At 47.5% G+C, this 70,265-nt stretch overlaps 3 protein-coding genes and 1 pseudogene across 9 annotated transcripts in view; 2 read left to right on the top strand and 2 right to left on the bottom strand.

Annotated features, from left to right (window-relative positions):
* Positions 1-7,428: 7,428 nt before the first annotated feature.
* LOC116481901 (cytochrome P450 1A2) lies at positions 7,429-12,775 on the bottom strand. Its single transcript, XM_032174931.1, has 6 exons — positions 11,945-12,775; positions 11,204-11,324; positions 10,660-10,749; positions 10,268-10,391; positions 9,256-9,342; positions 7,429-7,723 (listed from the first exon to the last, which is right to left on the bottom strand). The coding sequence occupies exons 1-6, from the start codon at positions 12,773-12,775 to the stop codon at positions 7,429-7,431; spliced, it is 1,548 nt and encodes a 515-aa protein (XP_032030822.1).
* On the top strand, positions 7,807-43,035 carry LOC116481900 (cytochrome P450 1A1). Of its 4 annotated transcripts, none has more exons than XM_058427987.1 (8): positions 7,807-7,843; positions 16,181-16,352; positions 39,488-40,341; positions 40,897-41,023; positions 41,109-41,198; positions 41,289-41,412; positions 41,558-41,644; positions 41,837-43,035. In XM_058427987.1, exons 3-8 carry the CDS (start codon positions 39,517-39,519, stop codon positions 42,120-42,122), a joined length of 1,539 nt encoding a protein of 512 aa, XP_058283970.1. In that variant the 5' UTR covers positions 7,807-7,843; positions 16,181-16,352; positions 39,488-39,516; the 3' UTR covers positions 42,123-43,035. The 4 variants fall into 4 exon arrangements, with proteins under 4 accessions (XP_058283970.1, XP_058283971.1, XP_032030820.1 ...); XM_058427988.1 differs by having other exon boundaries at positions 39,491-40,341; XM_032174929.2 differs by lacking the exons at positions 7,807-7,843; positions 16,181-16,352 and adding an exon at positions 36,076-37,184.
* On the bottom strand, positions 26,261-26,858 carry LOC116481920 (midkine-like; annotated as a pseudogene).
* Positions 43,036-62,482: 19,447 nt separating the features above from the next.
* EDC3 (enhancer of mRNA decapping 3) overlaps positions 62,483-70,265 on the top strand; it is a 66,732-nt gene continuing 58,949 nt past the window's right edge. For 2 of the 4 annotated variants that reach the window (XM_032174934.2, XM_058427989.1), the window contains exon 1: positions 65,512-65,625. The gene's annotated coding sequence lies outside the window, so the exon portion shown is untranslated. Of the gene's footprint in view, positions 62,634-65,511; positions 65,626-70,265 lie in introns of those variants that run through there. The other 2 variants (XM_032174932.2, XM_058427990.1) reach the window with 2 other exon arrangements.

Raw genomic sequence — 70,265 nt, forward strand, 5'->3', positions numbered from 1 at the left:
TCCTGCTTCAGCCTCCAGAATAGCTGGGAATACAGGCACCCGCCACCATGCCTGGCTAATTTTTGTGGTTTTAGTAGAGATGGGGTTTTGCCATGTTGGCCAGGCTAGTCTTGAACTCCTGACCTCAGGTGATCCGCCCACCTCAGGCTCCCAAAGTGCTGGGATTACAGGTGTGAGCCACTGCGCTCGGCCTGCTAGGAGTCTTTATATGTGACACCAGGGTACATCAGTGAGCTTCCCAGCAGTCTGGGGGCTCTGGAGGATAGGCCATGTCCCCCTCAGACTGGAGGTACCAGGGCTGGGCCATGTTTTCTCTCTCAGACCGGGCCAACTTGTCCTTTCCTGAGATTCTCAGGGCTGGGCTGCCCGTGATGGAGCCATGTTCCTTTCAGTTTAGGGATCTCAGAGAAGGGCTCTGCCTCCCTGCTCAGATTGGACCCTCAGGGCAGGGCCATGCCTGTGGGCTCTCCCAGGACAAGGCTGTGTTTCCTCTCTCAGATGAGGGGTCTCAGAACAGGGTTTTTTGCTGAGACTCCAAGGGCTGAGCTGCGTCTCCCTCCTCAGATGGGACTCTCAGAACAGAGTAATTTTCTCAGACTGCCACCCTCAGGCAGGGCTTTGTCTACTGTCCCAATCTGTGATGTCTAGGGCAGGGTCATGCCCTGCTCAGCCTTGGGATCCCTGGACAGGACTCTGTCTTCCCCTTCAGACCAGGGCTCCCTAGCTCTCCTGAGGATGCTGTGCCTTCCTGAGTCTGAGAGATGAACTGGGCCTTCTCTCAGATGGAGGTTTCTTGAGGAGTTTGCATTGGGTTTTAGGACAGGTATGGACACAGACCAAGCTCAAGTGAGGTACTTTCTCCTTCCGGGATTTTAGCATAGACTCCACTTGATTTTACTTCCTTTTTTTTTTCCCAGAGATTGGGTCTTGCTATGTTGCCCAGGCTGATCCTAAACTCCTGGACTCAAGTGCTCCTCCCACCTTGGCCTCCCAAAGTACTGGGATTATAGATGTGGTCACTGCACCTAATGATTTTACTTCTCAGATATATTATTTTCTTCAAACACACAGACAGTCATTATTATTTGCAGAATGTTGAGGCAAAAATACCACTGGACGAACTCTTTATTTATTTTATTTGTTTTTTGAGGTGGAGTCTCACTATTGTCACCCAGGCTGGAGTGCAATGGTGTGATCTCTGCTCACTGCAACCTCTGCCTCCCAGGTTCAAGAGACTCTTGTGCCTCAGCCTCCCACGTAGCTGGGATTACAGTCACCTGTCACCACACCTGGCTAATTTTTGTATTTTTAGTAGAGGCGGGGTTTCGCCACATTGGCCAGGCTGGTCTCAAACTCCTGACCTCAGGTGATCCTCCCACCTTGGCCTCCCAAAGTTCTGGGGTTACAGGTGTGAGCCACCATGCCCAGTCTCAGATCTTCATTTCCAAAGAGTTCATCCAGGCTGGGCACGGGATGAACCCAGGGGGGTGGAGTTTGCCGTGAGCCGCGATTGCGCCACTGTACTCCAGCCTGGGTGACAGAGCGAGACTCCATCTCAAAAAAAAAAAAAAAAGAGAGAGAAAGAAATGAAGATCTGGCTCATTATTATTCCAACTTAGAGAATAATAATTTATAGGACAGATACAGCTGAGCTATGATTAATAATAAAGAGAGCAAAAATGAACTAAAGGAACTTTTTGGAATATATTAGATAGCAGCTCCTGTTGGTCAAGGATGGCATTGCAGCCAAGCTCTATTAGTCTTTGTGGTAACTACTTAGGCAGAAAAAGTGGTAGCAATTGAGGTCCAGCAGGCATGTGCATGGTGACATAAAGAGGGCTCCTTGGAAAAGTGTGCTAGGAGGGTCAAAGCCCTGTGAACTCACTCTTAGGACTACAACACCTTGGGGTTGGTCACCATTTGAACTACCTTCTTATTAAATTTTCAACTTGAATTACTAGTGGATATTTCTTCTGCAGGGCACATCTCTAATACAGTTATAAAAAAGACAATATGAAAAGAGGGTGTGCTTTGTGGAGATTCATTCCACTGCCCATGTGGCTGGGTGAGTCCATTCCAGACAACAGGGTGTCTAAGTCAATTTTCTGTTGCTATAACTGAATACTACAGAATGGATAATTTATAAAGTACAGAGGTTTATTTAGCTTATGGCTCTGAAGGCTGGGAAATCCAAGGTTGGGGGGCCACATCTGGTGAGGGACTTCTTGCTGCTGGTGACTCTCTTCAGAGTCCCAAGGTGGCTCAAGGCATCACATGGTGAAGGGCTCACAAGAGGCCCACTCTCATGATAACTAACCCACTCCCTTGATAACCTGTTAATCCCTTAACCCATGAATGGATTAACTCATTCATGAGGGCAGAGCCCTATGACCCAATCACCTCCTGAAGGTCCCATCTCTCAACACTGCTACATTGGGGACCAAGTTTCCAACATGCAAGCTTTGGGGGACACATTCAAACCATAGCACAGGGGGTCATGATAGATGGGTGGGCACAGCCATTCTTTTCTGTGTCATTTCCCTTCCACCTCATTCTTGGACTCTGAGTACTCCACCATCATTTTTTTTCCTTTATCCCCCACACCTGGGAGGTACCCTGGAATTGCTCTATAGCCAGGTGTCCCCTCCAAGCATACAGCTGTGTCTTCAGAAACTAAGGGGACTGACTGGGCGCAGTGGCTCATGCCTGTAATCCCAGCACTTTGGGAGGCCGAGGTGGGTGGATCACCTGAGGTCAGGAATTTGAGACCAGCCTGGCCAACATGGTGAAACCGCATCTCTACTAAAAATACAAAAATTAGCTGGGCGTGGTGGTGGGTGCCTGTAATCCCAGGTATTCGGGAGGCTGAGGCCGGAGAATTTCTTTTTTTTTTTTTTTTTTTTTTTGAGACGGAGTCTTTCTCTGTCCCCCAGGCTGGAGTGCGGTGGCGCCATCTCGGCTCACTGCAACCTCCACCTCCTGGGTTCACACCATTCTCCTGCCTCAGCCTCCCGAGTAGCTGGGAATACAGGCGCCCGCCAACACGCCCGGCTAATTTTTTGTGTTTTTAGTAGAGACGGGGTTTCACCGTGTTAGCCAGGATGGTCTCGATCTCCTGACCTCGTGATCCGCCCGCCTCAGCCTCTCAAAGTGCTGGGATTACAGGCTTGAGCCACCGCGCCCGGCTCAGAGAATTTCTTGAACTCGGTAGGCTGAGGTTGCAGTGAGCCAAGATTGCGCCATTGCACTCCAGACTGGGAGAAAAGAGCGAAACCCTGTCTAAAAAAAAAGAAAAAGAAAAAGAAAAGGAAAATAAGGAGACTAAGGAGGAGAAGGCAGGGAGACAGTCAGTTCAGATGTGTGTGGGTGGTGAGGGGAGAGGCCCAAATCTCAGCATCTTCAAGCTCTGTCTTCCTGTCTCTATCTTTCAGTGAAGAGGGGCCAGGCTTCACACATAGGAGATAAAACATAATGAACAGACCTCTCATTTTGTAAAGAACACTGCAGATTCATGGTGCACTTATAACCCAGGACTCTTATGAGAGCAACTAATCCAAGTCTGCCTCATTTTGCAGGAGCAAGCACTGGGGGTGAAATTAGGGAGCAGCAGAGTAGAAATAGGGGCTCTGTCTATGGGTGAGCACAATGCACCCAGCCCTGGCTGTGTGGAGTAAGGGGAAGGCCTGCACTTAAAAAATAAATTAATAGGAGCTTTTTTTTTTTCTTTTTGAGACGGAGTCTTACTCTGTTGCCCAGGCTGGAGTGCAATGGTGTGGTCTTGGCTCACTGCAACCTCTGCCTACTGAATTCAAGCAATTCTCCTGCCTCAGCTTCCCAAGTAGCTGGGACTACCAGGCACCTGCCACCACACCTGGCTAATTTTTGTATTTGTAGTAGAGATGGGGTTTCACTATGTTAGCCAGGCTGGTCTCAAACTCCTGACCTCATGATCTGCCTGCCTCGGCCTCCCAAAGGAGCTTTTTAAAAAGGAGTTTTAGCAGCCAGGTGTGGTGGCTCACACCTGTAAGCCCAGCACTTTGGGAGGCCGAGGCGGGTGGATCACCTGAGGCCAGGAGTTCAAGACCAGCCTGGCCAACATGGCAAAATCCTGTCTCTACTAAAAATACAAAAATTAGCTAGGCATGGTGGTGCATGCCTATAATCCCAGCTACTAGGGGGGCTGAGGCAGGAGGATGGCTTACCTGGGAGGCGGAGGTTGCAGTGAGCTGAGATTGTACCACTGTACTCCAACCTGGGCAACAGAGCAAGACTCTGTCTCAAAAGAAAAAAAAAGTTTTAGGTTACAGAAAAATTAGTGGAAAGTACAGAGAGTTCCCATATACCCAGTTCCTCCTATTATGAACATCTTGCATTAGAGGGTATATATGTTACAACTGACAAACCAATATTGATAGATTTTTATTCACTAAGACCCATAGTTTACATTAGGATTCACTTTTTTTTTTTCTAAGATGGAGTCTCACTCTGTCACCAGGCTAGAGTGCAGTGGTGCGATCTCAGCTCACTGCAACTCCGCCTCCCAGGTTCAAACAATTCTCTGCCTCAGCTTCCCGAGTAGCTGAGTAGGCGCCTGTCACTACGCCTGGCTAATTTTTTGTGTTTTTAGTAGAGATGGGGTTTCACCATATTGGCCAAGCTGGTCTTGAACTCCTGACCTTGTGATCCACCCACCTTGGTCTCCCAAAGTGCTGGGATTACAGGCGTGAGCCACCGTCCTCGACCTTTTTTTTTTTTTTTTGAGACAGAGTCTCCCTCTGTTGCCCAGGCTGGAGTGGAGTGGCACAATCTCAGCTCACTGCAACCTCCGTCTCCTGGGTTCATTCAATTCTCCTGCCTTAGCCTCCCGAGTAGCTGGGATTACAGGTGTGTGCCACCACTCCCGAATAATTCTTGTATTTTTAGTAGAGATGAGGTTTCACCATGTTGGCCAGGCTGGTCTAGAACTCCTGACCTCAAGTGATCCACCCACCTTGTCCTCCCAAAGGGCCAGGATTACAGGTGTGAGCCACTGTGCCTGGCCAGGAGTTACCCTTAAAAATTTTTTTGGCTTGGCGCAGTGGCTCATGTCTGTAATTCCAGCACTTTGGGAGGCTGAAGCAGGTGGATCACTTGAGATTAGGAGTTCGAGACCAGTCTGGGCAACATGGCAAAACTCCATCTCTACAAAAATTAGAAAAATCAGCCAGGCATGGTGGCCTGCATATGTTGTCCCGAGGTGGGAGGATCAACTGAGCCTGGGAGGTTGAGGCTGCAGTGAGCCAAGATGGTGCCACTGCACTCCAGCATGGGTGACAGAGCGAGATTGCAAACTCTGCCCCTGGGTTCAAGTGATTTTCCTGCCTCAGCCTCCTGAGTAGCTGGGATTACAGGCGCCTGCCACCATGCCTGGCTAATTTTTGTATTTTTAGTAGAGACGGGATTTCACCATGTTGGCCAGGCTGGTCTCAAACTCCTGACCTCAGATGATCCGCCTGCCTTGGCCTCCCAAAGTGCTGGAATTACAGGGGTGAGGCATCATGCCCAGCCAGGAGTTCTTTATATATTCTATATATAAATGCTTCAACAGCTATATATTTTGCAAATATTTTCTCTCATTCTGTGGGTTGTCTTTTCAATTTTTTTTTTTTTTTTTTTTTTTTTGAGACACAGTCTCACTCTGTGGCCCAGGCTGGAGTGCAACGGCAGGATCTCGGCTCACTGCAACCCCTGCCTCCTGAGTTCAAGTGATCCTCATGCCTCAGCCTCCTGAGTAGCTGTGATTACAGCTTCCTGATCAGCTGGGATTAGAGTCTCCTGAGCCGCTGAGGCTAACCCACTACATTCAGCTAGTTTTTGTACATGGAGTAGAGATGAGGTTTCACTATGTTGTCCAGGCTGGTCTCAAACTCCTGACCTCAAGTGATCCGCCTGCATTGGCGTCCCAAAGTGCTGGGATTACAGGCGTGAACCACTGTGCTTGGCCTCCTTTCAATTTCTTGATAGTGTCCTTTAATGAGACCTGGGCCTTTTTTAAATAACCCAAGCACTTCTGAGAAGCTTATCCCCTCCCGGGCTGTGAACGAAGAAATCAAGGCCTTGTGAGAAGTCATGTGTTCTGACTTTCGAGAATGGGACAGGAGGGATCCCCATCCACCCAACTGGGTTTGGCCCCTGAGACTGGATCCCTTTCTCCTTGTTGCCTTCAATTGTTCAAAAACTTGGGTGAAACAACATGAAAGGAGAGAAGAGAGAGGAGTGAAGGAGGTGCCTATCAACGACTTAAGAGAGCACAGACCTAGACCTGGTCTCAGGACTCAAGCACCAAGGGCTTACTGACGCACGCCACAACACACATGAGCCTTGAAAACATTGTGCTAAATGAAAGAAACCAGTCACAAAAGACCACTCATTGTGTAATTCCATTTATATGAAATGTTTAGAGAAGGCAAATCCATAGACACAGAAAGTAGATTAGTAGTTGCCAGGGCTGGTGAGGCAGGGGAGGCAGGCTAGGGGGAAATGTGGAGGGACTGCTAATGGGTGCAGGGTTTCTTTTAGGGGTGATGAAAATGTTCTAAAATTAATTGTGGGCCGGGCGCGGTGGCTCACACCTGTAATTCCAGCACTTTGAGAGAGGTTGAGGCGGGCAGATCACTTGAGGTCAGGAGTTTGAGACTAGTCTAGCCAACATGGTGAAACCCGTCTCTACTAAAAATACAAAAATTAGCCAGGCATGCTGGTGTGTGCCTGCAGTCCCAGCTACTTGGGAGGCTGAGGCTGAGGCTGGAGAATCACTTGAACCAGGGAGGCAGAGGTTGCAGTGAGCTGAGATGATGCCACTGCACTCCAGCCTGGCAACAGAGCAAGACTCTATCTCAAAAATAATAACAATAATAAAATTAATTCTGGTGATGATTGCACAATTCTACACTAGAAGTCATTCGACACTAAGAATGTGAGTTAGGCTGGATGTAGTGGCTCACACTTGTAATTCCAGGACTTTGGGAAGCCAAGGCAGGTGGATAACTTGGGGTCAGGAATTCGAGACAAGCCTGGCCAACATGGTGAAATCCCATCTCTACTAAAACTACAAAAATCAGCCAGGCGTAGTGGCTCATGCTTGTAATCCCAGGTGCTTGGGAGGATGAAGTGGGAGGATTGCTTGAACCTGTGAGGTAGAGGTTGCAGTGAGCTGAGATCACGCCACTGCACTCCAGCCTGGGTGACAGAGTGAGATTCTGTCTCAGACAAAAAAAAAAAGAAGGTCAATTATATGGAATAAGAATTATATCTCCATAAAGCTGCTATACATATATATATATATATATATATATTTTTTTTTTTTTTAAGGAAAGGAAGAGAAACAAGGGCTGAGTCCCTGTGGCTGGCCCCCACTCGCTCCCTGGCCTCAGCATGGTGGTGTCTTCATTAGATGGAGAAGCGCAGCCGCGCCTGGACGTGTTCACAGCGGGCGTGCTTCATGGTCAGCCCGTAGATGGGGGTCAGGTCGACTTTCACGCCCGGCGGCACGCTGAACTCTAGTTGCTGTAGCAGGATGGCCAGGAAGAGGAAGACCTCCCACTTGGCCAGGACCTCCCCGATACACCGGCGCTTGCCCATGCCAAACAGCATAATCTTCTCACTCAAGGGCTTGTAAATGGCGGTGCCATCTGCGGTGAGGAACCGCTCGGGCCGGAACTCAGACGGGTCCCCCCACAGCTCCCTGCAAGAGGAACAGAGGAGATGGGACCTCAGGGCTAGAGAGGCCTTGGGAGGAGGTGCCTGGGGGAGGGAGACTTCCGTTGAGAACACAAGTGTGAGGACACGTTGAAAGCAATGAAGGGTAAGTGGGAAGGAACCAAACTGAACTTTGATGCTTATTTCTTTTTCTTTTCTTTTCTTTTCTCTTCATTTCTTTCTTTTTTTTTTTTTTTAAACACCCTCTGGCTCCTATCACCCAGGCTGGAGTACAGTGGTGCTATCTCAGCTCACTGCACTCTCTGCCTCCCCAGCTCAAGCCAACCGCCCATCTGAGCCTCCCGTGTAGCTGGGACTACAGGCATCATATCCGGCTAATTTTTGTATTTTTTTTTTTTTTTTGCAGAGACGGGGTTTCACTGGTCTCAGACTCGTGAGCTCAAGTGATCCACCTTCCTCGGTCTCCCAAAGTGCTGGGGTTACAGGCATGAGTCACCACACCTGGCCTGATGCTTATTTCTTTCACAAAGCTCTCTCTAAAATGACCAGCCTTAAAGATAGTGCCTTTTAATATTAATTTACTTTAAATAATGCTTTATCTAAAAGAAATTAAAAGAAGAAAAACGGGCTGGGTTTGGTGGCTCACACCTGTAACCCTAACACTTTGGGAGGCTGAGGCAGGAAGATACCTTGAGCCCAGGAGTTCAAAACCAGCCTGGACCACATAGGAAGACCTTGTCTCTATTTAAAAATTAAAGTGAAAGAAAGAAAGAAAGAAAGACATACGTTTCTTCATCCTACTCAAAATATGCCTCCTAAGGGGCCTCAACAGTATGTCTTGGCTTATGTTTATTGTTTTGGAGTAATGATGACTAGCATAAACATTGATAGCATTTTCACACTCAAATGTCCCAGTGTGGATGGTAAATTATATGGTTCCCCTACCTATACACTAAAGTGGAGCTTTCCAAAGAGAGGTCTCTGAGCCATTCACATCAGAATCGCCTGAGGTACCCCACCTTAGATACCACAGTAGAATCCTGGGGGAACCATCAGCTGAAACAAACGTCTTGGTTGATTTTTTTTTTTTTTTTGAGGCAGAGTCTCACTCTGTCACCCAGGCTGGAGTGCAGTGGCGTGATCTCGGCTCACTGCAGCCTCTGCCTCCAGAGTTCAAGCAATTCTCCTGCCTCGGTCCCTGGAGTAGCTGTGATTATAGGCGCACCACCATGTCTGGCTAATTTTTGTTTTGTATTTTTAGTAGAGATAGGGTTTCACCATATTGCCCAGGCTGGTTTCGAACTCCTGACCTCAAGTGATCTGCCTGCCTCGGCCTCCCAAAGTGCTGGGATTATAGGCGTGAGCCACCGCACCTGGCCATCCTGGTTGATTCCTGTGCACTAAAGTTTGTGAAACCTTTGTAAATATCATCACTTAGAGCAGACTATAGCAATTGAGGTCCCCTCCTTTCATTATATAAACAGTTCCTAGCAGGGACAAACAGCCTTCCTGACAGCTGAACCTGCACACATTTTTCCGTGAGGGGTATGTACTCACGGGTCATGGTTGACCTGCCACTGGTTTACGAAGACACAGCATTCCTTGGGGATGTAGAAGCCATTCAGCGTTGTGTCCCTTGTTGTGCTGAGGAGGGAAGAGGGCGCTGTGAGGCTCAGGGCTGGAAAGCTGGGGCATGTGTTGCTCCTACCTCCACCCCATCCAGATAGCCTGCCCACCACCATCTCCACCCCTACACTGAGAGGGGAGGGGAGGAACAGGGAAGAGGTAGAATCATCCTCCCTCTTCCTTGCCTCCTGTTCTTTAACTTCAACAAGTATTTACTAAACTTCTCTTTGTGCCTGGCTGCGCACTTGGCTGTTCTCTGGAGCCAAGCAGCAGGCAATTTCAGATAAATGTTTTTCTATTTTCTATTAAAAAATAAAAAGCAGCAGGCAGCCTGGGCCAGCCCCAGGGAGTTTCTAGCCTGGCTGGGAATTCAGGCCTCTTACTGCAGGAATAACTAGAACAACGTTTGGGCAAAAGTAAATGCTCACTAACTCTCTTGACATTGTTAAAATTCCAGGGCATGATCAAGGGCTGATGGCTGTTAAGTCCTATAAGACATCAGGAATGAAGCTGTGCCAGCTGGATGAGTCAAAAGGCTTCTGGGGAGAGGAAGCTCGCGTTGGCATTGACTTTGAGCAAGGGTAGGATTCTGGTGGTCAGAGAAGAGGCTAGAAGGCATTCCAGGCAGAAGGTTCAGCGTTAGCAAAATTGGAGGCCAGTAGGGTCATGCTTGTGAGGGTGAGGCTGACCTGGCTGGCACAGAGGGCACTGGGAGGGAGGGAATATGAACAGAGGGGAATGAGCGCTGAGATCACAAGTGGAACTTTCTCCTGAGAGCTGGGGGTTAGATTATGTTTGGACTGGATGGGGGCAGACTGAGGTCGGGATATGTGGGGAACGAGGTCGGGAAGGGGATGCTGAGCCAGGGCCAGGGCTGAGAAGCCAGGAAGAGAAAACATGGCAAGGACTTCAGAGGTGGGAGGGCAGAACCAGCAGGCCTCACCTGTGGGGGATGGTGAAGGGCAAGAAGGAGGAGTGTCGGAAGGTCTCCAGGATGAAGGCCTCCAAGTAGGGCAGGTGGGGTCTGTCAGAGAGCCGGGGCCGCCGCCCCCTGCCAATCACAGTGTCTGTAGAACACAGAGGAGAAGCAGAGCTCAGGGGCTGCCCTAACTGCCCCATGAATTATTCCCTCTTATACCCCATGTCACTCTATCTAAGACTGTCTATTCACAAGTCTGAGACCCCACTAACCTCCCACATCTTCTAGGCAAGGGCAGGCACTACTGTATGCCCAGGGCTTGCACACAGTAGGCACATAACAGGTGTTTGTAGACTGAACGAACAACCTGGGTCTCCAGGCTTCTCCTGGCCATAGGGTTGGGGGCCCCAATGTACCCAGCTCCTTCTGGATCTTCCTCTGTATCTCAGGCTTGGTCACAAGGTACATGAGGCTCCAGGAGATGGCTGTTGTGACTGTGTCAAATCCTGGACCGTGTAGGGTAAGGTGAGGAAAGAAGGAAGACAGAAACAAGGAAACCATCATTTCCCATGTATCTGCTATGTGTGTATCCCGCATTAGCTTTCTCTGCCCTAGCCTGTGAGTTTCCTGAGGACAGAGGCTGGGTCTCTTCAACATAAACTTGAGATACAGGTTTCAGAATTAGCTGCCGGAATTACAGGGGCCTAGACTTACAGGCCAGAGAACACCGTATGGTTCAGATGGGGAAACCGAAGCCTAGGGGAGGAGAAGGACTTTGCTGTGTCTCCACTGGGAATTGGTGGCATAGCCCAGGCTCAAACCCTGATCCCAAGCCAGATCTCAGTATGTTGTACCATCTGGTGTAGGGTTGGCGGGTTATTTGATGGACCGAGGGGCTGGGCAAGGCTGTGGGTGAACAGCAGGCATTGTTGGATGGAGGGGCAGGGTTCTGGCTCCTACCTGCTCCAAAGATGTCATTGACAAGGTTGACAATCTTCTCCTGGGGGATGAGGTCGCCGCTGGCTCTAGGCCCCTTCTTGCTGTACTTGAACAGGGCACCCGTGATGTCCTGGACACTGTTCTGAGGGGGCACAAGCTTAGGGGCACCTCTGGCACTTCCAAGGTCAAAGGCTGAACGTTGCTCCACTCCCCTGGCCTGTCCCTGGGGGCTGGATACCCCCCCTATCCCCCCAAGTTGGTCTCTAGGCAGGGGGCTGCAGCTCACAGCAGGAGCTGGTAGCAGCCCTGGGTATGGCTTAAAGTGTCATTTTATGCCCCACTGACCCTTCTTCCCAATAACACCAGGGGTCCAATTTCAAAGGAGGAAAAGGTTAGTGTGAACACAGGGAAGCAATGCGACACCAGAGCTGGGGATTAGCCTCTATTGGGGTTCAGGTTTCTGCAGAATGAAAGCTTTCTCACTCATAGGCCCCCCACATTGCAGGACTCTGCTAGGGCCCCATTTCCAGGGCTTTTTTCTTGGGGGCTTTGAGGAGCCCTGAGAAGGGGGCTTCAAAGGTGAGGAAACTGAGGCCCAGAGAAGGGGAAGAGTCGGCTCCAGGTCACACAGCTGGTCTGAGGTGTCCAGAGCCTTCCTAGGCCTTGGCAACACAGCAGCTGTGTGGTCATGCTGGAGCTGGGAGGGAGGGGCTGCACCCAGGTCCTGCAAGGTGCCCCTTGCCACCTGCACCCTGGGCTCACCTTGTCAAAGTCCTGATAGTGCTCCTGGACTGTTTTCTGCAGGAACTGCAGGAACCTCTGGTTGAAGGCCTTGAACTTCTGCAGGGCAGGGTTAGGCAGGTAGCGAAGGATGGGGAAGAAGTCCACGGGGTTCCCGGAGGAGGCAACCTCCACGAACTCATGAGTGTTCTTCACGAGGCTGAGCATCTCGTCGCTGCTCTCTGGGAAGTGCTGTCCGAAGCACATGGCACCGATGACGTTGGCCACTGACACCACCACCTGATTATAAGGGTCGAAGTGCCCAGGCCCTGCCATCAGCTCCTGCAACCTGCTGATCAGGGCCTCAGCCTCCTTGCTCACATGCTCTTCCAGGTAGCAGGAGGATGAGGAGGCTGGGTCAGAGGCAATGGAGAAGGCATTGAGGGCGTTCTGGGCCAGGCGCCGGCGGGCAGCCCACACCGGTCCAGAGTCTGGGCTGAAGGACATGCTGTGGCCATCAGTGATGAAGGTGGAGCTGTAGAGGTCAGGCCGGCCCTTAAAATCGTCGCCCTGCCGCACCAGGGCCTGCCGGATGGTGTCCAGGCCGCTCAGCACCAGCACAGGCGTGGAGCCAATGCGGATCTGCAGCACGTCCCCGTAGCGCTGGCTCATCTTTGACAGTGCCAGGTGTGGGTTCTTCCTCAGGGTCAGCACATGCCCGAGCAAGGGCCAGCCCCATGGCTCTGGTGGACTTTTCAGGCCTTTGGGGACCCGAGGCCTCGAACCCTTGAGCACCCAGAATACCAGGCAGAAGATGGCAGAGGCCAGGAGAAGCTCTGTGGCCGAGAAGGGAACAGACTGGGACAATGCCATCTGTACCAACTACAGGGAAAAAAGGAGGGATCAGGCTGAGGGTTGAGATGGAGACATTCATTCATTCATTTCCTCAGTCATTTGATAAACACTGATGCGTGTTCTGTGCTTGGCTCCCAGCTGGATACCAGAAAGACTAAGATCCATCTACCATGTGTCCTGTGCCCCCAGAGCTCACCCTTTGAGCATCACAGAATCTGAGAGCTGGAAAGGAGCCTCAAGATTCCCAACATGAACCTTGGCTCTCTCCTCCACACATCTTCTCAGTTTCCACTTCTGGGGCTGGAGTAGAGGCAAGTGACCACTCCAAAACGGGGAAGCCAAGGACAGCACCCTTGTCAGCCCCTGGCACAGCATGCGTGCTGGGCATTGTACCAAAGAGTCCCTGCCAGTGCTGGCTTTCTGCTGATACCTTCTATATACCCAGGGGACCAGGAGCTCCCCCTACCCAGTGACACTGAGGTGGCCAAGGTCCCAGGGCTGGTTCAAATAGCCTGTGATGCCCCTTCCCCAGGGCACTCTTTATCAATACAGGAAGGGCACCTCCTCCAGGGATGAGTCCCCATGCCCTCACAGTCTTGGAGGTTGAGGTTGGGCTGTAGCCAGGGCCAGGGCTGCCCTTGTGCTAAGGGGGAAGCCCTCCCCATCTCTCTCCTTAAAAATGGCTTAGTCCAAACTGCTCATTTAAAATGGGGAAACAGAAGTCAAGAGCTGGGTAGCAAAGCCCGGAACTCAGGCGCCCTACACCTAGCCCAGGCTCCTCATCTTTCTGTCCCCACTAGCTTCCAGGTTCTATAGTTGGGGATCCGAGAGATTGTAAATTGGTTCCAAGAAAGGTACCTGTAGAGGCAGGTGCTCGAGATTAGCAGGGTTGTAGTGGCTGGTCTGGAGCTTCTGGCTGTCGGTGAGTGGCCTTTTTATAAACACCACCCCCTATCAGATTGGCCTGGTTGTCCTGATCACCTGATATGAAAGCTGGATCACTGAACAAAGTTGGAAGGATCAACTCTTGGCCTTGGGCCATGAACCCTCAGCTCCACCTACTACCTAAGGCCCAGGGTGACTCTTTGGGGATAGGCCAGAAGGGGTGCTGGGTCCCTGGGGATGAAGGTACAGCTTTCTTCAGGGTTCAGTGTAGGCAGCCTATTTCTCTGAAGAGTAGGGTAGGGTCTGGGAGTGGGGGTTAGGCCTTTGGACTGATCTGGGCTTCTTTCTCACTGCACACATGAGGAAGAGCTCTGCCAGGGCACTCAGTGTAGGCCAACCAGGCTCACGGCCCCTCTCCAGAAGGATGTTCTTCTGTAGTACCCTCCAACAACCTGCAAAACCAAACAGTAAATGGGCATGTTCCAGCCACTCCTGATTTTCAGCTCAAGTCCCCAAGTGGAAAAGAAGAGATGGTAAAGATTTTGCATTCTAAAGAGAGGCCCCCCTTATGCAAAAAGACTAAGAGACATAACCAAATGCAATATGGATTTGCATTTGATTGCCATATCGATTAGATATGGCATTTAAATAAAATTTTTTAAAAACATCTACAGGCCAGGTGCAGTGGCTCACGCTTGTAATCCCAGCACTTTGGGAGGCCGAGGCAGGCGGATCACGAGGTCAGGAGATCGAGACCACAGTGAAACCCCGTCTCTACTAAAAATACAAAAAAATTAGCCGGGCGTGGTGGCGGGCGCCTGTAGTCCCAGCTACTCGGAGAGGCTGAGGCAGGAGAATGGCGTGAACCCGAGAGGCGGAGCTTGCAGTGAGCCGAGATCGCACCACTGCACTCCAGCCTGGGTGACAGAGCAAGACTCCGTCTCAAAAAACAAAACAAAACAAAAAAAACCCAAAAAAACAAAAACTACAAAAGGCATTTTGGGGACAATTGGGGACATGTGAGGAGCCTGGATTGGAGATTAGATAATATTCTGGAATAAATGTAAATTTTTTCAGGTGTGAACAGAGCGTCATGGTATGTGGGAGTGTATCCTTATTCTTAGGAGATTAATGCTGTAGCATGGAAGTATCATGATCCCTGAAACCTCCTTTTGAATGATTCTGTTAAAAAATATACACCTGTAGGCCAGGCGTGATGGCTCACACCTGTAATCCCAGCACTTTGAGAGGCCGAGGTGGGCGGATCACCTGAGATCAGGTGTTCAAGACCAGCCTGGCCAACCTGGTGAAACTCCGTCTCTACTAAAAATACAAAAATTAGCCAGACATGTTGGCACATGCCTGTGATCCCAGCTACTCGGGAGGCTGAGGCAGAAGAATCGCTTGAACTCGGGAGGTGGAGGCTACAGTGAGCCGAGATTGTGCCCCTCCACTCCAGCCTGGGTGACAGACTGAGACTCCGTCTCAAAAAAAAAAAAAAAATGTATACCTTTAAAGAGTATAATTGGATTGTTTGTAACTCAAAGGTTTATCTTTGCTGGAGGGGATGGATACCCCATTCTCCATGAATGCTTATTTCACATTGTATGCCTGTATCAAAACATTTCATATATCCTATAAATATATACACTTACTATGTACCCATAAAATTAAAACAATGTATACCTATCTATCAATAAATCGAGAGAAAGTAGATACGAGAAATGTCAGATATTCATGGACTTATATGAGGATATATGGTGTTTGTTGTACTAAAGGAGTCTTTAATATGGATCCAGATCTCAGTCAGATCTAAGAGAAGGATGAGGACAAGCCTTAAATTGGATGTGAAAAGGAAGTTTGCTATCTTTTTTTTTTTTTTTTAGATACAGAGTCTTGCTCTGTCACCCAGGTTGGGGTTCTGTGCCACAATCATGGCTCACTGCAGCCTTGACCTCCTGAGCTCAAACAATCCTTTTGCCTCAGCCTCCCGAGTAGCTGGGACCACAACTACAGGTGTGTGCACCATGCCTAGCTAATTTTTTTATTTTAAAACTTTTTTTTTTTTTTTTGTAGAGAGGAGGTCTTGCCATGTTGCCCAGGTTGGTCTTGAACTTCTGGGCCCAAGCAATCCTTCTGCCTTGGCCTCCCAAAGTGCTGGGATTACAGGTGTGAGCCACTGTGCCCGGCATGGATTTGAGAGGGAAGTTTTGATTTAGACTGGAGTGGGCTTTTATTCCTGAAAATGAGAAAACTGGGGGATCAACCTGTGAAGATGCCAAGGCACATGGATGGGGAATCCAATAGAGGAACAGAGCATGTTTGAAGGCCATGAATGGGAGAAGAGGAAAGTTGTTTCCTGTCTCTATCTCCATTGGGTTCAGATGACTCAATGAAAAAGGTTGAGGTTTGAGGTTAGGCTCAAGTTTTATAGAAAATAGACTCTTTCTTTCTCTCTGTCTGTCTCTCTAATTAACTAAAGTTCATGGTTTCCTTAGATTTCCGTGCGTTTTACCTAATGTCCTTTTCCTGTTCCAGGACCCATTGGATATCACATGACATTTAGTCATCATGTCTCTTTGGACTCCTCTTGGCTGTGACAGTTTCTCAGGATATCCTTGTTTTTGATGACCTTGACAATTTTCAGGAGTACTGGTCGGATATTTTGTAGGATGCCCACTATTGGAATGTGCCTGATGTTTTTCTCATGGTAAGCCTGGGGTTATGGTTTGTTGAAGGGAAGACCTTGGAGGTTAGGTGCCATTCTTGTCACATCATATCAAGGTTACATCCTATCAGTGTGACTTACAGGTGTGGATGTTGACCTCGATCACCTGGCTAAGGTAGTGCGTGTCAGGTCTCTTCACTGTAAAGTTACTCCTTTCTCCCCTTTCCATACTGTAACCTTTGGAAGGAAGTCACTATGCACAGCCCACACCGAAGGAGTGGGGGGTTACGCTCCTTCTCCTTGAGGAGGGATTATCTCCATAAACTATTTGAAATTCTCCTGTATGAGAGACTATTTATCTTTTTATTTTTAATGTTTTCTTAAAACTTAAAACAATTAAATTACAGGATACAATATAGAAAAGTGCATATGTCAGCTGGGCCTGGTGACTCACACCTATAATTCTAGCACTTTGGGAGGCAAAGGTGGGAGGATCACTTGAGTGAGGCCAGGAGTTCAAGACCAGCCTGGCCAACATAGTGAAACCTCATCTCTACTAAAAATACAAAAAAAATTAGCTGGGCGTGATGGCGCACACCTGTAATTCCAGCTACTCGGGAAGCTGGGGCATGACAATTGCTTGAATCCGGGAGGTGGAGGTTGCAGTGAGCCAAGATCGCGCCACTGCACTCCAGTCTGGGTGACAGAGCAAGATTCTGTCTCAAAAATAAATAAATAAATAGAAAAGTGCATATGTCTTATATAGCTGGATCATGTGTAGCTTGATGAATTTTTGCAAACTTAACAAACACACATATAACCAGCTCTAATCAAGAGACAACGGGCTGGGCGTGGTGGCTCATGCCTGTAATCCCAGCACTTTGGGAGGCCGAGGCAGGTGGATCACAAGGTCAGGAGTTCAAGACCAGCCTGGCCAAGATGGTGAAACCCTGTCTCTACTAAAAATACAAAAAAATTAGCTGGGCGTGGTGGTGGGCGCCTGTAATCCCAGCCACTCAGAAGGCTGAGGCAGAGAATTGCTTGAACCCGGGAGGCGGAGGTTGCAGTGAGCCGAGATCGCGCCACTACACTCCAGCCTGGGCAACAGAGCGAGACTCGTTTCAAAAAAAAAAGAGACATCATAAGCACCCAAGAAGTCCCGTTGTGTTCCTTTCTCAAGGGTACCCATGACCCCAACATCTATTGCATGGATTTGTTTTGCTTGTTGTATTTTACATAAATGAGATCATATGTACACTTTTTGGAGGGGGGCCAAGGAATTTTAAAAAGCTAATAGATTTTTTTTAGAGCAGTCTTTGGTTTACAGAAAAATTGAGTGGAAAATATGATGAGGGAGGTAAAAGTGGCCATTTACCACCCCCACTTGGCAGTTTCCCCTATTATTATCATCTTGCAGTGGTGTAATATATTTGTTACAATTGATGGATGAATATTGATACATTCTGGTTGTTGTTGTTGTTTTGAGACAGAGTCTCAGGCCTGGTGTGGTGGCTCACATCTGTAATCTCAGCACTTTGGGAGGCTGAGGTGGGCGGACCACTTGAGGTCAGGAGTTCTAGACCAGCCTGGCCAACATGATAAAATCCCATCTCTATTAAAAATACAAAAAAATTAGCCAACCGTGGTGGTGCATGCCCGTAGTCCCAGCTACTCAGGAGGCTGAGGCAGGAGAATCCTTTGAACCCCAGAGGCGGAGGTTGCAGTGAGCCAAGATCGCGCCACTGCACTCCAGCCTGCGCCACAGAGCAAGACTCGTCTCAAAAAATAATAATAAAATAAAATAAAGAGAAACAAAGTCTTGTTCTGTCACCCAGGCTGAAGTGTGGTGGCACAATCTCAGCTCACTGCAACCTCTTCCTCCCAGATTCAAGCGATTCTGGTGCCTCAGCCTCCTGAGTAGCTGGGATTACAGGCACACACCACCATGCTTGGCTAATTTTTGTATTTTTAGTATAGACGAGGTTTCACCATGTTGGCCAGGTTGGTCTCAAACTGCGGACATCAGGTGATCTGCCCACCTCGGCCTCCCAAAGTGTTGAGGTTACAGGTGTGAGCCACTGCGCCCAGCCTCTGATACATTATTATTAACTGAAGACCATAGTTTAAATTAAGATGCATTTTGTGTTGTACAGTTCTGTGGTCCCCCGCCTACACTTTTTTGGTTGTGGTGAAATAATATACATAACATAACATTTAACACTGTAGGGCCAGGCATGGTGGCTCACACCTGTAACTCTAGCACTTGGGAGGCTGAGGTGGGAGGATCGCTTGAGCCCAGGAGTTCAAGACCAGCCTGGGCAACATAGTGAGACCCCATCTCTATTTTAAAAAATGTTTTAATTTACTGTTTTAACCATTTTAAGTATACATTTCAGTGGGCAGTGTGTACTCTTGTGTCTGGTTTCTGGTTTCTGTTACTTAACATTCTTTTTTTATGAGACTCATTCATGATGTTGGGAGTAGTTATAGCTCATTCTCATTGCTGCATGGTATTCCATTATAACATGAATACTCAACACCTTATTCATTCATTCGACTGTTGATTGATACTTCGTTGCTTTCTCTGTTGGGCTAAGATGAGCCCTGCTGTCAGGAGCATCTTTTTTTTTTTTTTTTGAGATAGAGTTTAGCTCTCGTTGCCCAGGCTGGAGTGTGATGGTGTGATCTCGGATCACCACGACATCTGCCATCTGGGTTCAAGTGATTCTCTTGACTAAGCCTCCTGAGTAGCTGAGATTACAGGCTACCATGCCAAGCTAATTTTGTATTTTTAGTAGAGACGGGGTTTCTCCATGTTGGTCAGGCTGGTCTCAAACTCCCAACTCAGGTGATCTGTCCTCCTTGGCCTCCCAAAGTGCTGGGATTACCAGTGTGAGCCACCGTGCCTGTCCAGGAGCATTCTTGAACATGCTTTTGAATGCATGTTTGCTGCTCAGGCTGGAATTGCTAGTTCATAAGACAGGTGAATGTCCAGCAGTAATAGATTCTACCAAACAACTTTCCTGGCTGGGCGCAATGGTTCACACCTGTAATCCCAGCACTTTGGGAGGCCAAGGCAGACAGATTGCTTGAGCTCAGGAGTTTGAGACCAGCCAGGCAAACATGGCAAAACTCTGTCTCTACTGAAAATACAAAAATTAGCTGGGTGTGATGGTGTGCACCTGTAGTCCCAGCTACTCAAGAGGCTGACACACGAGAATCGTTTGAATCCGGGAGGCGGAGGAGGTTGCAGTGAGCCGAGATAGTGCCACTGCACTCCAGCCTGGGTGACAGAGTGAGACCCTGTCTCACAAACAAACAAACAAACCAAAAAAAACTCCAACTTTCCTAAGCAGTTGAACCAGTTTATACCCCCACCCGCAGTGTATGAGGCTCCAGCTGCTTCTCATCCTCACCACCACTGCATATTTTTTTTTCTTTCTTTCTTTCTTTCTCTTTCTTTCTTTCTTTCTTTCTTTCTTTCTTTTCTTTATCTCTTTTCTTTTTTTTTTTTTTTTTTTTGAGACGGATCTCACTTGACCCAGGTTGGATCATGGCCTCTCGGCACCGGCTAATTTTTTGTATTTTTTAGTAGAGACGGGGTTTCACTGTGGTCTCGATCTCCTGACCTCCTGATCCACCCGCCTCGGCCTCCCAAAGTGCTGGGATTACAAGCGTGAGCCACCGTGCCCGGCCTTCTCTCTCTCTTTCTTTCAGATGGAGTCTCGCTCTGTCACCCAGGCTGGAGTGCAGTGGCACAATCCCTGCTCACTGCAGCCTCCGCCTCCCAAGTTCAAATGATTCTCCTGCTTCAGCCTTCTGAGTAGCTGGGATTACAGGTGCCCACCACCATGCCCAGCTAATTTTTGTATCTTTAGTAGGGACAGAGTTTCACCATGTTGGCCAGGCTGATCTTGAACTCCTGACCTCAGATGATCCACCTACTTCAGCCTCCCAAAGTGCTGGGATTATAGGCATGAGCCACCGTGCCCGGCCACCACTGGATATTTTCAATCTTTTTCATTTGAGCCACTCTGGAGTTATGTTGACTACTTCCCTTTTAAAAGTGCTTCAATATTCCCCAGAGATTTCAGGATAAAACCAACTCCTTTGCTTAGCACCAAAAGGCTTCAGCAGCAGTTCCTGTTCACTCTCTGGCTCTGTTGCCCCCCATGTCACCCTTGCCCCCACCTTTACTGTCTTTCTCCAAAGCTGATTCCTTTGCTTGAAACCTTCTCCCCACCCTGCATTCCCCGGCCACTTTGGCTCATCGTTTTATATCCTGCTCAGCTGTCACCACACTGTCTGGGTCTCAGCTCCCCCGCAGTTGAGTTCCCACAGCCTCCATACTGCTCTCCTTAGCAGCATCCGTAACACCGTCACCCCTCTGGACTTTGAGCTCCTTGAAGGTCAAAGCAGCTTCTACCTTTCTTCCTATCTCTAGCTCCAACACAGGGGCTGGCACACCACCACATAGTTGGCCCTCGTATCTGTAGGTTCCATGGATTCAACCAACCACAGATCGAAAATATTCGGAAAAAAAGATGGATGGTTGCATCGGTACTGAACATGTACAAACTTACTTTTCTTGCCATTATTCCCTAAATAATACAGTATAACTAACAACTTTTTTTTTTTTCTTTTGAGATGGAGTTTTGCTCTTGTTTCCAAGGCTGGAGTGCAATGGCACAGTCTTGGCTCACTGCAACCTCCGCCTCCTGGGTTCAAGCAATTCTCCTACCTCAGCCTCCCTAGTAGCTGGGATTACAGGCATGCACCACCATGCCAGGCTAATTTTGTATTTTTAGTAGAGATGGGGTTTCTCCATGTTGCTCAGGCTGGTCTCGAACTCCCGACCTGAGGTGATCTGCCTGCCTTAGCGTCCCAAAGTGCTGGGATTACAAGCGTGAGCCACTGCACCCGGCCAACAACTCTGTATATAGCACTTACGTTGTATTAGATACTACAAGTAATCTAGAGATGATTTAAAGTATAGATTATATGCAAATACTATGCAAAGATTATATGCAAATTTTATGCCATTGTATATCAGGGACTTTGGCATCCACAGATTTTGGTATCCATGGCTAGGGGGGAGGTTCTGGAACCAATTCCCCATAGTTACTGAGGAACACCTATTCAGAAAAACATTTTTTGAATCAATTAGTGTTCATAAGTAAAGATGCTCACCTGCACAAGAGCTTTAGGAAGCCTCTGCTTGGGGGCATTTCCTGCATTGGTTTTATGGAAATTGCAAGGAATAATACATTAAGATTTATTGAGCACCTACTATGCCCCGAGCTCTGTGCTACATGGTTAACATGAACCATCTCTGTTATAGCTTTATAGCCACCCTATGAGGTGAATGCTAGTTTTTTTGTTTTGTTTTTAAAAAAGGGTCTCACTCTGTTGCCCAGGCTGGAGTACGGTGGGCATGACCTTGGCTCACTGCAGCCTTGACCTCCTGGGCTCAGGTGATTCTCCCATCTCAGCCTCCCAAATAGCTGGGACTACAGATGCATGCCAGCACACCCAGCTAATTTTTTGTATTTTTTTGTGGAGTTTCACCATGTTGCCCAGGCTGGTCTCGAACTCTTGGGCTCAAGCAACAAGCCCACCTTGGCCTTCCAAAGTGTTGGGATTACAGGTGTGAGCCACTGCACCTGGCCTAATTTTAAGTTTAAGTAGCCACACAAAGCTCTAAGGCTTTCTGCTCCCTCATCCTTCCAATCCACACTCCACGCTGCCACTCAAGTGAAGTCTCTGAAGTGCAGATCTGAGCATGTCAGATCCCTAATCAAAATCCCTTAGCAATTTCTTCAGGCATTCGGAACAAAGCTTGAACTCCTCAGCTCAACATGTGAGCCAGTTCCTACTCTCTTCTTTCACCTCATTTCCCATCCCTTCCTCCTCACACAATTTTCCCACCAGCCAGTGGGGACAATTTCTCTAGTTTTCTGTCTTTCTGCATGCACACATGATGTTCCCTCTGTTTGGAACACCCAACCTTCCTTCCAACCACTTCTTCCCCATTCAACAAACACCCTCAAGGAAATGCATTGCTTTTGGGTTAGAGATACTTACTCATACTGCAATATTATGATGCATTAATGACAAAGCATCCTCACCTCTCCATTAAAACAAGTCCTTCAACACTTGGTACCAGGCCCACCTCCTCGAGGCCCTACTCTGGTCAGAGCCTCCTTCCTTGGGCATGTCTCTCTCCTGGTATGACACCAAGATGCCATATTGCTTTGGTTTTACTCTCCCTCTCCAGCTTGTGAACAACTGAGGCATGCTATGTTTTATTCATTTGATTTTTTTTTTTTGAGAGTCTTGCTCTGTTGCCCAGGCTAGTGTATAGTGGCACCATCATGGCTCACTGCAGCCTCGACCTCCCAGGCTCAAGCGATCCTCCCCTTCAGTCTCCTGCATAGCTGGGACCGCAGGCACACACCACCATGCCTGGCTAATTTAAAAAAATTCTTGTAGAGCCATGGTCTCATCATGTTGCCCAGGCTAGTCTTAAACTCCTGGGCTCAAGCAATCCTCCTGCCTAAGCCTCCCAAAGTGCTGGGATCATAGTCGTGAGCCACCACACCTGGCTTCATTTGATTTCTAGTACAATGCCTGCCGCATAGTGGGTGCTCAACCATATTCTTTGAGCATAAGTTGTGCAGCCATCCACTGTTCTAGGAGGAAACTTACAGCAGTAAGACAGTTCCTGCCTTCAGGGAGGAGACTGCCAATATGCAGGCAAACAGATGAAAAAGATAATTGCAGGCCCAGGTAGTGCTGAAAATCCTTTGTCCTCTAGATCACTCTGCGAGGCTCTGTGTTCTGGGAGGATGACCTCTGCATATTGTCCATGGGCTCCCCACTCACTGGCTTCTTGTCGGGTTCAGCCAATGGAAGGCACTGGCATAAGATGGGCGGGTAGGAGAAGAATGAGTTTGGGGTTGTTCCCCTCCAGACCCTCTCTATGAAGACACCTGCTAGGCAGCTCTCCTCTCCTGATAGTGTCTCTCTGGGTTCCTGCCCCTTGCTCCTTCAGGCCCAAGGTGGTGAGGGCTCCCCTCTGTTACTAGTCCAATGGTACTACCCTATCCTGGGTTAGTTTCTCTATGCTCTGCCTGCACTTTTGTAAATAGCCTCCTTATTAAATTCTCCTAATAATCCAGTTTGAGTGGATCCTCTATTTATTACCAGGATCCTGAAAAATGCAGGATCTTTCTGCATTTTTGCACTGCTAATCTTTGTAGCTTCCCCCCATGCTGGCTCCCTTGTGGTCACAAGATGGCTGCAGTAGCTCTGGCCATCACATCACCCACACCTGACAAAGGCCAGAGAGACTAGAGTGTATCTCCTGCCACATATCCCCCTTTCAGAAAAACTCCCCACACCTTGCAATTATTTAATGTAATTTATTATTATTATTATTATTATTATTGAGATGGAGTCTTGTTCTGTCGCCCAGGCTGGAGTGCAGTGGCATGATCTCGGCTTGCTGCAAGCTCTGCCTCCTGGGTTCATGCCATTCTCCTGCCTCAGCCTCCCGAGTAGCTGGGATTACAGGTGCCTGCCACCATGCCCAGCTAATTTTTTGTATTTTTAGTAGAGATAGGGTTTCACTGTGTTAGCCAGGATGGTCTTGATCTCCTGACCTTGTGATCTGCCCGCCTCATCCTCCCAAAGTGCTGGGATTACAGGTGTGAGCAACAGCACCCGGCCTATTATTATTATTATTTTTTGAAGACGAAGTTTCGCTGTCACCCAGGCTGGAGTGCAGTAGTACGATCTTGGCTCACTGCAACCTCTGCCTCCTGGGTTCAAGTGACTCTCGTGTCTCAGCTTCCCAAGTAGCTGGGATTACAGGTGCATGCCACCACTCCTGGTTAACTTTTGTCTTTTTAGTAGAGACAAGGTTTCACTATGTTGGCCAGGCTGGTCTTGACCTCCTGACCTCAAGTGATAACCCCACCTTGGCCTCCCAAAGTGCTGGGATTACAGGTGTGAGCCACCGTGTCCAGCCTAATTTTAATTTTTAATTTTTGTGGGTACATAGTAGGTGTATATGTTTATGGGGCACATTAAATATTTGGGTACAGGCATACAATGTGTAATAACCACATCAGGTTAAATGAGGTATCCATCATCTCAAACATTTATCCTTCCTTTGTGTTACAGACATCTATTCTTTTAGTTATTTAATAATGTACAATAAATTTTCATTGACTGATATGGTTTGGCTGTGTCCCCACCCAAATCTCATCTTGAATTCCCACATGCTGTGGGAGGGACCCAGTGGGAGGTAATTGAATCATGGGGGCAGGTGTTTCCTGTGCTGTTCTCGTGATAGTGAATAAGTCTCATGAGATCTGGTGGTTTTAAAAAGGGGAGTTTCCCTGCACAAGCTCTCTTCTCTTGTCTCCCACCATGTGAGATGTGCCTTTCGTCTTCTGCCATGATTGTGAGGCCTCCCCACCCACGCAGAACTGTAAGTCCATTAAACCTCTTTCTTTTGTAAATTGCCCAGTCTCGGCTATGTCTTGTATCAACAGTGAAAACGGACTAATCCATTGACTGTAGCCACCTTGTTGTGCCATCAAATACTAGATCTTATTCATTTTTTCTAATTATATTTTGTACCCATTAATCATTCCTACTCCCTCCCTGCTCCCACTACCCTTCCCAGCCTCTAGTAACCATCATTCTGCTGTCTATCTCCATGAGTTCAATTGTTTTAATTTTCAGCTCTCAAATAAGTGAGAATATGTGAAGTTTGTCTTCCTGTGCCTGGCTTATTTAACTCAACATAATGACCTCCAGTTCCATCCGTGTTGCTGCAAATGACAGGATCTCATTCGTTTTTTCTTTTTTTTTTGAGGCGGAGTCTCACTCTGTTGCCCAGGCTGGAGTGCAGTGGTGTGGTCTCGGCTCACTGCAAGCTCTGCCTCCCGGGTTCATGCCATTCTTCCGCCTCAGCCTCCCGAGTAGCTGGGACTACCGGTGCCCGCCACCACGCTCGGCTAATTTTCTGTATTTTTAGTAGAGATGGGGTTTTACCGTGTTAGCCAGGATGGTCTCTATATCCTGACCTCATGATCCACCCGCCTCGGCCTGCCAAAGTGTTGGGATTACGGGCGTGAGCCGCCGCGCCTGGCCGGATCTCATTCTTTTTACAGCTGAATAGCACTCGATTGTGTATATGCACCATATTTTCTTTACTATTCGTCTGTTGGTGGACACTTAGGTCGCTTCCAAATCGTAACTTTTGTGAACAGTGCTGCAGTCAACATGAGAGTGCAAATATCTCTTTGACATACTGATTTCCTTTCTTTGGGTGTATACGTAACAGTGAGATTGCTGGATCGTATGGTAGCTCTATTTTTAGTTTATTGAGGAACCTCCAAACTGTTCTTCATAGTGTTTACACTGATTTACATTTTCAACAGTGTACGAAGGTCCCCTTTCCTCCACATCCTCTCCAGCATTTGTCATTGCCTGTCTTTTGGACAAAAGCCATCTTAACTGGTGAGAGGATATCTCATTGTAGTTTTGGGTTGCATTTCTCTGATCAATGATGTCAAGCACCTTTTCATATACTTGCTTTCCATTTATATTTCTTTCTTTCTTTCTTTTTTTTTTTTTTTAAGACAGAGTCTCGCTCTGTCACCCAGGCTGGAGTGCAGTGGCGCGATCTCGGCTCACTGCAAACTCCGCCTCCCGGGTTCACGCCATTCTCCTGCCTCAGCCTCTCCGAGTAGCTGGGACTACAGGCGCCTGCCACCACGCCCGGCTATTTTTTTTTTTGGGGGTGGGAAGTTTATTTGATGTGTTTCTTAGTAATGGAATTGTGAGGAAGAACAAAAGCGGGCTCTGGGACTCACATTGCTTTGGGGGAGGCTCAAGCTTCCCAGAATCCCTTGTCCCTCCCCCACTTTGGGCACTTAGGGGTGGGGCTGGGGAGTGAGAAGAACAAGGCAGGGCATGATTGATTAAAGCTAACGAGCAGGCAGAAGGCACTGGTGGGTCATATCTCGGGCCTGGGAGAGGGAGGGTGTGGGCCAGGCCCCATGTGACACCAGGGGCTCCTTGGCATCCAGGCTTGGCATCTAGTCCTTTCCCTTCCCTTTCTTGGCTTTGGCCTTTGCTTTGGTCTTGGGGATGCAGGGCTTGGTGACGCGGATGGTCTCCTGGCACTGAGCATTGTAGCGCGCCTTCTTCAGGGTGCCTTGGCGGACTTTGGTGCCTGTGCCCCCATCACACGCACCCCAGTTCTCAAACTTGTACTTGCAGTCGGCTCCAAACTCCTTCTTCCAGTTGCAGGGCACCCTGCACCGGATGCGCTGGGTCTGGGCCCCGTAGGTGCCCTCGCGGAAACCCACGCCGCAATCCTTGCTGCTGGGGGTGCAGGGCCCCCACGCCCACTCAGCGCACTCGCTCCCCGGGCCGCCCTTTTTCACCTTATCTTTCTTTTTGGCAACCGCGGAGGTGAGCGCCAGCAGGGCAAGGAGGGTGAATGAGGAGGAAGCCTCGGTGCTGCATCTCGCTCGCTGCCCGCGCTGCTTCGCTCCCTCCCGCGCCGGGCCCGTCCGGCTATTTTTTTTTGTATTTTTAATAGAGACGGGGTTTCACTGTGTTATCCAGGATGGTCTCAATCTCCTGACCTTGTGATCCGCCCGCCTCGGCCTCCCAAAGTGCTGGGATTACAGGCGTGAGCCACCTCACCCGGCCGCCATTTGTATTTCTTCTTTTGAGAAATGTCTATTCAGATCTTTTGCCAGATTAAATTTAAAAGCCGGATTATTAGACTTTTTTCTATTGAGTTGTTTGAGCTCCTTATATATTCCAGTTATTAATCCCATGTCATATGGGTAGTTTGCAAATATTTTCCCCCATTCTGTGGATTGTCTCTTCACTTTGTTGATTGTTTCCTTTGCTGTGCAGAAGTCTTTTAACTTGATGAGATCTCATTTGTCCATTTTTGCTTCGGCCTGTGCTTGTAAGATATCACTCAAGACATCTTTGTCCGGGCCAGGCGAGGTGGCTCATGCCTATGATTCCAGCACTTTGTGAGACCCAGGCAGGAGGATACCTTGAGCCCAGAAGTTCGAGACCAGCCTGGGTAGCATAGTTGAGACTGTGCCTCTACAAAAAAAAAAAAATAGAAAAGAGGAATTTTTGTCCAGTTCTAGAGAGTTTCCCCAATGTTTCCTTTTAGTAATTTCATAGTTTGGGGTCTTAGATTGAAGTCTTTAATCCATTTTGATTTGATTTGTGTATATGGTGAGAGACAGGGGTCTAGTTTCATTCTCATGTGTCCCTTCGAAGAGTGAAGAAACCTCATAAAAGTTGTCCCAGCAGATTTTTTCCCACATATCATTGGCCAGAATCATGTCACAGATCTATGTTTAATTAAATCAGCAGCAAGATAGCCTGGGCAACAATGACTGGTTCAGATCAGCCAAGACCCACTCTCTGAGGCTGGGGCTGGGGTCAGCTTCCCCTGAAGCACATAGTTCTAGAAAGGAAGATGGAGGGTTCCTAGACAAAACAAGAGTGGTGAGTGCTAAGAAGGAGGAAAAATCAAGATTGGGGGGAAGGGCTATTGGGTGTCTACAAGTGACAGAGCAGTTGAGTTTGAAAAGGATTCGTAAGTTGGCTGAGTGGCCCTCACTGGCTGGACACCCCAGTGGATCTGAATAGGCTACCACCTTGGCAAAGACCATGGGAGCATGTCTGTCTCAGTCTGTTCTCGGTTGCTATAACAGGATACTACTGACTAGGTCAGGCGTCGTGGCTCACACCTGTAATCTCAGCAGTTTGGGAGGCTGAGATGGGTGGATAACTTGAGGTCAGGAGTTCGAGACCAGCTTGGCCAATATGGTGAAATCCCCGTCTCTACTAAATAAATGCAAAAATTAGCCGGGTGTGGTGGTGCATGCCTGTAATCCCAGCTATTTGGGAGGCTGAGGCAGGAGAATCACTTGAACCTGGGAGGTGGAGGTTGTAGTGAGCCGAGATCACACCATTGCACTCCAGCCTGAGTAACAGAGTGAGGCTCAATATCAAAAACAAACAAACAAACAAACAAACAAAACAAGCCAAAACACCAAAACACAGAGGGGGACATTACATGGTAAGAGGCAAGAGTGTGGTGTCAGCTCAGGTCTCTCTTTTCTTATAAAGCCTCCAGTCTCATTATGAGAGTACCACCTTGATGACCTTATCTAATCCTAATTACTTCCCAAAGCCCTCACTACCTTCAATCAACATATGAATTTTGGGATTATGTTTCCAACACATGAAAATTGGGGTGCACATTCCAACCAGGGCAGAACACTTCTAGGAGCACTTGGCTGATAGAGAAGTGTCCCCAGAGGCTCTGCTTTCATTAGAGGACATGAATGTTCATTATCAACAAACATCAGTGTTTATATGTAAAGAGGCATTACTAACTTGGAAACAGAGTGTTCCTCTGATCATGCCAAACATGCCCTTCAGTAGGTCAAACATTCCCCTACAAGGCTGTTTTCACAATTCATTGGCTTGGGAAACATTTGTGCAATAATAAACTGCTAACCTGAGAAGGATTAGTCAAATTCTCATCTATAATATGGACCTAAATTAACCATATTTGATGTTATTAAAGGCAGAAGAGAAAGGAAAAAGAAGATCTCCTTTCATCTCCACTACCTTCCATCTAGGGTCAGTCCAGAAGCTCTGAGCCACCTGCTCCCCAGCTTTCTCTGAGCAGCATCCCGGAGGCTGGATCTTCATAGCCCTTCCCCACCCACCAAAACGTGGAGGATTTTTGTCCCAATCCTGCTGAGAGCAGCTGCAGAGCCTGATCTCCGCTGATTACTGTGTTGTATCTGGAGTGTGGAGAGAGAAGCCATCCTGTTGGGAGGAACCTGGAGACTTTAAAATTGGAGGAGGTTGGGAAAGTCTGAGGATCATGGCCATGTGGTTGGCAGTGAGACCCAGCCCAGATGTTGGCCTTGGATAGAGTGAAGCTGGCACAAGGCAGGATGCTAAGCTAGGTCAGACCAAGATGAACTTCTTAAGGCAGGAGTGTACCTGATCACCTATCTCCTGGGAGCAAAATGATTAATGCCCATCTAGCAGGCATTAAAAAAGCATCTGAGCTGAGGAGATCCATTCAGCTGCCTGTCTTGGACTTGGTGCCCTGCCTACCAGGAACCAGACTCTCACACAAGGCCTCTGCCACTTCAAATCTTGTGTATTTTCCCACTTGGGGGCCTGCCACGCTTATATTCAATTATTTAACAACTGTCTATTTAGCATCTACTATGTGCTAGGTGCTATTGATGAAGCATTGATCACAACAGATCAAAGTGCCTGCTCTGTTGGAGCTTACATTTTAGTTGAGGGATATAACCTATCTGCAACATAAATACGCAAAATATACAGTATGTTTGGAGTCTCTAAGTGCTATAAAATTAAGTAGAGAGAAGGATAGAAACTATGAGTCAGGGTAACAGTTTTAGGTGGGATGGCCAAGGAAGGTAAGGAATACCTGAGACTGGGTAATTGATAAAGAAAGGAGGTGTAATTGGCTCATGGTTCTGGAGGCAGTACCAGCATGGATGCAGCATCTGCTTCTGGTGCGGGCCTCAGGAACCTTATAATCATCCCAGAAGGTGAAGCGGGTGCGAGAGAAAGCAGGAACAAGGGTGGAGGCAGGTGCCACATACTTTTAAATAATTGGATCTCACATGAACTTAGGGCGAGAACTCAATTAACACCAACGGGATGGTGCTAAACCATTCATGAGGATCCGACACCATGATCCAGTCACCTCCCACCAGGCCCCACCTCCAACACTGGGGATTACATTTCAACATGAGATTTGGAGGAGACAAACATCCAAACTATATGAGAGTCTGGGCGTGGTGACTCACGCCTGTAATCCCAGCACTTTGGGAGGCCGAGGAGGGTGGATCACCTGAGGTCAGGAGTTTGAGACAAGGCTGGCCAACATGGTGAAACCCCATCTCTACTAAAAATACAAAAATTAGCTGAGTGTGGTGGTGGGCACCTGTAATCCCAGCTACTCGGGAGGCTGAGGCAAGAGAATTGCTTGAACCCAGGAGGCAGAGGTTGCAGTGAGCTGAGATCATGCCACTGCAAACACAGCGAGACTGTCTCAAAAAAACAAAAACAAAACTATAGGAGAAGGCATACTGAGAAAGTGATATTTGAGGAAGTAAGACGTGAGGATTTTGGGAAAGAAGAGTTTTCTGGTAAAGGGGTGGATGATGAGAAATTACTTAATGGGTAATTGTACAGTGCTTTTGGGTACCTTAAAAGTCCTGACCCTACCACTTCGCAATCTACGCATGTAACAAAATTGCACTTGTACCCCATATATTTGTATGAAAAATAAATAAATAAAAACTGGGGAAGGGGGAAAGGCAAATGCAAGCAAGCTTTAAAAAAAAGTTTGCTGGTGAAGGGAGGAGCAAGTGCAAAGGCCCTGGGGTAGAGCGCTAGATGCTTTCCACTTGTCTCTCCAGACTCAGTTTCCACCCTTCTCTACCCACTGTCCTAGAGGGCTAACTTATGCAGGCTGCATTCATGGACTCTTTGCATCCTGGCTTCCAGTTAGGTTCCATTCATGGAAGGCACCAGCAGGACAGAGAGCACGAATAGAGTGAGGTTGGAACATGTAGGCTGCTTCCCTGCAGGGTCTTTGAGCACTAGCTGCGACCCTCTATTAAAGGCCACAGCTCCTGTCTATAGCCTTTCCATAGCAACCCTCTCTGGGTTCCATTTTCTCCTCCTTTCCCTTGTTGGCTGTTTGCTTGGAGCCAAGAAGCCTCCAGCCTCCATGGTGGTGAGCTCTGCTCCCAGACGGCTGGGAGTGCAGGAGGAACTGCACAGTGACACAGCGCAGACTCAACTGATCAACAATGTCACGCGCATGGCTTCTCTCGCAGGAACTGGCCAGCCAACAACTTGACACCATCACGGGGTCTTCTGGAGATACAATTTGCCTCCCAAAGTGGTTCGGATGGTGGCCATTTAGGTACAGAAGCAGACCAGTGGGGAGCTGCTAGATAGAAGTAACTTCTTAGGACTCTGTTCAACCTGGGTAGGTCTTCTTGGGGCCTGCAAGTACCAGGCTTTAGTCACTCAGAGAGCTCTGCTGGGTAAGCCTTCCTGGCTGGCAGGTTTGGGTTCTTGCAGCTGTAAGTCCCCCAAACCCACCTCATACTAGAAAAGAAAGAGGAGGAGGAGGAGAGGGAAGAGAAGGAAGAGAATGAGGCAGGGGTGAAGAAGAAGGAAAAAGAGGCAGACAGGAAGAGAAGGGGGAGGTGATGGTGATATTGGTTTTTTAACAGGGACCTTCTATGGGTGAACTTCATTGACTTCAGGAATAACCGGATCTAGAGGCTTAATGTCTTCAATTTTTCCCCCCCTTCCTCCCCTCATCTCCCAGATCTGCTTTTCCTTGAGTAGGTATCATTCTAAGGCTGGTTTCCTTAAAAAATGACTACTGGCAGTTTCAGACTTACTTTCTAGCCAGTGTAGCCACCCCTGACAGAAGGAGAACCTCTCTTTTCCAATGATTTCATCAAAACTCCCATAGGGGGCTGGACGTGGTGGCTCATGCCTCTAATCCCAGGGAGGCCGAGGCAGGGGGATCACCTGAGGTCAGGAGTTCAAGACCAGCCTGGCCAACTTGGTGAAACCCTGTCTCTATTAAAAATACAAAAAAAAAAAAAATTAGCTGGATGTGGTGGCAGGTGCCTGTAATACCAGCTACTTGGGAGGCTGAGTCAGGAGAATTGCTTGCACCCAGGAGGTGGAGTTTGCAGTGAGCCAAGATCGCACCCCTGCACTCCGGCGAGTGACAGAAGGCAGGGGGTGTTGGGAAACTCCCATAGCGTTCTCATTGGCTTGGCCTGGGGTGGGTCAGCTACAGTAACCCTATTAGCTGAGAGTGGGGTGAGGTGATCTCGAAATGACAATTGATGCAGTGTTGCCAAAAGAAGGGAGAACAGATGCTGGGCCCCCAAAACCCACCCATGCCCATCATCAGTGGGGTGACTATATAACTTATTATCATCCAAGCCAGGATCTTTTGAGAGTGAAAGAGGGCACTTTTAACAATTCTTCCAGGACGACAGGCTTAGACTGCCCTGGGAAAGTACTGTCATCCTAACTATAGCAGCCAAGAGCCAGGGAGTCAAGAGCTGCCCCATCTGAGCCCTGTATCCTGCAAACTCAATCTCTCTGGCTCTCTGGGCACAGGCAGGAGAGGAAGGGAAGATGCTCAGGCTCAGATCTCAGTAGGAGAAGAGGGTGGCTGGGTGGGGTGAGAACACATTGGGAGACAAGTCCCAGTTCTCCACATCCACCCAAACTGCCTTCACCCTGACCTCCCACTACCATCTGTTGTTCACATTGTGTCTCTTCCCCATGCTAGGAATGCCCTTCCTATGCTCCTTAGACTCCAGGGCCCTTCTCTAGTTCTCCACTCTCTAGGGGGCATCCCTTTAACACCCCTCCTGCCCCAGCCTCCTCACAGCTCCTGCAGCATCTCCAGTCTCATCACAGGACTTGGCTAGGGTATGTCTCCCATCTCTACCATGGGGCAGGGGTTTGCTGTGGGTCTTGCTTGTCTCCCAGTCCCCTTTGCCCACAGCCTTCAGCAGGGCTCACTGAAAGCCCTAGGCTGATGATTTTGCTGGGCTAAGCCCTCTCAGCTGTCTCCATCTCTCCAGCCCAGAGCCCTTTCCCCTCCCCAGCACTTCTGCCCCTGCTCCTGGTATTGATCACTAGGGAATCCTAGCCAAAGAGCTTCTCACGCAAAGGTATGCAAACTTTGACCCAGGATTGAGTGCTCAGCTCCAGGCCAAGGTCCTCTAACCTCCTGCCTGACTCCCTCCTCTGCCCAGTGCTCAGCATGGGCCCCCTTCCTGTTATTGTGAACTGTTAGCCAAGACACGGCTTGGTGATGAGAAGTGCAACATCTTTTGGAACCCCAGTGCACCAGTCCAGGGGTGTGGAGAGGTGGGGGGCCCTGGCCCAGGGACTGAGTCTGTCTACCTTTGGCCCCCTGGGGCTTCACTTATAGTCTGGGATGATAAGTTATGGTGAGAAGGGCCCTGGCCTAGAAGCAAGAAGCTGGAGTTCTAGGCTCTGCTTTGATTTGCCATGCGTACTTGGGCCTTTTCTTTTCTGGCACCCATCTCTCCACCCAAGAAGTGAGAGAGGAATTGGCTTTATTAGCTAATGAATTTTTGAGGAGTCAAGAGCCTCTTAGATAATGCAAGCAAAGCAATGCACTTTCTATCAAGAGAAGGGTCCCTGGTTGGGAGCCCCAGCACTAGATGGTCTTCCAGCCCTGGTGACCAGGCTGCCATGATTTTCCAGAGCTGGGGCATTGGTGGGGGGACCCTGGGAAGCTGAAGAAGAGGTTATGCTGCAGAGCATGTTGGAGGATCTAGGAGTGCCTTGCTCTCTACTTCCTTGCCATGGCTTCCACAGAGGCTCATTCTCTGTGGCTCTAGCTCCAACTAGGATTGAAGGACAGACCTCTCTTGGGTACCATGAAGCTCCTCAGATTGAATCAAAGATGCAGAGGGTAGAATAATTGGAAGGACGCTGAGAAAGCCCAGCAATACCTCCCTTGTCTCCTGCCTGTTCTGTTGCCTAAATTCCACCATTATAGAATCAGCACTTTGGATTCAACATCTCTCTTGCCATTTGGCCTGTGTATAGTATAGCTGTGTCTAATTCCTTTACCAGTTATTAATATCTTGCCTGGACTTGGCTTATCAGATCAATTTCCTGCAGGTTGGTTTTCCTTGTTAGAGCATACGGAAAGAAGTGGCAGGTTGGGTCGGGGCTATAGCAAGTATCCAGTGTCCTAAGAATTACCATGGAGAAGTGCTGGAAACAGCGACCAGGAGAAACCTAATTTTCTGGGGGGAGAATCCAGAAAGGCATCCCAGAGGAAGTGATGTTTTATCTGAGACTCAAGGTAGGGGACACTAGAACTAGAAGCAGGCAGGCCTGGTAGGTTCTGCTAAAGATTCTCATTCTTGTCTTCAGAGTGGTGGGAGCTACCAAAGAAGTTTAAGCAAGGTGGTGATGGAATGAGATTTTGCATTTTTGACAGGACCACTCTGGGTGCCACAGGATGGAGAAGTAATTGGAAGGAGCAAAAGGCAAATGGGAACCTAGGTGGAGGCTAAGTGCTCCAGGGAGCAATGATGGGCCCTGGATGAGTTGTGGCAGTGGAGCTGGACAGATGCCAAAGCACATGCCAAGCAAAGAAATGTGCCTCCTATTCTTAGCACAGTAGCCCAAGTGACCTTGCTTCTCTTACACCGCAGCCATGTCTCTATCTCGCACAGAGGAAGTCTCATGTTTCTCAATGGGGTGCTCCCTGCACATGGGGCAGGGCGCTGTCCCTCATCGGCATCCCATCCCCTGGGACTACATGCCAGGAGAACTCCCCAGTCACATGACCTCTGCACATCCCTGGTACTGCTCGGTCCTTCAAGAACCACTGTGGTGGGGGGTGGCGGGAGGCTTTGATTTTGCTTGTTCCCTCTGCCAGTTGCAGTCTTTTTTTTTGAGATGGAGTCTCACTCTGTCACCCAGGTTGGAGTGCAGTGGCGCGATCTCAGCTCACTGCAACATCCGCCTCCCAGGTTCAAGCAATTCTCCTGCCTGACTCCACTCTCCCCAACTCCCCCTCACCGCCTCAGCATCTGGGATTACAGGCGAGTGACACCACACCCGGCTAATTTTTGTATTTTTGGTAGAGACGGGGTTTTGCCATATTGGCCAGGCTGGTCTTGAACTCCTGACCTCAGGCGATCCTCCCGACTCGGCCTTCCAAAGTCCTGGGATTACAGGCGTGAGCCACCGCACCTGCCCAGGTACACTCTTTATCCAGATATCTATGCGCATTGATTCTTGACTCCACACTCCTGCCTCTCTCCGCAAGGCCTTCTCTGACCACCTTGTTTTGAATTGCAATCTGCCCTCACGTAATCCCTACGCCTTTTCTGTTTAATTTTTTTCAACCGCACTTTTTACCCTCTGACATTCTCTAGATTTGGGGCATATTACTTGTCTCCTTCCATCAGAATGTAAACTCCACGAGATTAGGAGTGCTGTCAGCTGTGTTCCCTTCTCTGTCAATCGCCAGCGCCTCTGAACAGCTCCTGGCACATAGTAGTTGCTTGGTAAATATTTGTGCAATGCACGAGGCCGCATATAACCGGAATGGGAGGTGAGGGGATTATTTTCTGGCCTGGACCAGCGACGGATGGTGGTGCCACCGGGTTGGGGAGCACGTTGGGGATGGCGGGTAACGATGTTAGTTGGGGCCAGGTTGAGCTAGGCACGCAAATACAACTTTTTTTTTTTCTTGGAAACCCTGTAACAGGAAGGCTCCGGAGGGCGGGATAGCGTCGGAGGCAGGCAGCTAGGCCATGCCAGGTGGCACTGGGGCTTCGTGTCGTGCCACAGGCGTGGACCGAAAATGCGGACACATGCAGGCTGCCTCTCCTTGCAGGCAGAAGCCGCACGCAGACCTAGACCCTTTGCACCGCACCCCCTTATTCAATCGCGCACCCGCCACCCTTCGACAGTTCCTTTCCCTCCACCCCAACCCCACGCCGCGCGCGAGGCTGGCCCTTTAAGAGCCCCGCCCCGACTCCCTCCCCCCTCGCGTGACTGCGAGACCCGCGCCGGGCCGGGGAATGGGGCGGCCGGGTGGCTGCGCGGGCCTCCGGTCCTTCTCACGCAACGCCTGGGCACCGCGCCCCCGGGCCAGGTGGGGCGGGGACGGGCCGCCTGACCTCTGCCCCCTAGAGGGATGTCGCCGGCTCACGCAAGCTAGCCGGGGGTGGGGTGGGGGCTCCGCGCCAGGTGCCCCCTCCGTGGTCCCTGGGCCCCAAAGTCTTTCCTTGGCCCCCCGCCGCCGGATTTCTGTGCTCCGCCAATCAAAGCACTAGCAACCCCGGGAGCCAAGAAGAACCCTCAAGGGCCGGTGGGTCCTGGCTGGAGGGACCGCGGGTTGCAATCAGGACTAAGGCGGTCCTAGAGGCGGCGAGGAGCCGCTAGTGAGCGCTCAGCGCGCCTGCGCCTTCGCCATCCATTCCGATCCTTCAATCAAGAGGCGCGAACCTCAGCTAGTCGCCCGGGCTCTGGGGGACAAGGCCAGCCCCGCGGCGCCTGTGGCCTTCCGGCCCCCGTGACCTCAGGGCTGGGGTCGCAGCGCTTCTCACGCGAGCTGGGACTCAGTAACCCCGGGAAGAAGGTCACCACGGGGCAGCCCCGCCCCCGCCTGCCGAGTCCGGGTAGGCTGTAGCGCTGGGGAGGCATCGGCACGCCCAGCGTTACAGTGGGTGCAAAAATGACGAAGAGGAGTCCCCGCGCCCCAGGATGGAGCTTCCCGTACCCTCTCTTCGGGCTGTCCTGGGACTTCTCCCTCAAACCCCTTCCTCGGCTGGGTTCTGCACTGCCCTTGGGACGCCTTGGAATTGGGGCTTCCAGGTGTCCCCAGCCCTCACCCCTCTGTGTACAGGCACCGAGATGAGGTGTCCCATAGTGCCATAGTGGGTTCTTGCCCCCCGCCCTCCGCCACCTTTCTCTCCTATCCCAGAGAGACCAGCCCGGTTCAGGCTGCTCCTCCCTCCATCTCAGCTCGCTCCAGGGAAGGAGGCGTGGCCACACGTACAAGCCCGCCTATAAAGGTGGCAGTGCCTTCACCCTCACCCTGAAGGTGACAGTTCCTTGGAACCTTCCCTGATCCTTGTGATCCCAGGCTCCAAGAGTCCACCCTTCCCAGCTCAGCTCAGTACCTCCTTACAGCCACAGGTGAGTTGCTGGGGGGCTTCTGGCTTGCCCCTTCTCTCCCAATAAAAGGAGCATTTTGGTGCCTCTAGGACTTCTTAGGTAGCTACCTGTCTAGCACCTCCAAAAAGGGAGGCTCAGAGTGTTTTTAGTGACCAGGCAGTCTAGCCCCCTAGTGGGGAAACTGAGGCCAGGGGAAGAGGAGGACTTGCCCATGGTCCCACAGCTGGTACCAGACCTCTAGATACAGATGGCATCTCATTCAGGACTTAAGGACCCAGGCTCCAGCTCCATCCTCTAGTGAGTGACTCTCTGCCCACCTTGGGGCTTCCCCATCAGGGCCACCTGGCAGGCTGGAATATGTGCAGCCCCTCCCTCAGGCTTTCTGATGACAGGGGCTTCTCCTTGGGTTGATGGAGGGGGTGGGCTGGATTCTTACCGGCTGTACCCTGCCCTAGCCTAAGAAGCTACCCCTGGCAGATTTTACCCTCCCAAGGGTGGCTTGTCAGTGCTGAGATGTCCTAGACAGCTGGGACAATAGAGGCAGACCTGTGCAGGAGTCCCAGGCCTTTCCTATTTCATTGACCATCTTCTTTGTCCTTTGCTGGGAGACAATCAGGGTGACAGATTGCCAACTGCAGGGAGCTGGAAATACCAGTCCCTAAAAACTCATCAGTCACATCTCCCTTGGCCTCCTACCATCTTACAAAGGCTGCAGGTCCTTGGGATACCCATTGTGCAGAAGAGGACACCATAGCACACCAAAGCCTGGCACTGTCCCCTGTTGACTCGGGGATCTAGTGTGCTTTGATATTTAGTCCCTCCAGGAAGCCTGCCTCCACTATAATACTTGTGGTAGGAACCATCCATCTCCCTGTCTTATGAGGTTCTCCTGTGGGGAGCCTCACTGGTAAGACTGTCAGGTTCCCCACAGCAGATCTGTGTTTTCTCTTCCCTCTGGATCCAGCTGGGTACTCTGAACTGAGAGATCTTGTCTTACCCTCTCTCAGGTGTTGAAATTGGACCCCAGAAAAGTAAAATGTGCGGTTCAAGATCACTTTGACTAGAATGTTGGGTCTACTGACCTCCAGTCCAGGGTAGCAGGCAGAGATGCCTGACATGTTGGAGAGAGTGGTTTATGAATTTACACACCCTTTTTAGGTCAAGCTTACAGCGAAAGTATTGCCTCAGTTTCCTTTCAGTTTAGATCCATTCCTGATTTCCCTGATTCCAGTCTGGGGTTTTCTTACAGCCTAGTGGGAACCTTCCATTTATTCTCTGCTCTCTGGTAACCTGCAAAAGGGGGAGGTCCAAACTGTTCATTCACTGAGAATTGAGCCAAAAAAAAACCCTGGCCTGGATTTCTCTGACTAAAGCGCTCAATCTAGCTGGTCTCCAGCTGCCTTTAAACTGTGGATCAGTTGAACTCAGAGAGCTGGGGCTGAGAGCAATGTGGTTTGGGAAGTGGCCATCCTGTCCCCTATCTCTTCCTCACTCTGTCCTGGGGTCTGGTGGGATTTCCTGCATGCTGGGATTGAGCAGCAGAGAACTGAGGGTTCTGGGAAAATTCCTTCATTGATCTGACCACTCTTCAAAAGGAGGTACATGTGACAGCAGCTGGGAATTTCCAGGGAAGTGTCTCTAAGGAGTCTGAGTCCTGGCTCTGTCACTGATTGCTGGGGGACTTTGGGCAAGTCAGCGCTGCTTCCCCCAAATGTTAAATGAGGCTAAAGGATCAGATGATCCCTAATTCCCCTGAGAACATGATTTTCCTAAGTGTGGTGGGTAGGACTCGGGGTGATACACATTGATTATGTGTTTATTTTAATGTGTTAGGGGAAAAATCAAACTTGTACTTTCACACAGATATTGTTTATGATGATATGTAGATAGACTTAAAGTTGATTTTAGGAAAATGTGAAGTAAATAACAGTACTGGTACTATGTGGAAATCACCAATTGACATTGGAAGATGTCACTTTAGATTGGTACAGCAGTTAAGAGAAAGCATTCTGGAATTAGGCAACTTGGCTTGGGAGTCTGCACCCAACACTTTGGCTGTGTGACCTTGGGCAAGTTACTTACCTTCTCTGAGCCTCACTGCAAGCTACTTCATAGATTTGTGGCCAGGGCTGAATGAACAATGACTGTGAAATTCTTAGCCCACAGTGGTAGGTCAACAACTTCTCCCCACCTCATCCTCTTCTTCATGCCCAGTAAGCAGTTCTGGTGGAAAGGTTTCCCCTTTCCCTGACACTCTAGATATTGGCTCTACTCATCCCCCAGTCTGATGGCTTGATTTTTTTTCTTTCTGCACCTTCTCTCAGCAGCCACCTCCAAGATCCCTACACTGATCATGCTTTTCCCAATCTCCATGTCGGCCACAGAGTTTCTTCTGGCCTCTGTCATCTTCTGCCTGGTATTCTGGGTAATCAGGGCCTTAAGACCTCGGGTCCCCAAAGGCCTGAAGAATCCACCAGGGCCATGGGGCTGGCCTCTGATCGGGCACATGCTGACCCTGGGGAAGAACCCTCACCTGGCACTGTCAAAGATGAGCCAGCAGTATGGGGACGTGCTGCAGATCCGCATTGGCTCCACACCCGTGCTGGTGCTGAGCGGCCTGGACACCATCCGGCAGGCCCTGGTGCGGCAGGGCGATGATTTCAAGGGCCGGCCCGACCTCTACACCTTCACCCTCATCAGTAATGGCCAGAGCATGTCCTTCAGCCCAGACTCTGGACCAGTGTGGGCTGCCCGCCGGCGCCTGGCCCAGAATGGCCTGAAAAGTTTCTCCATTGCCTCTGACCCAGCCTCTTCATCCTCCTGCTACCTGGAGGAGCATGTGAGCGAAGAGGCTGAGGTCCTGATCAGCACGTTGCAGGAGCTGATGGCAGGGCCTGGGCACTTTAACCCCTACAGGTATGTGGTGGTATCAGTGACCAATGTCATCTGTGCCATTTGCTTTGGCCGGCGCTATGACCACAACGACCAAGAACTGCTTAGCCTAGTCAACCTGAGTAATAATTTCACGGAGGTGGTTGGCTCTGGAAACCCAGCTGACTTCATCCCTATTCTTCGCTACCTGCCCAACCCTTCCCTGAATGCCTTCAAGGACCTGAATGAGAAGTTCTACAGCTTCATGCAGAAGATGATCAAGGAGCACTACAAAACCTTTGAGAGGGTACAGTCTGGGGAAAGGCAGGTGGGTGGTGGGAAGCAGATGGCATCAGGGCCTGGGAGGTCAAAGGTAAGAGGAACTGCATGGGGCTTGGCAAGTTCTCAGGAAGACTTCAACCTGGGATCTTGAAGCCAGTTGTAGAATAGTCTTCTTCCTTGGCAGGGAAATAGAACTTTTTCTTGACTAACCCTTCCATGCTTCCACAGACAGCAATAGCCACGGAAGAGCCATTACATGCAGGACCCTGGGGCAGTTGTTGAGGGAGCCAGGAAGAGTTAAAGAGTTCATCTCCTGGCCTCATAATAGGAAGAAGATAAAGAGCACATCCAGGTGATAACAGTACAAGATGCTGTGTATCAGATGTCCCTTGAGTTGGGGCTAGCAGCATTCTAAGGTAGTAGGAGAGAGCCTTGCAGAGGCAGACAGAAGCTGGGACAACAGCCTCAGGGGGCATCACCTCCAGAAAAAATGTGCTAGGAATAGTGAAGGACCAGACCTGGATGGAGAGGTAGCTCTGGGTTTGAGATCTTGCTCACCTGTGGACTTTCCCTACATAAGGGCCACATCCGGGACATCACAGACAGCCTGATTGAGCACTGTCAGGAGAAGCAGCTGGATGAGAATGCCAATATCCAGCTGTCAGATGAGAAGATCATTAACATTGTCTTGGACCTCTTTGGAGCTGGTATGAGTTACCCCATTGTGTCCTTGCTGTGCTCAAGTGCCCTGACCTGCTGCCTGCCTAACTTCTTCTGTTCTACCCTGTCCAGGGTTTGACACAGTCACAACTGCTATCTCTTGGAGCCTCTTGTATTTGGTGATGAACCCGAGGGTACAGAGAAAGATCCAAGAGGAGCTAGGTAGGTAGTGGCTCCCTTCAAATGGGTCAATGCCAGGGGCCTGGCCAGGTCTAGGCAGCCCCTGCATCCATCTTGTCCCGTGTTCTGCAGACACAGTGATTGGCAGGTCGCGGCGGCCCCGGCTCTCTGACAGATCCCATCTGCCCTATATGGAGGCCTTCATCCTGGAGACCTTCCGACACTCTTCCTTCGTCCCCTTCACCATCCCCCACAGGTAAGGCCCCATGGAGCCACTGCTGTCTGTTACTTGTCTTACTCTGGACCACATACCCGATTAGGGTTAGTGGGAGGGACACGGCATGGGAGACAGGGAGATTTGCCTGTTGCCCTGAGCCTGACAGAGCTTCCTTTCTCCCTAGCACCACAAGAGACACAAGTCTGAAAGGCTTTTACATCCCCAAGGGGCGTTGTGTCTTTGTAAACCAGTGGCAGATCAACCATGACCAGTAAGTTCAGAGATGCAGAAGAAAGGCTGGGTCCACCCTCTTAAGCTCTTATATCTGATTAATACAATCATTGCATTGATCCTCCTGTCCATGGGCTGCTTGCCTGTCCTCTATCCTTTGGGGCTGGAGCTCCATTCACTTGATGCTTCTGAGCCCTGAGCTGCCACTTCAACTGTCTCCCTCTGGTTACAGGAAGCTATGGGTCAACCCATCTGAGTTCCTACCTGAACGGTTTCTCACCCCTGATGGTGCTATTGACAAGGTGTTAAGTGAGAAGGTGATTATCTTTGGCATGGGCAAGCGGAAGTGCATCGGTGAGACCATTGCCCGCTGGGAAGTCTTTCTCTTCCTGGCCATCCTGCTGCAGCGGGTGGAATTCAGTGTGCCACTGGGTGTGAAGGTGGACATGACCCCCATCTATGGGCTAACCATGAAGCATGCCTGCTGTGAGCACTTCCAAATGCAGCTGCGCTCTTAGGTGCTTGAGAGCCCTGAGGCCTAGACTCTGTCTACCTGGTCTGGTTGGGCAGCCAGACCAGCGGGCTGGCCTACGTGGTCTAAGGTTCAGCCTGAAACTCACAGACACTGATCTGGCTGCAGTTTTGCTATCTGGGCTGTGGGGAAGCCTAAGGGATCCTGCCTGCCCCTACCGTGGACATGCCTCTGCACACCCTCCAGAGACAACAGGTAAAACAGGGCCACCTAGATGCTGATGGAGACTTCCCAAGTTGTGCTTGAGCCAGGTGGCCTGCTAGGGTTAGGAGGTCCTTAGGCCTCAGAGAAGCTCTGAAGAACTCTCTGGAAGCCCCTGGGCCCAGTAGCTAGGTGGCTCTGTGGGGGTGCTGACTGGCTTGAGCAAATTAGAACTGGCCAAACCAGGACCTTGTCGAATCTTTGACAATTGGGAGCTGCCAAGAGTGAAGGGAAGAGACAGCCCAGGATACTGGCACAGAGGTAGTCTCACTGCTTGAACTAGGTTGAGCAATCTGACTCTATGGCTCTAGGACACAGTTCCTGGGAACATCGCATTCCTCTGCCCTTCCTGCAGGCAGGAACAAACAGGGCTGCCTTCTGGCCTTGTAAGACCCTTATTGCTGTCCAGGAGGGGCTGGGGACTTGTGTCTATGGGGAGCACAGCGCACAGGGAGTGCACATATCCAGGCACCAGGACTAGGGCTGGAGTGAGGGGGTGGTATTTCAATTACTTTCTACTGGTCTCCCTTCTCTACACTCTTGTAATAAAATGTCTATTTTTAATGTTTGTACACAACAATCTTTCTATTCTAGCCTGCATTGTGCTTGCATGCTTGCATAAGAGCTTAAGAACCATTGATTTAATGTAATAGGGAAAATTCTAACCCAAGTATCTAAAAATGTGTAAGAACAGCTACCTGAGCTAAATAAAGATATTGTTCAGAAATCCTATAGGTGGAGACGTTTTGAATATTAAATGATTTATCACTCAACTAAATACTCACCCTGAACCCCATTCTGTGTTGGGTTTTGCTGTAGAGAGGAAGAAGAGGAGGTAGGAGTGAAGAGGTGAAGCTGCTGCACTTAGGCAGTCTGTTTGAGGGACAAGACTATTTTTTGAGACAAGTGCCCCAGGTCGTCCAGGCTGGAGTGCAGTGGCACCATTTTGTTTCACTGTAACCTCCACCTCCTGGGCTCATGCGATCCTCCCACCTCAGCCTCTGAGTAGTTGAGGCCGCAGGCACACGCCACCACGGCTAAAATTTTTTTTTTTGTAGAGACGGGGTTTCACCATGTTGCCCAGGCTGGTCTCAAACTCCTGAGCTCAAGTGATCCACCTGCCTCAGCCTCCCAAAGTGCCGGGACTACAGGCATGAGACAAGACTCCTAATCACTGTGCTGACTTACTCCCTCTCTAACTTATCACAAATTGATGAAGCGTATTCTCTGAATTAGGCAATAAGGGTATCAAGTGAATATAATGCAGTCCCTGCTTTCAAGAACCTCCCAAAATGGTTGAGGGAACTGAAACATAAACACATCATTCAATTCATTGTGGTCAGAGCTCTACCAGACAGATGCATACGGGAGGTGGGATCCAGAGGCTGGGTGGGGGAGTGGGCACCGGGAGATTTCTAGGTCTTTTTTTTTTTTTGAGATGGAGTCTCACTCTGTCGCCCAGGCTGGAGTGCAGTGGCGCGATCTCGGCTCACTGCAAGCCCCGCCTCCAGCGTTCACACCATTCTCCTGCCTCAGCCTACCAAGTAGCTGGGACTACAGGCGCCTGCCACCACACCCGGCTAATTTTTTTGTATTTTTAGTAGAGACGGGGTTTCACCATGTTAGCCAGGATGGTCTCGATCTCCTGACCTCGTGATCTGCCTGCTTCGGCCTCCCAAAGTGCTGGGATTACAGGCGTGAGCCACCACGCCTGGCTCTAGGTCTTGAGGCTATCTGAGCCAAGCCTTCCTTGAAGGATGAGAGACAGTCTCTCACTTGGGACTGATAGCATTAGATGCTGAAGTCCAAGTGGGTAGGCTCTGGTCACAGTTTTGTGGGGAGAGGGGTTCTCAGCTCAGCAGTTGTAATCTGCTGCTCACTCTTCATGCCCTGGCTTAGGTTCTGCAATCACATTAGAACCCACATCTCAATGCTGAAAGCCCCTGTCCATCTGAGATGGCAGAGTGGTGGTGATGCCAAGTATGGCAGAGGCTGAATCCACATAGCCAGGAGCTGTTCTGACACATAGCCAGGGGCTGAAGGGAGACACACCTTGGGATGTGACCTCCCTACCCCACCCCAGACCAGCTTTCTTCCTGAAGCATTGGGTAGTGGCCAGCAGTTGCTGTTCATGCACCGTGGCTCCCGCTCACCAGGAACTTCAGGCTATTGCAAAGAACAACCAAGCTGAAGTCAGCTGCAGCAACCTGCTTTGTGTGGCAGCGGCCAGGGGAGGATGAGAAATTTGGTGCTCAATCATTCTTGTATTGATTTATATTTTCTACTTAAACAATAACTTGCATTTATGCTATATACATAAACAAGCCATGAAAGCATGCTACGTGAAAGAAGCCAGACACCAAAGGCCGTGTATTGTATGACTCCATGTGTATGAAAAGTCCAGAATAGGTAAATTTATAGGGACAGAAAGTAGATGAGAGGTTGCCAGGGAATATGGGGCAGGGGGAATTGGGAGATGCAGAGTTTACTTAGGGGTGATGGAAATATTCTAGAATTAGATAGTGGTGATGGTTGAACAACTTTGTGAATATACTAAAAACCAGTGACTTATGCAGTTCAAAATGGTTTAAATGGTAGAAAAAAGGCCTGGCGCGGTGGCTCACGCCTGTAATCTCAGCACTTTGGGAGGCTGAGGCAGGTGGATCACTTGAGGCCAGGAGTTCGAGACCAGCCTGACCAACACGGTGAAATCCTGTCTCTAATAAAAGTACAAAAATTAGCTGGGCATGGTGGCACACGCCTGTAATACCAGCTACTCAGGAGGCTGAGGCATGAGAATCGCTTGAACCCAGGAGGTGGAGGTTACAGTAAGCTGAGATCACACCACTGCACTCCAGCCTGGACAATATAGCAAGACTCTGTCTCAAAAAAAAATCAATAATTTATTCTACCTGTCCTATATGAATTATACCTAAAAAGAACCAAATAGATTAGAAAGAAGCATCTCTTAAAAATATTCCAGCTGGGTGCAGTGGCTCATGCCTGTAATCCCAGCACTTTGGGAGGCCGAGATCACCTGAGGTCAGGAGTTTGAGACCAGCCTGGCCAACATGGTGAAACTGTCTCTACTAAAAATACAAAAATTAGCCAGGTGTGGTGGCGGGCACCTGTAATGCCAGCTACTCGGGAAGCTGAGACAGGAGAATCACTTGAACCCGGGAGGCAGAGGTTGCAGTGAGCTGAGATTATACCTTTGCACTCCAGCCTGGGCAACAAGAGTGAAACTCCATCTCAAAAAAAAAAAAAAAATTTTTTTCTTTTTTTTGCTTCCTGTGTCAGCTGGTTATGTCACATTTAATTTAAATTTTTAATTTTTTTTAGAGCCAGGGCCTCACTCTCTCACCCGGGCTAGAGTGCAGAGGCGCGATCATAGCTCCACTGCAGTCTCAAACTCCTGGACTAAGCAATCCTCCCACCTTAGCCCCCTGAGTAGCTGGGACTACAGGTGCAAGCCACCACGCCCAGCTAACTAAATTTTTTGTAGAAACGGGGTCTTGAAATGTTGCCCAAGCTAATCTTGAACTCCTGGGCTCACGTAATCCTCCCACCTTGGCCTCCCAAAGCTCTGGGATTATAGGCTTGAGCCACTGCGCCTGGCCCTAAAATATTTGTAATCAAGTAGGTGAATAAGTTGGATAAACATTACAGAAAGTCGGCCGGGCGCGGTGGCTCACGCTTGTAATCCCAGCGCTTTGGGAGGCCGAGGCGGGCGGATCACGAGGTCAGGAGATCGAGACCACGGTGAAACCCCGTCTCTACTAAAAAATATAAAAAATTAGCCGGGTGTGGTGGCGGGCGCCTGTAGTCCCAGCTACTCGGAGAGGCTGAGGCAGGAGAATGGCGTGAACCCGGGAGGCGGAGCTTGCAGTGAGCCGAGATTGCGCCACTGCACTCCAGCCTGGGTGACAGAGCGAGACTCTGTCTCAAAAAAAAAAAAAAAAAAAAAAAACATTACAGAAAGTCTGTGGAGTTAAAGCCTGAGGTATAAATGATATGCTTATCTGGCTCAGAAATGGACTCAGAAGTCCATTCTCAAAGAGCAGTTCCAGGGGTGTCTTCACTAAATTCAAGGCTGATGAAATCCAAGACATATAACAAGCCTATTGATTTGGACCTTCTTGGCCTAATAAGTCCTCTTTGTGCATTAAAATATTGCGTTGTTTCCTTGTAGTTACAATTCACACTCATGCAAGGATAACCAAGCAGCAGGTGTCAGTGAGTGAAAGGGGAGAGGGCTGTGCGTCTAGGGCCGCATGCACAGAGGAGTCCAGCCAGGAGGGTCTCACAAATGAAGTGGGCCTGGAGTGAGGCTCTGAATGGAAAGCAGACTTAGATGAGGAGTGAGGAGGCAGGTTGGTGAAGAGGCTGGGGACACTGAAAAATGCCAGGTGTAGTGGCTCACGCCTGTAATCCCAGCACTTTGGGAGGCCGAGGCAGGTGGATCACTTGAGGTCAGGAGTTCGAGACCAGCCTGGCCAACATGGTGAAACCCCATCTCTACTAAAAATACAAAAATTAGCTGGGCGTGGTGGTGGGCACCTGTAGTCCCAGCTACTCGGGAGGCTGAGGCAGAAGAATTGTGTGAACCCAGAGGTGGAGGTTGCAGTGAGCTGAGATTGCACCACTGCAGTCTAGCCAGGGCGACAAAAAAAAAAAAGAGAAGTGTACGTATTTGCCCTCATCACCTCCCCTCCCTTCTCAATAGTACAAATCATGGAGTATTACCTTTTATTAAACATAATAATGTCAAACACTGGACAGTAAACAAAACAATCCAAAGTGACTTCATATTTTGCTTTGTGAGATGCCACATAGTTTGAAGGGCAGAAAATGCACCCATTTTCCTCATTTGTTTACTTACTAAAAGCCTGCTCCATCAGAATAAATCTGTATCCATTCCTAGCCAAATCATAGCCAAAGGATGAAAGGAAAAAGAAGAGTCAATTTGAGATCAGGCTGCATAGCCTGCTATGGTTAATCCAGGAAGTCCGTAGGTCTCCACCGAGGAGAGAGTATCTAAGGGGTTCCTCAGTGACTCAAAAAGAGTTTGGCAGCTTCCATACAGGGCCTCAATTTCATCTGGAAAGCAGGGGTCACAGGAGTGACTGTCTAGCTTGTTTGAGGAGCTAAGGACACAGAGAGTTCTGAAGGAGATGCTGGATCTCCCATTCCGAGCCTGGGCACCACCTCCAGCACCACCCACCTTTAAAAGCCTTCTTGAAACTGACACGGCTGTCGGCCTACAACAAATGTTAACTATTTCCCAGAGGCACTGGGAGCAGTATGAGTGGTTTGCTACCCTGACTTCTGACAAGAAGCCTGGCCTGGGTTCTAGCCCTAGGACCTGGTCAACTTCTTCCCAGCACAGAGTGGCCTTTAGCCACTTGCTGGTTTTTCTTGTTACTTCCTGTGTCATTGTGGCCCAATTTTATTTCCTTCCTGTATTTATTCCCTTTACAAAGTGACTTTACATCTCCTTCTGTGAAAATGTATGGTCTGTTTTCCCCCTCTTTGAATCTGGGCTGGCCTAGTGACTTGCTTTGATCAGTCCAATGCATTGGAGGTGATGGCATGCTAGTTTTGAGGGCAGGTGTTAAGAGACCTCGTCGACCTTTACCTTCTGTTGGAATATTGCCACGTCCACAGCAACAAATCCAGGGAGCCTGCTGGAAGATAAAAGACCATATGAAACAGAGAGGAATTGCCCTGGTTGAGGCCACCATAGACCAGCCAGACTCTAGCCAACTTCCTTGAGTGCATCCAGCCAAGATCAGCCAGGCCCAGCCCAATCAGCAGTATACCCACCTAAACCACAGACTAGTGAGCTCAGTACATGGTTGTTATTTTAAGCCACTAAATTTTGTGTTAGTTGTTACAAAGCAATGGACAATTGATACCCTGTGTTAATTTGGTTTCCCTGGATGAGCCGTAAGCTTCTTCAGGGCATGTCAGTTTTTTTTAATTTAATTTATGAACCATGTATGGTTTGAATATGTATGGTTCATACAATTTTTGAACCATACATGACACTTAAATGGGGCAGGTCAATTTCTTTGTTGCCTCTATCCCAGCTTCTAGCACTGGGACTGAGCACATGTTGGGCATTACATAAAGACTTGTTGATTGCTGGGTGTGATGGTTCATGCTTGTAATCACAGCACTTTGGGAGGCTGAGGCAGGAGAACTGCTTGAGCCCAGGAGTTTGCGACCAGCCTGTGCAACATAGTGAGACTCCCTGGGTAACATAGTGAGATTATCTTTACAAAAAAATAAAAATAAAAAAATGAGGCAGGAGGATCGCTTGAGCTTGGAAGGTCAAGTCTGCAATAATCCATGATCATGACTGCACTCCCACCTGGGCAACAGAGCAAAATGCTGTCTTCAAAAAGAAAGAAGAAAAAAGAAGGAGAAGGAGAAGAAGAAAAGACTCGTTGATGAATCAGTTCTTCACTAGAAACTGTCTTGGTTTATTGGGTGACTTTGAGAATACTGTTTTGCCTCCCTGGATAAATGTATTTGTCTCCTGTTCATATCTCTGTTTACTCTTTTGAAGAACTGGGTTGGGAATGAATGAAGATGTCAATCTCCATGTCGAAACTTTTCCAGAGCATCTCCTGGTGGGATCTGTGAAGACTGAGTCTTATGAAGATTGAGTCATAAGAAGACTTAATCTACTTTGTTTTAAATGCAGAAAAATTGTGAAACAGGTCTTGTGAAACATTTTTGGGTTTAATCACAGTTTGTTTAAATGCTTTTACCCAGCATGCAAAATAATTCATTCACTTTCTACTTTTCTCTGTACGTCTCTTGCAGGGGGAATGTCAGATGTCAGATATTTCAGGATGTAAGACCGAAGTGTGTGGTAGTGGAGGCAGAGGGGTCCCTCAGAGAACAAGGCAGCAAAGAAGTATACACCTTGCAATTTTCATCCATTTGGGTTGTGAGTAACACACAGAAGTGCCCTGGACTCCTAAACACCCTGCACAGTGGTCTAACCCTTGTGATGCTTGGGGAGGACACCCGGCTTCTTGGTCCCCAGGAATACACGGAATCTAGAAGGGAGCCCATGCTCTGTGCCATTTCCCACGATGACCCCGGAAGCTTCCCCAACCCACCCCCACTCCTCTACCATCTGGGCTTGTGTCTGGTCCAGTTCCGTGCCTGCACAGCAAGATCACCTCTCCTGAATACTTTAATAGTTGGCTTGCAGGTCCAGGTAAGGAAAACCAGGAGCCACTTATCTTCATGCAGCCCCTCAGGCTTGCCTGTGAAGCTGAGAAGAGATGGGGAAGCTGGCACTCCTGAAACTGTTAAAAGCCCCAGCACAGGAGTAAGAAGTGGCAACTCACTGGCAGTTCTGAAAAGGCTAATTGTTGATGAGCCAGTTGTTCTCTAAGTGTGTATCCCAGGAGGGGAATGGGAGAGGGCAGACTACAGAGGTCAAGTGGCTGGAGCTGGGAGGGGCCACACACCTGAGGCAGGGCTGCTGCCACAGCAGTGACAGCTGTCTGTTCTCTTCTCAGACGTCTTTTTTTTTTTTTTTTGAGATGGAGTTTCGCTCTTGTTGCCCAGGCTGGAGTGCAATGGCGCGATCTCTGTTCACCGCAACCTCCGCCTCCTGGGTTCAAGCGATTCTTCTGCCTCAGCCTCCTGAGGTGGGCACTACCTCGCCCGGCTAATTTTTGTATTTTTAGTAGAGATGGGTTTTCACCATGTTGGCCAGGCTGGTCTCAAACTCCTGACCTCAGGTGATCCGCCCACCTCGGCCTCCCAAAGTGCTGGGATTACAGGTATGAGCCGCCGTGCCCAGCCTCATATGTCTTTTCAAATAGGCAACACACGTGCCTCTATTAGCTAGCATCGTTCTGGATTCCCCCTTGTTCTTTTTTTTTCTTAATTTTAAATTTTTTTTTTTTTGAGATAGTGTCTTGCTCTGTCACCCAGGTTGGAATGCAGTGGTATGATTTCGATTCACTACAACCTCGACCTCCTGGGCTCAAGCAACCCTCCCAACTCGGCCTCCCAAGTAGCTGGGACTACAGGTGCATGCCACCACGCCTGGCTAATTTTTGTATTTTTTGTAGAGATGGGGTCTTGCTATGTTGCCCAGACTGGTCTCAAACTGCTGAGCTCAAGTGATCCGCCTGCCTCGGCATCCTGAAGTGCTGGGATTACAGGCATGAGCCACTGCTCCAGCCCACTCTCCCTCCCCGCCCCGTTCTTTATGTTCAATATCCATCCCTGCTCCAGTTTTAATTAAGAGAATTCTCTCTAGTTTAGACATAGAGAATGGAGCATAAGAAAGCAGGCCAAGGAAGAAGCAAGGATTACAGGATGTTGTGGGAAGGGTGCAGCAGGAGGGAGGGCATAAGGGAGAGAGGTGTGCTGTTGTGGATGGGTGGAGGAAACAAACAAGAATCCTTGAGGCCAGGTCCTCATCCAGCCTCATCTGCTGGGATTCAGGATCCCCACTTACTGCACCTGACTACTGTTTCGTGCCTAAACTGATCTCAACAAAATGAGTTCGAAAGGGAAAGCTATTCTCAGATGATTGCAGCCAAAACACAAAGCTACAAGCTAGTAAATCTGGATTCATTTACTTGGGGAGTTCTTGATTAATAGAATGGGGAAATTGCAACAAGTTTGATGGTGAGACAAGTTTCTATGAGATGAATCCCATTTCACCATTGTCTTCCATGACAAAAATTGATGAATGGTGAAGAGAGTTTCCGGCCTTGCAAACAAAAATAATTGCAATAATAATGGTAACAATGAGATAACATTATTATTATTATTTAGAGACAGGGTCTCACTCTGTTGCCCAAGCTATAGTGCAGTGGCCATATCCTAGCTCACCGTAACCTTGAACTCCTGGGCTCAAGCAATCCTCTCACCTTAGCCTCCTAAGTAGCTGGGACTACCGGCACATGTCATCATGTCTGGCTAATTAAAAAAAATTTTTTTTTGTAGAGATGGGGTCTTACTTTGTTGCCCAGGCTAGTCTCAAACTCCTGGCCTCAAGCAATCCTCCTGCCTCGGTCTCCCAAAGTGCTGGGATTAGAGATGTGAACCACTGCACCTGGCTGCAGAACTAACATTTTTAAAAAAAGAACTGAGTATTCATTGTTCATTAAGTATATTATTCTTTAAATTTTTCTTTATTGAAGTAAAATTCACATAACATAAAATCCACCCTTTTAACCATTTTAAAGTGTACAATTCCATGATTTTTAGTATATTCACAATGTTGTGCAGCCATCAGCACTATTTGATTCCAGAACGTTTTCATCATCATTCCCCCCTCCCCGGCAAAACAGGCTTGGCGAAGTGGCTCACACCTCTAATCCCAGCACTTTGGGAGGCCAAGGTAGGCAGATAGCTTGAGCCCAGGAGTTCAAGACCAACCTGGGCAACATAACGAAACCCCATCTCTACAAAAACTACAAAAATTAGCCAGGCATGGTGACACCTGCCTGTAGTCCCAGCTACTCGGGAGGCTGAGGTGGGAGGATCTCTTGAGCCCCAAAGGTCAAGGCTGCAGTGAGCCGAGATCAAGCCATTGCACTCCAGCCTGGGGGACAGAGCAAGACCTTGTTTCAAAAAACAAAACAAAAACCCAACTCAATAACAAGAAGACAAACAACCCAATTTAAAATGAGCAAAGAACTTGATAAACATGTCTCCAAAGAAGATATGGCCAAAGAGCACATGAAAAGATGCTTGCCATTAATCATTAAGAAAATGAAGGCGGGGTGCAGGGGCTCACGCCTGTAATCCCAGCACTTTGGGAGGCCGAGGCGGGTGGATCATGAGGTCAGGAGTTCGAGACCAGCCTGGCCAAGATGGTGAAACCCCGTCTCTACTAAAAATACAAAAATTAGCTGGGTGTGGTGGCGGGCGCCTGTAATCCCAGCTACTTGGGAGGCTGAGGCAGGAGAATCACTTGAACCTGGGAGGTGAAGGTTGCAATGAGCCGAAATCTGGGTGACAGAGCAAGACTCTGTCTCAAAAAAAGAAAAGAAAAAGGCAAATGAAAACCACAATGAGATACCACTTCACATCCTTTGGGTAGCTATAATTTTAAAAAATGAAAATAAATGCTGAATGTGGAGAAAATTGAATCTTCATGCATTGCTGGTAGGAATGTAAAATGATGTAGCCATTGTGGAAAACACTGGGCAGTTCCTCAAAAAGTTAAACGTAGAATTACCATATGACCCAGCAATTTCACTTCTAGGTATATACCAAGAGAATGGAAAGCATATGTTGAAAGAAAATTTTGTACACAATAGGCAAAGATGAAAACAAATTAAATGTCCATCAACAGATGAATGGATAAACAGAGACAGAAAGTAAAGTAGTGGTTCCCAGGATCTAAGGGGAAGGGGGAACAGGAAGTGACTGCTTAATGGGATCTCTGTAGATTTGCCTATTCTGAGTATCTTATATAAATGGAATCATACAATATGTGGCCTTTTGTGACTGGCTTCTTTCAGTTAGCATAATGTTTTCAAGGGTCATCCATGTTTTACCATGTAGCAGTACTTCATTCCCTTCTATTTTTTTATTTTGAGACGGAGTCTTTCTCTATCAGCCAGGCTGAAGTGCAGTCATGTGATCTTGGCTCACTGCAACCTCCACCTTCGGGGTTCAAGTGATTCTCCTGCCTCAGCCCCTGAATAGCTGGGACTATGGGCATGCACTACCATGCCCGGCTAATTTTTGTATTTTTAGTAGAGATGGGGTTTTGCCATGTTGACCAGGCTGGTCTCGAACTCCTGACCTCAGGCAATCTGCCTGCCTCAGCCTCCCAAAGTGCTGGGATTACAGGTGTGAGCCACTGAGCCCAGCCTCATTCCTTTTCATGACTGAATAATTTCATTATATGGCGAGACTACATTTTGTATATACATTCATGTATAAGTTTTTATTTGAACACTTGTTTTCAATTCTGTTAGATGTATGCTTAGAAGTGGAATAGCTGGGTCACATGATAATTCTACATTTAACTTATTGAGGAACTCTCAAACTGTTTTCTATAGTGGCTGTCCCATTTTCCATTTCCACCAGCAATATTCAAGGGTTCCAATTTCCCCACATTTTTGCGAACATTTATTTTCCTTTTTAAAAATTATAGCCATCCTAATGGGTGTGAAGTAGTATCTCATTGTTTTGAGATTTTTCTTTTTGGCTGTGTTTCATTTTAGAGACTGGGTCTCCCTCTGTCACCCAGGCTGGAGTGCAGTGGCATAAACATAGCTCACTTCAACCTAGAACTCTTGGGTTCAAGGGATCTTCCCGCCTCAGCCTCCCAAGTAAGTGGGCCTATAGGTGCACATCACTGCACAGGATAAATTTTTTTTTTTTTTTTTTTTTTGAGACAGAGTCTCCCTGTCGCCCAGGCTGGAGTGCAGTGGCGCGATCTCGGCTCACTGCAGGCTCCGCCCCCCGGGGTTCACGCCATTCTCCTGCCTCAGCCTCCCAAGTAGCTGGGACTACAGGCGCCCGCCACCTCGCCCGGCTAATTTTTTGTATTTTTAGTAGAGACGGGGTTTCACTGTGTTAGCCAGGATGGTCTCGATCTCCTGACCTCGTGATCCGCCCGCCTCGGCCTCCCAAAGTGCTGGGATTACAGGCGTGAGCCACCGCGCCCGGCAAATTTTTTTTTTTTTTTGAGACAGTCTTGCTCTGTTGCCCAGGCTGGAGGGCAGTGGCACGATCTCGGCTCACTGTAATCTCTGCCTTCCAGGTTCAAGTGATTCTCGTACCTCAGCCTCCCGAGTAGCTGGGAATACGGGCACGCGCCACCATGCCCAGCAAATTTTTGTATTTTTAGTAGGATGGGGTTTCATCATGTTGGCCAGGCTGGTCTTCAACTCCTGACCCCAAGTGATCTGCCTGCCTCAGCCTCCCAAAGTGCTGGGATTACAGGCATGAGCTACTCCACCCGGCCCACAGGCCAATTTTTTAAGTTTTTGTAGAGACAGGGTCCAACTTTGTTGCCCAGGCTGGCCTTGAACTTCTGGCTTCAAGCCATCCTCCTGCCTCATCCTCCCTAAGTGCTGGGATTACAGACATGAGCCACAGTGCCTGGCCTCATTGTGGTTTTCATTTTCATTTCCCTAATGACTACTGATGTTGAGTGTCATTTTATGTACTTGTTGGCCATTCGTCTATTAAGTACTTTGCTCATTTTAAGATTGAGTTGTTTATCTTTTTGTTGTTGAGAGTTCTTTTTTGTTATTTCTTGTTTTTATTTTTTAAACCCTTTATTGACCAAAAGAAAGTTCTTTACATATTCTGAATACCAGACCATTATCAGATATATTATTTGTAAATATTTTCTACCATTCTGTAGGTTGTCTTTTCACTTTCTTGATATATCTCTTAATGCACAAAAGTTTGTAATTTTGATGAAGTACAGTTTATTTTTTTCTTGCTTTGTTTGTGCTTTTGGTGTCATATTTAAGAAACTGTTGCCTAAAAGGTTATTATTCTTTTTAATCCTAACCTTTGTTTAGCACTTTATAGTCTGGGGCCTGCTTTTATGTATGTACATTACTTCATTTATAAAGTGACATTTGAGAATGTAAGAGACTTAAATCTTTGAGATAATAGGAAAGAAAAATGATCTTAAGTAACCAAGAATGCTTGCCTAGCCTCAAAGCCTATGTCATATAAGTAGGCTGACTATAGAAAGTTATCACCTTTAATCAAATTTTTCTCAACGTATTTGAGAATAAAAGCATGTGGTATTAATAATTACAATAAGGTAACAGGCATGAACGGGGACTGTTCCATCCAAATTGGAACATATGTTTCCCCTACATATATGTAATAAGAGACCTGAGTTCTAATGTCAGATTCAGCATTAACTTGCTAAGCTTTCAGCTATACACATGGGGTGAAGTAGATAATTACTTCTTTTTTTTTTTTTTTTGAGATGGAGTCTCGCTCTGTCGCCCAGGCTGGAGTGCAGTGGCATAATCTCGGTTCACTGCAACCTCTGCCTTCCAGGTTCAAGTGATTCTCCTGTCTCAGCCTCCCAAGTAGCTGGGACTACAGGTGCACGCCACCACGCCTGGCTAATTTTTGTATTTTCAGTAGATACGGGGTTTCACCATGTTGGCCAGGCTAGTCTCAAACTCCTGACCTCAGGTGATCCACTTGCGTTGGCCTCCCAAAATGCTGGGATTACAGGCGTGAGCCACTGCGCTCAGTGCTTCCACTTGCTTACCTCCCATTCTCTCCTCAAGCCACTGGCATTTGACCTCTGGGGCCTTTACTCTGATTTAAAGCCACTGTCAAAATCACCAAGGACCTCCTGGTTGCGAAATCTAATGTACATTTTCAGTCTTCCTCTGATTTGAGCTCTTTGGAATATTTAGCACTGTTGACTTCTCTTAAAGATCCTCTTGGTCTCTTTGGCATCACCCACTGCTGGATTTTCTTCTATGTTCCTAGCTGCTGCTTCTCAGTTGCCCTTGAATAGACCTCGTCCTGTGTGTATCCCTTAAATGTCAGTGTTCCTCAGGGTTCTGTCCTTAGCTGTTGACTCTTCTCATGCTATATGCTATCTTTGGACTATAGTGCCTATTATTGGGACTTTAATTATTGCCTGGTAATTGACTTCCAAACCTCATCTTTCTTTCCTGAGCTCCAGATCTATTCTTCCAGGTATACATTTCCATGAGTTTTGCAAATGCATATAATCAAGATTTAGTTCTACCACTCCGCCAAATCCTTTATAGTCATAACCTCCCATTTCCTACCCCAGGCAAACACTGATGTTTTCTGTTCCTATAGTTTTGCCCTTTCCAGAATGTCATATAAATAGAATTACACAGGCTGTGCGAGGTGGCTCACGCCTGTAATCCCAGTGGATGGTGGATCGCTTGAGGTCAGGAGGTTGAGACCAGCCTGGCCAATATGGTGAAAGCCCGTCTCTAAGAAAAAATACAAAAATTAGCCGGGCGTGAGGGTGTGTGCCTGTAGTCCCAGCTACTTGGGAGGCTGAGGTGGGAGAATCACTTGAACCTGGGAGGCAGAGGTTGCAGTGAACTCTTGACAAAAATATTGTAGTGTGATGGTTTCTTTGCTGTCTTGTATGACAAGATGTTCCAGGCATGTGATGTATATTTCTTGTCCCAACTTGTATTCAATTTTAACACACTATTGCTGGTGATTGTAGAAAAGACAGGTATCTGGAAAATGTCATAGCATGACCCACGTGTCCCTAATTCTGTATGATGTTAATCTTTAATTTGAATTTGTTGTATAAGTAACAAACACCCCAAGTTCTAGATTCTGTTGCGAAAACATCCTCTTGTGTAAAACTAGATATGCATTAGTGTGGGAGTGATAAGAGCCCAGGGAAAAAGGTGGGGAAGGAAAGAACCAAATTAGACATTGGAGCAATGAACCTCCAGATTTTTGTGCGTGAATGGGGCATGGGGTGGTATTCAGAGTCTTGAGGAGGGAATGGTGGTGATATGAGGCTTTCTCTTGTAATGTTAAGCAAAGAGCTTGGTGCAGCTCCAAAAGTGTAGTCTGCTTCTGGCCACAAGCATCTGAATTCTCTGAGGAGCTCTTTTTTTTTTTTTTTTTTAAGACAGGGTCTCACTCTGTCGCCCAGGCTGGAGTGCAGTGGCATGATTTCAGCTCACTGCAACCTCCGCCTCCTGGGCTAAAGCTATCTTCCTGCCTCAGTCCCCCAAGTAGCTGGGACTACAGGTGTGAGCCCCCACACCCAGCTAATCTGAGGAGCTTTTTAAAATACAGATCACTGGCTTGTACCCCAGACTAGGCGAATCAGAGTCTCTGGGAGTAGGGCCTGAAGTGGTAGGAGCCTAACCTACTGGGGTTTTATTAAAGCCTAACCTTGCTGTGGAAAGAAAAACACCCAACTTTAGCCTCTTTAGCCATCCTGTCCCACCTAAGGTGAAAACTAAGAAACCCTGGTAAAGTTAATATATATGCTTATGTATAAGTGGCATGAATGACAACAATGATAGCAGGGACAAGAGGGAAGAATTAGGAATATTTTGTTATTATAAGGTACCTGCACTGTCCATGAGGTAGTATAGTGTTATTTGAAAGTTGAATTGGATTATTTGAAAATGTAAATTGCATATTTGCAAATTCTTGGGCAACCACTAACACACACACACACACAAAAAGAATAACTGGTATGTTAATAAAGGTGAGAAAAGAGAATCATATAAAATTCTTAATTAAAACCCCAAAAGGTGGCCGGGTGTAGTGGCTCACGCCTGTAATCCCAGCAATTTAGGAGGCTGAAGCGGGTAGATCACCTGAGGTCAGGAGTTTGAGACCAGCCTGGCCAACATGGCAAAACCCCATCTCTACTAAAAATACAAAAATTAGCCAGGTCTGGTGGCGCATGCCTGTAGTCCCAGCTGCTTGGGAGGCTGAGGCAGGAGAATTGCTTGAACCTGGGAGGCAGAGGTTGCAGTGAGCCTAGATGGTACCATTGCACTCCAGCCTGGGGGACAAGAGCAAGACTCCATCTCAAACACACACACACACACACACACACACACACACACACACCCCAAAGGCAGAAAATGTGTAGAAGACAAATACAGATAAAAAATAAGGTTACAAATAGAAAATAGTAACAAGGCCAGGTGCCATGGCTCACACCACAATTTCAATACTTTTGGAGGTTGAGGCAGGAGGATCACTTAACAGCAAGAATTGAACAGCGGCCTGGGCAACATAGTGAGACTCTGTCTCTGCAAAACAAACAAACAAACAAAGCTTAGCAGGATGGGCGCAGTGGCTCACGCCTGTAATCCCAGCACTTTGGGAGGCTGAGGCGGGCAGATCACGAGGTCAGGAGATCGAGACCATCCTGGCTAACACGTTGAAACCCCGTTTCTACTAAAAATACAAAAAATTAGCCGGGCATGGTGGCGGGCACCTGTAGTTCCAGCTACTCAGGAGGCTGAGGAAGGAGAATGGCATGAACCCGGGAGGCAGAGCTTGCATTGAGACAGGGTTTCACTTCGTAGAGATGGCACCACTGCACTCCAGCCTGGGTGACAGAGCAAGACTCTGTCTCAAAAAAAAAGCTTAGCCAGGTGTGGTGGTGGGCACCTATAGTACCACCACTTGGGAAGCGGGAGGATTGCTTGAGCCCAGGATTTTAAGGCTGCAGTGAGCCACAATCATACCACTGTACCCTAGCCTGGGTGACAGGGTGAAACTCCAACTCACAAAAAAAAAAAAAAAAAAAAAAAGGGCCTGGTGTGGTGGCTCACACCTGTAATCCTAGCACTTTGGGAGGCCAACACTGGTGGATCACTTGATGTCAGGAGTTCAAGACTACCCTGGCCAATACGGTGAAACCCTATTTCTACTAAAAATACAAAAATTAGCCAGTTGTGGTGGCATGTGCATATAATCTCAGCTACTCAGGAGGCTGAGGCAGGAGAATCGCTTGAACTCAGGAGATGGAGGTTGTGGTGTGCTGAGATCATGCCACTGCACTCTAGCCTGGGTAACAGAGTGAGACTGTGTCTCAAAAAACAAATAACAACAACAAAAAATGAAAAAAAAAGTAACAAATATAGTAGACATTAATTCAACTATATCATTAATTACTTTAAGCATCAGTGGTCTACATACACCAATTAAAAGACAGAGGTTCTCAGTATGGATGAAAAACAAGACCCAATTATATGTTGTCTACAATAAACACATTTTAAATATAAAGACATACATAGATTAAAAGTAAAGTGATGGAGAAGGATATATCATTGATAACACTAATCAAAAGAAAGCAGGAGTAGGTATACTAACTTCAGAAAGAGCAGATTTAGAGAAACAAAAGGTTGGCTGGGCACGGTGGCTCACGCTTGTAATCCCAGCACTTTGGGAGGCTGAGGCGGGCACGTCACCTGAGATCGGGAGTTCAAGACCAGCCTGACCAACATGGAGAAGCTCCATCTCTACTAAAATACAAAATTAGCTGGGCGTGGTGGTGCATGCCTGTAATCCCAGGTACTCGGGAGGCTGAGGCAGGAGAATCGCTTGAACCCAGGAGGCAGAGGTTGTGGTGAGCCGAGATCATGCCACTGCACTCCAGCCTGGGCAACAAGAGTGAAACTCTTTCTCAAAAAAAAAAAAAGTTATCAGGGTATAAATCTATACAGCAAAACATACACAGGAGCTATATGAGTAAAACTACAAAACTCTGATCAAAGATATCAAATAATTACATAAATTGAGAAATATTTCATGTTCACAGATAGAAAGAAAATACAGTCAAAATGTTTGTTCTTCCAAACCTGATCTATAGATTCAATGCAAACCCAATCCAAGTATCAGCATATTATTTTTGAGGATGTCGACAAACTGTAAAATTGATATGGAGAGACAAAAGACCTAGAAGAGCCAGCTCACTATTAAAGGAGAACAAAGTTGGAGGACTGATACTACTCAACTTCAAGACTTACTATAAACTACAGTAATAATGACAATGTGGTATTGGTGAAAGAACAAATAATCCAGAAGTAGACCCACATAAATATAATCAACTGATCTTTGACAGAGGAGTTAAAGCAATATAATGGAGCAAAGATAGGTTTTTCAACAAATTATGCTGGAACAACGGAATTTTCACACATAAAAAATGTATCAGGCCGGGTGCAGTGGCTCACGCCTGTAATCTCAGCACTTTGAGAGGCTGAGGTGGGCAGATCAATTGAGGTCAGGAGTTCGAGACCAGCCTGGCCAACATGGTGAACCCTCGTCTCTACTAAAAATACAAAAATTAGCCAGGCATGGTGGCGGGTGCCTGTAATCCCAGCTACTTGGGAGGCTGAGACAGGAGAATCACTTGAATCCAGGAGGCAGACATTGCAGTGAGCTGAGATTGTGCCACTGCACTCCATCCTGGGCGACAGAGTGAGACTTCGTCTCAAAAAAAAAAAATTATCTAGATGAAGACCTTGCACCCTTCATAAAAATTAACTCAGAATGGACTGTAGACCTAAATGTAAAATGGAACACCATAAAACTCCTGGAAGACAACATAGGAGAAAACCTAACTGATCTTGGGAATGGCAATGACTTTAGGGCAATACCAATAGCATAATCTGTGAAAAATATAATTGATAAGCTGGACTTCATTAAAATTTAAAACTTCTGCTCTTCAAAAGAAGAATGAGAAGACAAGCCACAGACTAGGAGAAAATATTACAAAAGCCATATCTGATAAAGGACTGTTATCTACAATATACCCAGAACTCTTAAATTGCAACAAGAAAATAACACAATGTAAAAATGGGCAAAATACCTGAACAAACACTTCATCAAAGAAGATATATACATGGCAAGTAAGTATATGAAAAGATGTTCAATATCATATGTCACTAGGGAATTGCATATTAAAACAATAAGATACTACTACACACTTACTTGAATGGCAAAAATCCAAAATACTGACACCATAAAATGCTGACAAGGATGTGGAGCAACAGAAACCATCATTCACTGCTATGGGAATGCAAAATGATGCAGCCACTTTGAAAGACAGTTTGGTAGTTTCTCCCAAAACTAAATATACTATCCAATCCAGCAGTTGCACTCCTTGGTATTTACCCAGATGAATTGAAAACTCATGTCTACACAAAAATCTGCACATGATGTACAGCGGCTTTATTCATAATTACCCAAACTTAGAAGCCACCAAGATGTCTTTCAGTAGGTGAATGGATAAACCGCAGCACATCCAGATGATGGAATATTATTATTCAGCACAAAAAAGAAATGAGCTATCAAGCCGTGAAAAGACATGGAAGAACTTTAAGAGCATAAGTGAAAGAAACCGATGTGAAAAGGCTGCATACAGTATGATTCCAACTATATGGGATTCTGGAAAAGGCAAAACTATGGAGACAGTAAAAGGAGCAGTGGTTGCCAGTGGTTAGGAGACTGAGAATGATGAATAGGCAGAGGACAGAGGATTTTCAGGGTAGTGAAACTATCGTGTATGATACCATAATGGTGGATACATGTCATTATATATTTGTCAAAACCCACAGAATGTGCAACACCAAGAGTAAACTCTAATGTAAACCATGGACTCTGGGTGATAATGATGTGTCAAAGTTGGGTCATCAATTGTTACCAAATGTACCACTGTAGCACAAGATGTCCATAAGGGGACAAGTTGTGTATGTGCCTGTGTGTACAGGGGATATATGGGAACTCTGTACTTTCTGTTCAATTTTGCCCTGAACCAAAAACTGCTCTAGAAGTGTTCATTAACAGTAATTTTAAAAGACAAGGACCCCTTCTGACCTAGGGAATCTCTGGTGATGGAGGGGGAGAGGTGAAGTAGTCCTCTAGAAAGTGTAAATTTTACAAAGTTCTTCAACTGATTTTGTAGAGCTAGGTTTGGAACTGCTACCCTACTCTATGCTATTCGCCCAAGTAGTGGTTCCCAAACCAGGTGTCAGGCTTCAAGGCTGTGCAATATTCCTCATTACACTGTCTTGGCCCTAAACGCATGCTTTCCCCTCTCCCCACAAATCAAGACTCTAAAATGCCAAGGGCAGAAGAGCGGCACTTTCCTGTGTACTGAGTATGGGGGAAGGGAGAGCAGTCAAGCACGGACTGGCTGATTCTAACCCCCAAATGGGCTGAAGCTGATACGCTTTGAAGATCTACCACGGCAGGAATATCTTGTTTTCTTTAATCCATCAGGGGGTTGTCCCACTTATTGAGTCCCACAGCTGCGGTTTAGCACGGAGGAGGTGTCACGTCACCAGGCCTCCCTGAAAGTCCTCCGCTCCAGCTCTGCGATTGGCACTGGGGGAACAGGAGGGGAAGCGGGTGCTTTTCATCGAGCCTGCAAGAGGGGGGCCCGGACATCGAGGCTGGGAAGTCGTGGGTAGAGCCCCGATTCCAGCCAAGACGCCATAGGACATAAGTAAGCGTGGAACGCAAAATGGCTACCCAAGCGCAATTCTATAAGGCCGAAGGGACGTTCTTCCAACCTCTTAAATTTCCCGGGTGCCACGCCCCTCAATTGCCTACCCTGCATTCCAAGGTGCCGCGCCGGAAGTGACCTCACGGTGGTGGCGTGGAGACGTGGGGGCGCTTCCGGCGGCGGCGGCGGCGGCGGTGGTGAAGGCCGAAGCTGTGGGGGTGGGCGTGGAGAGAATTTTTCCGTGGGTCCTCTGGGGTTGCGTGGTCGGCTTGGTGTGGTGTGCGGAGGAGCTCCAGGCCCGTCGGCGAGGAGGTGGGAGCGAAGGGAGGCTACTGGTTTGTGGACGCTCGTGGGAGGGGGCTGCCGGGGTTGCTTTAGGCTTCAGAGTTCCAGGCCTCGTAGACCTTTATAGAGGCAGGCAGGCAAGAGCTGGGGGCTTCATCGGGCGCGCAGGGGACCAGATACTACGAGCGGCCCCAGGAGTTTGGTTTGAGGTGGAAGGCTGAGGACTGCAGGATTCTAAATAGTATGGGGATTGTGTGAGGAGTGAGGCATTAGCTGCTTGGGCCCTTAGTCCAGCCTTGTTGGCTGCTGCAGTTCCTTGGCGCACTCACTCTGTTCTTCGTGCCTCAGTTTCCCTTTGCATAATGAGATACGGTGGCAGAGAAGAACGCCAGTGCCACATCCATGACTGATAGCTTGAGGACAGAGGTGAACTGGAGGGTAGAAAAAGAGGATGCCTGAGAAATTTATACCTACCAGGTCACATCTTCCGAATCTCAGGAAGTTATCCCTAGATTCGTTTCTGCCTTTGATGCAAGTCTGTGGTTCTTTTCAGTACTCTTTGTGTGATATTGCTTGTATTTTTCCATACTTGACTTGTTGAGTGTTTAAAGTGTTTTGGTTTGTGGGAGGCATAGCCCTTGTTGGCTTGGTCAGTTGATTTTCAATTAATCTCCCAATAGCAATTGCTTCGCCTAACTCTTCAATTGGGAGATTAGTTGAAAATCAACTGACCAAGCCAACAGTCTTCTCCTGTGGTTACAGATGAGGAACTCGCGACCCAGAATGGTTTTTCTTCTCTTCCTTCGCCACAGACCAAACCGATTTCAATCTGCTGTCTCAAATACAGGTCTTCACCCCACCAAAACAGAAATGGCTATCTCCAAGCAGTTTAGAATTTCAGCTGGACACCCAGATGGATCCTAATCTTTTTTTTTTTTTTTTTAATGAATGGCACATTACGTGTACTGAGCACCAAATCCTCTTAGCTAGTTTCTGTGTATGATGTAAAAATGGTTGTAAAAACATGACTTTTTGTTTATTACCAATTTCTTGGTAGAGCCTCCTTGGCATAGGGCTGTGGGGCTAGAAAAGTGTCTCAAAATTTTTGACCTGTGACCCACAGTTAGATATATTTTACATCATGACTTATTGTGCCCCTGCACACACACACACACCCCAATGAAAAGTTTACTTACTCTTTCTACAGAAGATGCACTCTAAAAAAAAATTGGTTGCAACTCACTAAATTGAGTCTGACCCCTAATAGGTCATGACATATAGTTTGAAAAATACTAAGGCTGGGCACTGTGGCTCACGCGAGTAATCCCAGCACTTTGGGACGCTGAGGCGGGTGGATCACCTGAGGTCAGGAGTTGGAGACCAGTCTGGCCAACGTGGTGAAACCCTGTCTGTACTAAAAATACAAAACTTAGCCGGGTGTGGTGGTGGGTGCCTGTAATTCCAGCTATTTGGGGGGCTGAGGCAGGAGAAACGCCTGAACCCGGGAGGGAGAGGTTGCAGTGAGCCAAGGTAGTGCTACTGCACTCCAGCCTGGGCAACAAGAGCTAAACTCCGTCTCAAAAAGAAAAGAAAAATATTAGACTAGGGCCAAGTGCAGTGGTGGGAGGATTGCTTAAGGCCAGCCTCGGCAACATAGCAAGACTCTGTCTCTAAGAAAAACAACATTAGAAAATGTTTAAAATCCTTGCCATTTGTGAGATTCTGTAATTAATACAAAATGGAAGATGTATAATTTTTCTTTTCTTATCCAGAGAAGGGCTTACTAGAGTTCTCCTAAATTCAGCCAGAACAACAGGACAGGACATCCAAATTGTGTCTCAAAGGAGTGTAGTGACCATAATGATAGTGTGTCAGAATTTTAGCAAGGCATTTATGAAGTTTTTTTTTTTTTTTTTTTTTTTTTTTTGAGATGGAGTCTCACTCCATTGCCCAGGTTGGACGGAGTGCAGTGGTGCAATCTCTGCTCACTGTAACCTCTGCCTCCTGGTTCAAGCGATTCTCCTGCCTCAGCCTTCCAAGTACCTGGGATTACAGGCATGCACCACCACGCATGGCTAATTTTTGTATTTTCAGTAGAGATGGGGTTTCACCATGTTGGCCAGGCTGGTCTTGAACTCCTGATCTCAGGTGATCCACTCACCTCAGCCTCCCAAAGTGCTGTGATTACAGGTGTGAGCCACCGTGCCTGGTCTTACTAAGTCTTATGATAACCGAGTGGGCGAGATGGAGGAATTTGCCAGATTGTGGTAGTTAGATGGAGTCATGAGTTTGAAAATCTATGTATGGAGAGGTTTGATTTGTGGACACTACTTACAGCTGGAATTCTGGTGATCTGAACTGGGGTTTCATCACTTTCTTTATACACTTCATGTGTTTGAGACCTTACCTAGAAGGTTTGCTTATTGGATTTGGTGCCTTTATGAAGTAAAGAGTCATTTGGTTGGTGATTGCCAGAATGGGAAAAGATCTCAATATATTTGCTCAGTGCTGTTTAATGAAATGAAAGAAGCATGTATAAATGTGAGAAATTGCGCTTGGGTCCAAAAAAAAATCAACTCTACCTATTGGGGGAGGGTGGAGATGTGACCTTACAGGAGTTCTATAATAAAAAGATTTGATGTTTTAATCACCAGTCAGTGGTGTGGTTAGGAAGGCTGTGAGAAGAACTGATGTGACCTGCATTAGTATATTGTATTAGGAAAATGCAAAATCTAGAATGAGAAGGGTTGCATCACTGCTTGTACCTGGAATATTAGGTTTAGATCTAGATGTGCTAAGAGTAAATTTATGGGCAGAAGTCAAAAGTCTGAAGATATGGTGGTGTTGCTTTGGCATGAATGATTATTTTTCTCCTTGTCATTTCAGGCTTTCAGGTATAGGCTGGGTCACTGGTCTTAAAACATTTCTTCTTGAGAATATCTAAAAGACTGTGGAATCTGTTAGATCTTATATACTTTTAAGTTGGCACCTGAAACTTTTCATCGTAGATTTAAATAGTGTAAGTATTTAATTTTAAATAGTTTAGGATGTAATTTCTGACAAGTAAATATTGACTTCTTAAAAATAAATATAAAATTACTTAAATACAATATCAATTTGATGTTTCAAAAACATACAACTAAACCTTTGAAACAAAGACTGTAAGAAATATATAACATAGCTTATTACATTACTTGATTTTCAGATGTTAAGCCCATCTTGCATTTGTGAAATGAACCCCGCTTAGTCATGTATCTACTACTTTTTACATATAGATGGATTCAATTTGCTAACATTTTGTTAATTTTTGTGACTATGTTCAGGATGGATATTGGTCTGAGGTTTCCTTTTTTTTATGTCATCTTTGGCCTTAGTAGCAGAGTAATTACGACCTCATAAAATGAATTGGGAAGTGTTCCTTCCTCCTCTGTTTTCTGGAATAGTTTGTGTAGGATTGGTATTATTTCTTACGTGTTTCATAGAATTTACCAGTGAAGTCCTATGGGCCTGGATTTTTCTCTCTGGGAAGATTTTACTAATTCAATTTCTCAATATAGTTAGTTGAGTTAGTTTTGGTCATTTTTATCATTTTGGGAGTTTGTCCATTACATATTTTTCCTTTTTCTTTTTGAACTTGTATCCATTCCACTTTTCCCACAGAATTTTATCCTAAAGCAAAAGTCAACTTTCTGCGAAAGGCCGAATGAAAGGCTTTATGGGCCGCATGGTATCTGTGATTACTGGTCAACTCTCACTGTAGTGAGAAAACAGCCATAGACAATATGTGGCCGGGCGTGGTGGCTCACACCTGTAATCCCAGCACTTCGGGAGGCTGAGGCAGGCGGATCACGAGGTCAGGAGATGGAGACCATCCTGGCTAACACAGTGAAACCCCGCCTCTACTAAAAAATACAAAAAAATTTAGCTGGGCGTGGTGGCAGGCGCCTGTAGCCCCAACCACTCGGTAGGCTGAGGCAGGAGAATGGCGTGAACCCGGGAGGTGGAGCTTGCAGTGAGCCGAGATTGCGCCACTGCACTCCAACCTGGGCGACAGAGTGAGACAACATCTCAAAAAAAAAAAAAAAAAAAAAAATTTAGCTGGGTGCGGTGGTGGGTGCCTGTAGTCCCAGCTATTCGGGAGGCTGAGGCAGGACCCGGTCTCTACTAAAAATACAAAAGTTAGCTGGGAGTGGGGGCAGGCACCTGTAGTCCCAGCTACTTGGGAGGCTGAGGCAGGAGAATCGCTTGAACCCAGGAGGTGGAGGTTGCAGTGAGCTGAGATTGCTCCACTGCACTCCAGCCTGGGCGACAGAGTAAGACTGTGTCTCAAAAAAACCCCCAAAAAACCAGAAAACAGCCATAGATAATATGCAAGTATTTGTGTGTAGTTGTGTTCCAATAAAACTTTATTGGTAGCAGACCAGATCTGGTTTAGGGCTGTAGTTTTCCTACCCATCCTAAAGTAATAAATTTTATGCCTGAAAATTTAAAATTGATCATCCAGTTATCCACACAAATCAGGTTTATGAGAGTATCGTGGAAGTTGATTCCCTTGCTTACATATCTTTGTGTACCCACTAGGGACGTGTGTATTCCAGTTTAAAGACCAGGACTTGATTTCCAAGATGTTGTAGAGGGAATTTATGTATTTTTGTAATTTTGTTTGGGTGAGAAGTGAGGTGGCCCTCACAGGGCCATAACTTAAGTTCCCTATGTGACCGGTATTCTTTCTGGCAAAAGGAGACATTTGAACTAAAATTTTTTATGTTGTAGACACTATATGGATTATCTCATTTAGTCTTAAAATAATCCATATAGTATCTTAAAATAATTCATATAGTGGTTCTTTGATATAGGGGTATAATTGGCATAATTCCCTACAGATGAGGCAGTTGAGACCCAGATTGAGTAATTTGCCCGGGTCATAGTGCTGGTTAGTAAGGAAGTACAGAAGTGAACCAGGGGCTGTGATGTCTGATTTCATTTTTTTTTTTTTTTTTTTTTTTTTTTTGAGACAGGGTCTTGCTCTGCCACCCAGACTGGAGTGCAGTGGTGCAATCTTGGCTCACTGCAACCTCAGCCTCCCACCACTTCTGACTAATTTTTTTGTATTTTTTCTAGAGACAGAGTTTTGCCATGTTGCCCAGGCTGGCTTTGAACTCCTAGGCTTAAGTGGCGGTCAGCCCTCCTTGGCCTCCCACAGTGCTAGGATTGCAAACACTAGCCACCTGAGGCATGAGCCACCACACCCAGCATCATTTCAGAATTTTATTCTCTTTTCACTGTGCTGCCTTTTATGGAAGATATGGGTTTAGTACTGGATTTAGATATGGGATTGTGCTAGATTTCTTTTTCTGAGGCGGGGTTGGGGCGGGGGGTGGAAACAGTCTTGCTATGTTGTCCAGGCTGCTCTGAAACTCCTGGCCTCAAGTGATCCTCCTGCCTCAGCCTCCCAAAGTGCTGGGATGTAGGGCCTGAGCCATCATGCTGGGTTGCATATTTTCTTTTAAGATCTCTGCCATTCCCAAGATTTTGATTCAACAAACACCTTTGTTGTTGTGTGGAACAATCCCTAGTTTTTCAGAAATCTGTAACTAACTACTCACTTATCCACAGCTGTTAATTATAATTGTTGTTAGCAGGCCAAGGGTTGTTCATTGGATCTGAATGCTGTGAGTTGTCTGATGTGGCACAGAGATGGAGGTAGCTGGATTTGTAATTGGCAACTTGTTTATTTGTAATTTATGGATCATTTGGGCAGCTGCCTTAGTAATATAATAGCTGGAAGAGTGTTTAGCACTACCTGACTTTGTTATCCAAAGGCTCATCAGAATAATGATAAAGTCCCATTACTTATCTGGCATTCAGTAGTCTGGAAATCCTCATAGTTCAGCATTTGAGTGAAATAGTCCCATAATTAAAAGTAATCTGGAAAATCTTGGTTATGTGACATCTGTGGCTCCCTACCTAGCTACACAGATTGTTAGGATAGATTTTAATAACAAGTTGGCAAAATAAGTGTTGGTTAGCTAGCTGCACAAACATTGCATTTTTTTTTAAGTATTTAACATTGTTGAATACTACACAGAAAAATTAGTTTTTTTTTAGAAGTGGAATTGTTTGAAGGATTTATTGTCATGAATAGGCTTTACAAGGAAGATGTATTTTTTTTTTTATTGTACATCAAATCCTGTCAGCAAACTTACACAAGAAGTAGTAATGTATTAATGAGATGAAGGATATTCCAAAATAGCTAGATTTGTAATTGGCAACTTGTTTATTTGTATAAGAACAAAGTGGTAAATGAATTAAAGTGTTCTTACCTGGAGGTGTTTAAGAAATGGAGGCAGGGCTGGGCACGGTGGCTCACCCCTGTAATCCCAGCGCTTTGGGAGGCCAAGGTGGGCGGATCATGAGGTCAGGAGATCGAGACCATCCTGGCTAACACGGTGAAACCCCGTCTCTACTAAAAATACAAAAAATTAGCCAGGCGCAGTGGTGGGTGCCTGTAGTCCCAGCTACTCGGGAGGCTGAGAAGGAGAATAGTGTGAACCCAGGAGGTGGAGCTTGCAGTGAGCCGAGATAGTGCCACTGCAGTCTAGCCTGGGCAAAAGAGCAAGACTCCGTCTCAAAAAAAAAAAAAAAAAAAAAAAAAAAGGAAAAGAAAAAGAAATGGAGGCAGAAGGAAGACAAATAAGACTAAATGAACTTTGGTAGCAAGTTCTTGACTGAATAGTAATTCACAACATTTCTGAATTCAATAGTCATTACAATTTTAGAAATAATTTATTGGGAGAAAAACAGTATCAATGAAGCAAGAGTAAATAAGAAGTATGTTTAAGAAAATATCAAAACTATTGCACCCCACCAGAATGAGTAAGTTGAAGAGAACAATAGTACCAAGTTTTGGCAAGATGAGGAGCAGAAAGAACTCACGTATGGTGGGTTGTATAAATGTAGATGGTAATACAAAATGGTACAACCACTTTGGAAAACTGGCGATTCCTAATAAAGTCATAAATATAACATGACTTCCTGTGTTATATGCCCAGTAGAAATGGATGCATTTGTCCATCGCAGAAATATACAGTATAAGAATGTTATTTGTAGTAAGTCAGAACTAGAAATAACCCAACTATGTGTCAGCAGTAGAATGGATAAATACATTGAGGCATACTTACAGAAAACAGCACAGCTATGAGAAAGAATAAACTTCTGATACATGCCACAGTGGGGATGAATCTCACAAATGTACTTTTTTTTTTTTTTTTTTTTTTGAGACAACATCTCGCTCTGTCACCCATACTGGAGTGCAGTAGCAGGATCTTGGCTCACTGCAACCTCCGCCTCCCCAGTTCAAGCGATTCTTGTGCCTCAGCCTCCTGAGTAGCTGGGATTACAGGCATGTGCCACCACACCCAGCTAATTTTTTGTATTTTTAGTAGAGACAGGGTTTTGCCATGTTGGATAGGTTGGTCTTGAACTCTTGACCTCAGGTGATCCACCCGCCCTCGCCTCCCAAAGTGCTGGGATTACAGGCATGAGCCACCATGCCTGGCCTCACAGATGTACTTTTGAGCAAAAGAAGACAAACACTCTGAAAGAGAACCTTTATGATTCTGTTTATGTGAAGCTCAAAATCAGGCTCAAATAATCCTT

This window comes from Hylobates moloch, unplaced genomic scaffold (genome assembly GCF_009828535.3).
Source record: "Hylobates moloch isolate HMO894 unplaced genomic scaffold, HMol_V3 SCAFFOLD_14, whole genome shotgun sequence".
Taxonomy (NCBI): Eukaryota; Metazoa; Chordata; class Mammalia; order Primates; family Hylobatidae; genus Hylobates; species Hylobates moloch.

What these genes read in the sequence shown, in the direction of transcription:
- LOC116481900 (XM_058427987.1), top strand. Translation starts at nt 39,517, where the DNA reads ATGCTTTTCCCAATCTCCATGTCGGCCACAGAGTTTCTTCTGGCCTCT. An exon ending in AAAGATCCAAGAGGAGCTAG is followed by an intron (nt 41,199 to 41,288) that starts GTAGGTAGTGGC and finishes CGTGTTCTGCAG; the next exon opens with ACACAGTGATTGGCAGGTCG. An exon ending in TGGCAGATCAACCATGACCA is followed by an intron (nt 41,645 to 41,836) that starts GTAAGTTCAGAG and finishes CTCTGGTTACAG; the next exon opens with GAAGCTATGGGTCAACCCAT.
- LOC116481901 (XM_032174931.1), bottom strand. Translation starts at nt 12,775, where the DNA reads ATGGCATTGTCCCAGTCTGTTCCCTTCTCGGCCACAGAGCTTCTCCTG. An exon ending in ACTATCAGGACTTTGACAAG is followed by an intron (nt 11,325 to 11,944) that starts GTGAGCCCAGGG and finishes GTGCCCCCTCAG; the next exon opens with AACAGTGTCCAGGACATCAC. An exon ending in CCCTTCACCATCCCCCACAG is followed by an intron (nt 9,343 to 10,267) that starts GTGAGGCCTGCT and finishes TTCCCTCCTCAG; the next exon opens with CACAACAAGGGACACAACGC.